Source organism: Sphaerodactylus townsendi, linkage group LG06, assembly GCF_021028975.2.
Source record: "Sphaerodactylus townsendi isolate TG3544 linkage group LG06, MPM_Stown_v2.3, whole genome shotgun sequence".
Taxonomy (NCBI): Eukaryota; Metazoa; Chordata; class Lepidosauria; order Squamata; family Sphaerodactylidae; genus Sphaerodactylus; species Sphaerodactylus townsendi.
In genome coordinates, this window is record NC_059430.1 from 75,548,874 (window position 1) to 75,620,962 (window position 72,089).

At 42.2% G+C, this 72,089-nt stretch overlaps 1 protein-coding gene across 3 annotated transcripts; it reads right to left on the minus strand.

Moving 5' to 3' along the window:
• Positions 1–16,140: 16,140 nt before the first annotated feature.
• Positions 16,141–58,383, minus strand: WASL (WASP like actin nucleation promoting factor). 3 transcript variants are annotated; one of them, XM_048500238.1, is made up of 12 exons: positions 57,729–58,383; positions 38,694–38,828; positions 37,908–37,994; positions 37,001–37,097; positions 32,793–32,816; positions 29,682–29,850; positions 26,424–26,466; positions 25,189–25,342; positions 21,603–22,117; positions 20,799–20,907; positions 19,022–19,124; positions 16,141–17,798 (listed from the first exon to the last, which is right to left on the minus strand). In XM_048500238.1, the coding sequence occupies exons 1-11, from the start codon at positions 57,843–57,845 to the stop codon at positions 19,063–19,065; spliced, it is 1,512 nt and encodes a 503-aa protein (XP_048356195.1). In that variant the 5' UTR covers positions 57,846–58,383; the 3' UTR covers positions 16,141–17,798; positions 19,022–19,062. The 3 variants fall into 3 exon arrangements, with proteins under 3 accessions (XP_048356195.1, XP_048356194.1, XP_048356196.1); XM_048500237.1 differs by having other exon boundaries at positions 16,141–19,124; positions 57,729–58,382; XM_048500239.1 differs by lacking the exons at positions 32,793–32,816; positions 37,001–37,097; positions 37,908–37,994; positions 38,694–38,828; positions 57,729–58,383 and adding an exon at positions 31,698–32,032 and having other exon boundaries at positions 16,141–19,124.
• Between the last annotated feature and the right edge of the window lie 13,706 nt (positions 58,384–72,089).

Below are 72,089 nucleotides of genomic sequence, written 5' to 3' on the forward strand. Positions count from 1 at the left end.
AGGCTTTCTTGTCCTTATGGGTGACACTGAGGCCCTTTCCGCACGGGCCATTTACAGTGGCCCAGGGACGGCAAAAACGCCGTCCCTGGGTAGCTGTTCGCACAGGAGGCGCTGCTGGATTGCTGCAGCGCCATCCTGGCCACCCAGGAGTGGCATGAAGCTGCTCCTAATAACCTCGCTCGGCTAAAATGCCGTCTTCCCATCAGCACGGTGCGAACCGCACCGCTGGGAAGACGGCGCTTTCCCCATCCTCTCCACTCACCTCATCCTCCAGCATGCTCTGGAGGCTGTCAGGGACCCGCCCACGTTGCTCTCCGACCTGCTGGGGTCAGAGGGCAGCGTGGGGGTCCCTGACGGCTTCCAGAGCGACGCTGGAGGACGAGGTGAGTGAGGGGGGACCCAGAAGAGGCGGCTCTGTGCGAAGCCACCTCTTTTGTGCCGGCTTCTGCAGGGCCGCTCGTACACTCCTGTGCGAATGGCCCCCACCCCTCCACCGGCATAATTTCTGCTGGTGGAGAGGCGCCCTTTTCGCTGTGCGGAAAGGGCCTGAACCAATGCAGCAAATAGGACCCCGTCTTGGCACTGCACTGCTAGGCTACCCCAAAGGTTGGCAGGGAAGGTAGAGAAACTGTTGTCTTAAAAACAGGGCTCCCCTACCCATCTTGGTTCGGTTTGGTAATGGGGGAAGGGGGTCAAGATCTTGGGAAAATGCCTCAGTCACTGAGCTGCTATGTAACCCTGACAGCCTGTTGAGATTCCTTCTGTACTTGCAGCTGGTATTTTCCAGGACACTCCTCTGATGACTCCCCTGGTCTTGGGAGTCTGGTCTGCATCCTTTTAGTTGGGGGAATTAACTGGAAACATCTGCAATTTGAGAGGCATGTAGGAGATCTTGCACCAATTTACACAGAAGTTCGTGCCCAAAAGAAATCCACTCAAAAATCAGAATTGAAGGAGAAAAATTACAATTTTATTAAGAGGTCAAAATAATAAAAACACACATACAAGTTGCATATACAGGCACAAAGTTTTGAGAAGCCTAGAGTATAGAAAGAGATGATCTATAACAGGAATAGGAGATGGCATTAAGGGAAGGGCAATATTTATCAATCCAGAAGAAGTCCAAGGGAATGAGAGACAGTGACCAACACTGCTTACAGGAAATGATGTAGGGCACAAGGAGAGAGGTCCAAGAGTGATTTGTCCTGGAGCTTGGGGGTCCAGTTATAGGGGAAAAATGACCTTCTGGGTATGATAAGACAGGCAATCTTCCTGGAACAAAGCAGAGCTCTGTTCCCAAGCATGGACAATGCTGTGGAAAAATGCTTCATTGAATTAAGACCTGGAAGGGCTGATCATTGCTCCAGTTGCAGCACCACTAGGCAAGAGGGCTGGCCAATAGAATGGTGATGCTGAGGAGTACTCACTGCCCATCAACTGGGTAGGGCCCTGGCTTCCAGCTCCCTGAGGTCCCCACTCCAACCTCAGACACACTGAACTTCAGCATGGCCATGTCTGGGGCAAAATGGCTGTTGTCCCTGTGGGTGAAGGCATCCAGGGATATGGTGGCTTCCACCTACCCTTGTTGCCCCCAGTGGCTCAATGTGTAACAGCTGTCACTCTCTCATGGTCCATCAGTGGTCCCCAGTGAGGTCTGGTCTGTCCCATAGGCAGATGGCATGGTGGCTCTTGGGAGGGGGCTGCTTGAGCCAGGAGGGGGTGGAACTCTTTGGATGGTGTCCCTATGTCCTGAGGAGAATGTGGCCTGACTGGAGAACTCCTGATTCTGCAATTGCTCACCAGATGACGAGCAGCTGTTCCGGTTATGGCAGCTGCCCCAGATATAGGTTCCTTGACAGCATTGCCCTAATTGAGGTTGCCCTCCACCATGCTCTCCTGAGACATCACCTCCATAATCCTTGGCTGTCCCCATCCTGCAACCTAAGGGGGAGGGAAGGTCTTCAACTCCAGGTGAGTACCCTTGCTGTCTCAGACTCCTCAGCTGAGGGGACTGAACTGACAGCCAGCAGTAGCTTGTGTTGGCTGTGAGCTGTCAGGGTCCTGCCTACGACCACACCACCCACTTGCCCACCCTTCCACCCTCACAGAGATGCATGTTAACAGTTCTCATAGGAAAGAAAGCTTTATGGGGGGGTGGGTATGGGAGCATCCACTCTGCACTCATCACCGGATCTCCTGAGATCTCACACTGCCCTCACACCTGAAGAATGTCTCCAAGTGGCCAGGTCTCCAACAGGTGGGCTGTATGATGTGCCAGATCCATTCTGACTGGGGACTGATTTGACTGTTGAGCTTGCTGATGGAGAGAATGGTTGTCAGTCTTGTCTAATGCCTCACTTCTTGGATGGTTCCCCACTGCAGCCTGTTGGCAAAATTACAGCATGCATGGTCACAAAATGGTGTCTGGTGCTCCTTGGTGAGTGCAAGAAGGTTTCTCCAGGTTCTTGAACCGGTCTAGTGGGGTGCCTTTAAGGAGGTGATCTTTGGCAATGGCACTACAGCCACTGCCCCTTCTGCCTCTTCATTTGCACACCAGCAAATCCAGATCATGTCTGATACTGGTGTCTACAACAGCATTCATTGTTGAGTCCTTCTGGCCATCCTCTGAAACATAGAGGAAGGATTGTTTTGGAGGAACCACCTGTTTATTGGGGAGCTGTTGTTTCCTCCCACCATACCTTCACTCCATCTCTTGGGAAATATCCATTACTAATGGCAATGGGAAACAGCTGCACTTCCATTTCACACACACCCTTTCTGCCCATGCACTATAGGATCATGCCCCCTTGTTGGATGGACGGAGGCACCAGCTGGATGTTGGCTTCTCAGCTGTTGCCACCCAGGGGGCTGCTAAGCACCAGAGTCACCTGGCTCACAAAGTTTCCCAACCCCGGTAAAGAGACAGGGAGGGTGCAAAGTGATGCACATAGGGGCAAAAAAAGGGCAAAAAATCCAAACTTCACATACACGCTACAAGGGTCAGTGGTATCAGTCACAGACCAGGAAAGGGATTTGGGCGTCTTAGTTGATAGTTCCATGGGAATGTCAACTCAATGCATGGCAGCTGTGAAAAAGGCAAACTCTATGCTGGGGATAATTAGGAAAGGAGTTGATAATAAAACTGCAAGGATTGTCATGCCATATAAAGCCGTGGTGCGACTGCACTTGGAATACTGTGTTCAGTTCCGGTCGCCACATCTCAAAAAAGATATCGAAGAGATAGAAAAAGTGCAGAGAAGGACAATGAGGATGATTGAAGGATTGGAGCACCTTCCTTATGAGGAGAGGCTGCAGCGTTTGGGGCTCTTTAGTTTGAGAGGAGGGGATATGATTGAAGACTATAAAATTATGCATGGGGTAGAAAATGTTGACAGAGAGAAATTTTTCTCTCTTTCTTGCAATACTAGAACCAGGGGACATTCATTGAAAATGCTGGGGGGAAGAATTAGGACTAATAAAAGGAAACACTTCTTCACGCAACGTGTGATTGATGTTTGGAATATGCTGCCACAGGAGGTGGTGATGGCCACTAACCTGGAGGGCTTGGACAGATTTAAAAAGGGCTTGGACAGATTTATGGAGAAGTCGATCTATGGCTACCAATCTTGATCCTCCTTGATCTCAGATTAGCAGACCAGGTGCTCAGGAGCAGCAGCAGCAGCAGCAGCAGTAGCAGCAGCAGCAGCAGGCCATTGCTTTCACATCCTGCATGTGAGCTCCCAAAGGCACCTGGTGGGCCACTGCGAGCAGCAGAGTGCTGGACTAGATGGACTCTGGTCTGATCCAGCAGGCTAGTTCTTATGTTATGTGGGAAGGTAGATTTGGGAGTGCATTGTCTGATTTACCTGTACTGGTGTGTCTGCTCCGTTGGGTTCTGGCTGTGCAGCTCTTGTACCTGAAATGGAACTTTAGTGGAACAGCTCAGCCCAGAGTAGGTAGACTTTGCTCTCCTGAATTACTTCTTGTGCAAACTGTCTGCCACCATGACTACCACACCACTTGCTCTAAGACCCCATGGCATGGGGCTGATAGGCAGCATGTCAAACCTCACACCCTATCTTATGACATTTATTTATTTATTTATTTATTTATTTATTTATTTATATATATTATTAAATTTCTATACCGCCCTTCCCCGAAGGGCTCATCATTTAAAGGGCTCCATCATTTAAATAACAGTTAAAAACCATTTCACCCCAATCCCAGTTAAAACCATATACAAATTATAAAGTTCAAAGTCCCGATGGCGATTAAAATTATTTCCCCTTCCCCCTTCCAGCCCCCCCCCCCCCACAGGAGGCCAGATTTTTCCATTTGATGGCTTCTGGCTGAAGTTTTTAAAGGACAGTGGTTTCAGCCATTGGTTCCTGGGGAGGAGGCTTGATTAGCACTAGGAAGTTTTCAATTGGCTAGTTTTCCATTGGCTGGTTGGAGCTAGTTGACATCCTATGTACTTCAACACATTATGGGCAGGGCTGTGCTGATGGAGGGGAGGAGGTGTGGATTGGAAAATACTTACTATGGAGCGCTATGGACTCCACCATGTTTTTTTGCTGGTGTAACTAACATTATGATGCCTATGATGAGGGCAGTGCCCTTGTTCAAAAATCTTGATTTTAAAAAAGCATTTCTGTAACCAAATCAACTGACACAGGAACTAGGAAAAAAGAGGGGGGAAGGGGGGAAGAACCCCCATGCTCAGCACGATTCCAGCACTAGCAGACCAACTGTTAAGCAAAGCAGAAATATGTCACACATGTGTAAAGCTGTCAGATTTACTTCTTTTTAGATCCTTATAAACATAGACAAATACAAACACACATAAGGTGGCCAAATGGATGTAACAACAAATACAATCACATTGATACTTCAGTCAGTGGAACAAAATGGTAAAACAATTGGAAGCACTAGCATTAGAATTATTAACAATACACATTCTCAAATGCCTCCCATGATGTCATAACTAGAGAGAGGAAAGAGGAAAAGATGAGCTTCTTGGTCATGAGTTATATGCTCAAGATGATGTGTCCCCATTTGGACCCTATTTTCTGAAACAAATATAATTGCCAAGCATATTTTAAAGGCAGTTCCATATACAGCATACCATAGTGGTCTAATCTGGATGGTGCTACAGCATAGATTAACTGTGGCCAGGTCTACCCACTCCTTGAGCAACTGCCAAACCATTCTAAATAGGATGAAAGCTCTCCAAGCCTCCTCTGCAACCTGAGTCACCCAAAGCAGAATTGGATCAAGGAGTACACAGTACTTAAGATCCCCAATAGGACCCGATTCATCAAAAAGTTCACTCTGGCTCTAGTTTAAAGCAAACAAAATAAAGCAACTATTGAATTTTTCTCTAGCATGATATGGACATGGAATATACCTCATGGAAGACGTGTTTCCAGACTTCTCCATCCCCGGTTATTGTTTTGTGTAGTGCCACAGTGATTTACAGAATACAAGATGACAGATGTCTGATCCAAGGAATGTACAATCAACAGAACCTCTGAAGGAAGATGGTACACCTTCTTTCTTTTTAGATAAGATTTCCATACTTTCCCCTAGCAGCATTCCTTGTTTTATCAGCTGCATTTCATACATCCCCACATGAATATTTCTGCATGTCAGCATTTCTTGTATGTCATACATTGGGGCAGGGGTAGGGAACCTGCGGCTCTCCAGATGTTCAGGAACTACAATTCCCATCAGCCTCTGTCAGCATCGCCAATTGGCCATGCTGATAGGGGCTGATGGGAATTGTAGTTCCTGAACATCTGGAGAGCCGCAGGTTCCCTACCCCTGGCTTAGGGTATAATAACCTTTCAAAAAGTAAACAGCCACAACTCTAAGGTCGATTCCCCACTCACAATTAGATGTGTGCTCGTCACTCCAAGTATCCAGGTTTCCAGCAGAACTTCCCAGCAGAACTCCCCACACACATTCATCCCGTTTCTGGTGCCCCGCCTCCCCCCCCCCCAGCATGTGTTATTTTAGAACCTGGAACAAAGTAGACCTTTTCAAAAAATATGTGGGCAATCTGGAGAGGTGGGGAAGTTGGGGGGGGGGTGAATCCAAATTCGAACTTGCGAGTGACGTGGAGCCTCCCGTCCAATCAGGACACAGTGGGCTGTGTGCGATGCGCGTGCAGCCCTTTAAAAAAAAAAATTTCACGGACCAGAGATCCATGTGGATCTGAGGCAATGTGGGGGCAGTTTTCTGACTAAAGACATACGTAGCAACAAAAGGAAGCAGTAAACCTTGCATCCACTTAAAGACGAATACACGAGGGCACGTTTCCCTGTTTCTACTTGTGTAGGGAGACTTAAGTTGCATTCCCCCCAGCCTTAAGCCAGCAGTGTCTCTATGGCACTGTTGATTGAGCATTGGGCTGCTGGGCAAGAGGTTGCTAGTTCAAGCCCAGCCACGGACAAGTTGTTTTCATTTTATTTGAGCCCCTTAAAATGCTGGAGCAAGTCCAGTCCCTTCTGCGCCATATTCATGATTTCAGGCATAAATACCCACCTCTGGACTCTGTAACCTTTTTGTAGTTGTGGGGAGGGGGTGGGGGAGTGTGTTTGTGTCTACTTTGCATTCGCTTAAAAACTAATACACAAAGGCACATGGAAAAGGGGCTTTATTTTAATCGCCCGTTCCCCCGTTCCCACGTAGGGTCATTCTGCGCATGCTCGCAGGGACGTGGATCCGTCAGTTTGAAAGTTAAAAAAATTCCCGCACCAGCACAACGCAGCAGCCAATCAGGAGAGCCCCTGAGCGGATTGTGCATTTGATCAGCCGCCAGTGGGGACTCCTGTGTGGCTGCTGCATTTCTGGGGGCAGAAGCTGCAGTGGGGACCATGAAACCGTGCTCAAAATGTTCCGAATCTTACCAAATCGGTTTGTATCTAGTTTCATTTTTGAAGTGGGGAATCGACCTAAGATTGGAGGCTTTAGAACATCAAAAAGCACTTTTTGTGAACACCTTTTCATGATTTTTCAAAAGCCTTCATATTTTCAGGTTTCAACCACTCTTTTACTTCATATCTCAGATTGTAATAGAAAGCATCTGGAAGAGTCCTTAGCCAATATTGTTGATGAATCTGATGCCTTCTTACAGATATCACAACTCTGTCTTTGGTCTGCTTTGTATTGATTGATTGATTGATTGATTGATTGATTGATTGATTGATTGATTGTTTCGATTTCTATACCGCCCGATCCCCAAAGGGCTCCGGGCGGTGAACAACAATGTCAAACAAGGAGCAAATCATACATAAGAGAACAAATACATAGGCTCCATCCATTAAAAGCAATAAAATATCTTAAAACTTCCTAAAACAGCGGTTAATAATTAATGAATAGATAAATAAGCAAATAAGCAAGAGGCATCTAAAGAACCCCAATTTAAAACCTACCCCGAAAAGGGAGCGGCCCCTCAATATGAGGGGGGCGGGCCTTGATGGAACAACATAAGGGCAAAGAGCAGAGAGCAGAGAACAAGGAGGGGAAATATTGTGTTTATCCTGGTATATAACAGTCTTACGGATTTGCTTGACTGTGTGCCTCAGACTGCATGAATGTTATATCTTTCTGGTTTGTGGGCAATCATTAAATTAATTCTCTGCCACAGCAAGGATCTGGGAAATCCTCTCTTGGCCATGGAAGATTACTGGTGACCTCCGGGCAGTCACTCTTTCTCTCGGTCTAGCTTACCTCATAGGATTGCTGTTGTGAGGATAAATGGGAGGGTTAATGTTCAAGCACATCCTCATCAAGAAAATTATAACAGTACACCAATCTGATTTCATTTGTACTCAACGCTTTCAGTCATGCTGAACCGCAGAAGGGTAAATGAAAATGTTTGAGCCCCTTGAGTTTTTTTAAACACACACACTGCTATCCATTGGTGGAAATATTCTTGTTAGAACAGAAAAGCTGTATTCTCCTTTAAGAGCACAATGAACATCAGAGCAAAAGCTTGTTTTCCTATTCCCCTTCCAATGATGTGAAATAGATACTACAGAATTAGAAGTCCAACCACTGTAGAAAGAATAAAGGCAGAAGGTCATGTTTGAAGAGCTATTTGCCCTTGTGTTTCTTGGAAGAACTCCTAGTCTCTAAAATGACAGCACAGCTGTTCACAAAAAATTATGTAGAAAGATTACCAAATTCTCTAACGAGTACTTAGAACTACCTTCAAGCATGCTTGCTAGCAGTTTCGCCTTCAACAAATAGTTGTTCTAAGACAGTTTGGCTACATATGAACAATGCAAATATAATTTCAAGTTTGTTTGGAAATATTATAGAAATTATGAGGGTAGTTCTGGAAGAACAAAGGTACCACTTATCAAATTAAGTTGACTTCATCTTATCCAAAGTGCTGACTATGAGAGTACTTTTTGTATATGACCATTCTTCACAGAAGTGACTTCTTTTGGAATTTTTTTGCCAATGTGTAAATTATGGTGGGCTCAGTCAAGAGGAAAATGCTGCAGGCAACATGTCCTGAGATATCAGGTGCTGGGGTGTCTCATACAATCGTAGAGTTGGAAGAGACTACAAGGGCCATCAAGTCCAACCCCCTGCCATGCAGGAACACACAATCAAAGTGCTCCTGACATATGATCATCCAACCTCTATTAAAAAACCTCCAAAGAAGGAGACACCACCATTCTCCAAGCAGTGAATTCCACTGCCAAACAGCCCTGACAGTCAGAAAGTTCTTCCTAATGTTTAGGTGGAATCTCTTTTCCTGAACCTTGAATCCATTACTCCATGTCCTAATCTCTGAGGCTGCAGAAAACACGCTTGCTCTCTCTTTGATATGACATCCCTTCAAATATTTAAACATAGCTATCATGTTTTCCCAGAGGCGTTCCTCCCACTGGGCAAAGTGGGCAGCTGCCCAGGGCGCCACCTTGTGGTGGGCGACAAAATTGCAGGTGGGGGATTTTGTAATTTCAGTGTTTTTTCTGTTTTTGGCCTGCAGGGGGTGCAGATTTTAGGCTAGCAGCACCAACATTTCAGGGATGTTTTTGGGAGACTCTCCTGATAATATCACCCAGGTTTGTTGAGGTTTGGTTTACGGAGTCCAAAGTTATGGACTCCCAAAGGGAGTGCCCCCATCCCCCATTGTTTCCAATGGGAGCTAATAGGAGATGGGGGCTACAACTTTGAGGGTCCATAACTTTGGAACCCCTGAACCAAACTTCACCAAACCTGGGTGGTATCTTCAGTAGGGTCTCACGAAGATACTCTGAAATTTTGGTGCTGCTATCTTAATAATTGCACCCCTGACAACAGGCACCCCCTAAATTTCCCCAGATTCTCTATTTAAATCCACTCCCTTCCTGCCAATGCCTGTTTTCTTTCTTTCTTTTATTATCTCAATGCCTAATAAAGGTTATTATTATTATTAAATCCACCCCCTTCGGCATGGATTTAAAGGGAAAATCTGAGGTCCCCAGTTTTAACCTTGAAAGGGATGCTGTTTCAGGGTGGGAAAGAGTCCACCCCCAAATAGCATCACTTTCAATGTTGTTTAAACTGGGGACCCCAGATTCTCCCTTTAAGGTGGATTTAAAAGGAGAATCTGGGCTCCCTAGTTTAAAAACCACTGAAAATGATGCTGTTTTGGAGTGGATTCCAGCATCACTTGTTTAAACTAGGGAGCCCAGATTCTCCTTTTAAATCCACCTTACAGGGAGAATCTGGGGTCCCCAGTTGAAATAACATTGAAAGTGATGCTGTTTCCCCCAATTGGGGGGACTGGATACAACACTATAAAATGTTTTCATAGCAGTAATAAAACATTTTGAAAGCATTTTGAAAATGTTTTCCAAAAATTATTTCTGCTGTGTGGCATGACCCATTGCTGTGTTCAGATTTGTGAGTTGGGGTATGTTCTATAATGTGATGGTGACTTTGAAACTACCTGGTGGGAAAAATCATTGTTTGGTCACAGTGGGAAAGGGTGGCCGCCCATGTGGGGGGCATCAAACTCAGGGTTTGCCCAGGGCTCCAGTTTGCCTAGGTACACCTCTGTGTGTCCCCCCTTAACCTTTGCTTCTCCAGACTAAACATCCCCAGTTCCCTAAGCTTCTCTTCGAAGGGCATGGATTGCAGACCTTGTACCATTTTGACTGTCCTCCTCTGGACACATTCCAGCTTGTCAATATCCTTCTTAAATTGCAGTGCCCAGAACTGAACACAGTATTATAGGTGAGGTCTGACCAATGCACAGTAGAGTGGTACAATTAGTTCCCTTGATCGAGACACTATACTCTTATTGATGCATCCCAGCATTGCATTGGCTTTCTTGGCTGCCATATCATACTGCTGACTCATGTTCAGTTTGTGGTCTACTAAGATGCCTAGATTCCTTTCACATGTACTGTTGTCAAGACAGGTGCCACCCATCCTATATCTGTGCATTTCATTTTTTTCTGCATAAGTGTAGAATCTTACATTTATCTCTGTTGAAATCCATTTTGTTAGTTTTGGCCCAGCTCTCTAATCTGTCCAGATCATTTTGAATCCTGCCCATGTCCTCCAGGGTATTAGCTACCCCTCCTAATTTGGCATCATCTGCAAATTTGATTAACATGCCGTCTATTTCATTATCCAAGTCACTGATAAAAATATTGAATAGCACACTGGGCCTAGGACAGAACACTGTGGCACTCCACTACTCACTTCTCTCCAGGATGAAAACGAGGCATTGAGGAGCACTCTTTGTGTTCAGCCAGTCAACCAATTACAAACCCATCTAACAGTTCCATCGTCTAGTCCACATCTTTCCAATTTACTTGCAAAAATATCATGAAGTACCTTGTCAAAGGCCTTACTAAAATCAAGGTATGCTACGTCCACAGCATTCCCTTCATCTACCAAGTTTGTCACTCTATCAAAAAAAGAGATAAGATTAGTCTGGCATGACTAATGAGAATGTAGTTCATCAGGCCCTGGAGATTTGAATTCATTTAAAGTATGCAGGTTTTCCTGCACTAGATCTTTATTTATTCTGTGCGGAATTTTCCCTATTGTATCTTCTGCTCCATTTCCCCCCAGCACTGTTTTTCTTTTGGGAAAAAACTGAGGCAAAGAAGGTGTTAAGTAGTTCTACCTTTTCTCTGTCCCATTAGAATTTTGCCATCTTCTCCATGCAGTGACCCTATCATATCCTTTTTCTACCTTTTGCTATGGACATAACCAAAAAAGCCCTTTTTATTGTTTCTAACATCTTTCGCAAGTCTGAGCTCATTGTGAGCTGTAGCTTTTCTGATTTTTTCACTACATGTCTTGGCTATTTGAATTCCTTTTTAGTACCCCCCCCCCTTTCCATTTCTTGTACATGTCCCTTTTATATCTTAGCTCACTTGAGAGTTCTTTAGACATCCATCCTGGTTTCTTTAGACATCTCCCATTTTTGTCCTAATTTGAGATGAATATTCTCCTGAATCTTCCAAGTGTGATTCCTTGTGTAAGGGTTTAAAGGGCTTAGATAGTTACATGTAATGGATGATAAGAGGTCAGAAATTCTAGATTCTCATGGCAAACAGGAAAACAAAGTGTAATGAAGTAGGATAAGCATAACTAATCCAAAAGGGTCAGTTGGGACAAAAAAAAGAAAACTTGTAAGTCTGAGGCCTTAGTTGTTGCTACAAAAATACACCAAAGCAAAACACATGTCTTGAATTATGCTCTTGTGTTGAAGTTAAGCAACCTCAAGGTGCTATCCCTTCTAACAAATAGTCCCTGGGCCCACAATCCTCTGTAATAACTGCTTCAGCATAACAAAGAGACCAAACCCACTTCTCTGTTTTGAATGGTCCTCCCTTGACTTTTTTTCATTATATTCTTGACCTAACTGGAGCTGCTTTCACCCAGGCGGATTCTGGATGTGCCTTGTATCAATACTGTGAATGCAGAGGCGCATGCACTGGGAACAGATTTGTTGCATGGAAAGAGAAAGGATGATCATGTCATGTAGATGCTTTAAAAAGTGCTCCAGCTGAGGAACTACAGTGGAGAAAAACCTCTTTGTGGAAGCATTCTGAATCTCTGTGGATTGCATGCAGCTCTAGGCCCAGCTGGGTATTTCTGGGAGAGGACTATGGCCCCTTCTGCACATGCAGAATAATGTACTTTCAATCCATTTTCAGTGCACTTTGCAGCTGGATTTTACTGTGCCGAATAGCAAAATCCACTTGCAAACAATAGTGAAAGTGGATTGGAAGTGGATTATTCTGCATGTGTGGAAGGGGCCTATGTCAGGTTCTTAACTTAATTTACTTCAGAACACAGCAGCAAAGTTGAAACGGATCTCCTTGTTTAAATCAAAAAGATGATAAGCCTCAGGGACAGCAAGGAGAAATCAACAGGGGCCAGGTTACACATTGGTGTGCTAAACCAACCCATAAACAAAATGCTTTCTGAACTCATGCTTTTAAAATCACCCTCCACCGCACACACACACTCAACTATTATGAAACAACAAGGTGTATTTTTGGCCTGATAGAAAGTCCAGGGTGTTAAAAAGCTTTGAACTGGTTCCGAAAGGGAGAAACCTCATGTTGATCTTTTGGCAACAAGGATCCATAAACAAGCAGAGCAACATAACTCTGGCTGGCACTGTGTTATGTACACATTAAGTTAGCTGGAAGGTGGATGAGAGAGAAAAAATTAGGAGACTGGAAAAGCCCAGCCTGACAGCCTGACTGAATGAGGACATGCTGTTCCAAACAAGTTTAAACTTTCAACAGAAGTCATTAAAGCAAAAGGATTTGAGGTATGATGTGCTACAGAAACCAGAGGGGGACCCTGCTCTTATCAAGAGCAAATAATTCAGAAGCCAGTGTTGGACTTTAAAGAATATCTTTGCCCCAAACATATGGAATAAATTTCAACCAAGAACTTCACTAAAACTTTTAAATTATTAATCACAAGTGAGAACTTACAAGAAACTTATGGGGAGGGGGCATTACCCCCATCTTTATTTCCTCTCCTCCTACTTCTCTGTCTCTCACTCTCCATTCTACCAGCCGTTCTCTTACTTTTCTCCTTCCCTACACTTTCTCTCAGCCCACTTATCCCAGCTTTCTTTCTCTTTCTTTCGGCCCCCCGGCCCAGCTCTCTTCCTCTTCCTGTCCCCCTACTCCATCTCTCTCTTTCTCTCCCCCCACAATCCTGCTCTCAGTGACTCAACCAGAGCTGCTCTGGGTGGGTGAGGCCTCCCATCTCCATAGCTCCACTCTCACTGACCCATCCACAGCCATTCTAGGCCAATGCAGCAAAGCCTCCTTTCTCCCAAGCCTTGCTTTCCCTTTAGGCCTGCTGTGTTGCCACTGCCAGATCCACGGCACCTCCAGGATTCACCAAGTAAGGGAATTTAATTGGGTGGGAATTAAACCAATGACTTTTTTCACTTTTCAGATTTTTCTCCAGACTTAGGAGGTCCCCCGAGTCTGCAGCAAGATCTGTTTAGGTATCTGCAAAGGGAGGCTACATTTCAGAACAACAAATATATAGATGTTGAGTTCTTAGGAAGGTTCCAGAACAAAAACAGAAAGTAAAACCTATTCCACACTCTTGAAAGAACAAGATGGTATCACTTTCAGAGGTTTATCTAGGGAAAATAGAGACCGGGCAAAACCTGAGTCCCCCCCAACGGTGAAGGGAAGCACGGGCCGGGGGGGTGGGGGCAGAAAGCTCAGGTTTTGTCCTGGGGTCCATTTTCCCACATGCAGGCACGGAGCAGGGGCGCGGAACTCTGCTGGCCAGCCTGGGCTCTCTCTGGGAGGGCCTTTGCCACTGCTTCCTGGAGCTGCAGGGTTCGAGGCAGGCTCATTTGACAGGCCTGTCCAGCGGCGAATCCTCTGCACCCTGCCAGTTGGGGCAGGAGCCATACCATTGAGTGGCCACTCGCCCCTGGCCTCCTCACAGGGCAGTATTCACAGAAGTGCTTATGTGGATGGGGGGGCTTGCCCCCGCCACTGCCCTTAAGCATCCCACTTCATCTGAGCTTGGAGCCAGAGCCTGGACCAGACAGCAGCGGCAGGGGGGTTTCGGCAGGGCACGCAGCATCTGGCGGCGGCAGTGCTGGACTTGGGGCTGTGTGTGGTGCTGCTGCTGCTGAACGTTACCTCTCTGCATCACTACCAGCTCAACCCGGCTGCTGCCAGCACTGCGCAACATCTCAGGCAGCTGCCTGCTCAGCACCTCGTACCCATTACCTGTTCTACCACTACCTGACGGGCAGCTCCTGCCTGCTGTACTACCGCTTCCCATCAGCCAGGGTGGGGGGAAGGAGGAAGGGTGTGGGGGTGATTTTCCACCCCCCCCCATGATTAAATTGCCTGCACCAGGGGACATTTGTACCAATATGCCCCTCTGGCAGGTATGTCTGATCACTTTAGTTACATTTGAGTGTATTCTAGTTCCAAAGCACATTCAAATCATCCGATAAATATAAATAACTTTACCTTCCCGAACTGGAGATAGTTTGGGATGAACCATGTTTTGGCTCATGTCTTCATTTTCACTAAGACTCAAATTCTGAGAAGCATATTTTTAGATTCAGAAAAGTGACAAAGCAGCAACAAAATTGTTGTTTAAGATTTTTTGTCCCCAAGACAACATACTGCTGTGGTACCAAAGGATTAAGGAGCATAGCAATAATATGACCTTACACTGCAGACCTGTTGAACCTCTGCCTTGCTGTTTTCCCACCCTCCCCAACCAGCAGAGATTTTCAAATGTTATTAAACAGCACCCTACTATATGTATAAGGTTAGTAATTTCCAAACTAGTTTTGGAATTTTCAAACTAGATTATTTTAAATCTTACCCTTCTTTAGCTTCCACTCCCAGTTCATCATTCTGTTCAGCAAAGGAGATGAATTTAACTTTGGTTGTGTGACTGCTACATTCTTGAGGAATTAACTTTTGCTTTAATTGGACCACATATATAACACTGTAGTGCACTGCGATACGCTTCTATGAGCTTAGGTGATGACTACATTATTCCAGGCTAGCCTTGGATGAAGGAGAAAGAAAACTATAAACAGCAGAAAAAAGGAAGTAGGTTTCTTTTCAGGTAAATAGTTGTTACTCTATGGAAGATGACTACGGCAGTGTTCCCAGCATGCCTTCCAAGTGCAAGGTAAATTCATCTTCCTCCGTTTCACAACTGAAGTAGAAAACATGCTCTGCTGAAATCTAGCTCAACAAATAATGGCTTTAGGCCTGACACATTCAGTATTATATAGCAGGAGGACTATTATAAATGTGTTAACATTAACCCTTATTTATTGAAAAACTTTTGTGACACCTTTCAATTCAATCAGGCTCTGTAAGACAGCATTAACATTAACTTGCTGATATTTTCCTTACAAGCCACCACTTCCAATTGAGCACAAGAGGTCAGACAAATCTTCCAAACTTGTATTTCGTGTTTAATATGACACAGACTACACATGTAGACTTGCAAGAACTGCCAGTAATTCCTAGAAAGAGGTATCTAGACGGGTCAATAGAAGAAACACTTCATCCTCTCAAGAAATAATCCCTCAAGAGAAACAACTTAAGAAATGTGGTTTTATCTTCATTCAAATATATTGGGCTAACTACTACTGGGTTTGGTATCAAGGAAAATAGTTCCTTGAGACATTTGTGTCATTGATGAAATGGCTGTGCATTATGTTCAGTTTTGAACTGAAGCAGTGTTGTGAAGTTCACGGCAAACACTCAAGTCCAAATTGTAACATGCTTTTATGCTGGGGTTGGGGGAGAACACAAACTACTGCTAAAACATCCACACATTTGGTCTGCATTTAGAATGCTCAGTCCTTCTGAGATGGTTCAACCTTGAAATGTTAATGTATTGTGCACTTTGCTTGGTTGTAATGACAACTGTTTCCAGGGGAGGTGCTGGTAGTGGGCCAGGGCATTCTCTCGTTCCTCTTTATTTCAAGTCACAGTTCAATGCGAGCTAGTGAAAACACTGATGTTATTACCAAGGGAGGTGGTGGTGCTTTGTTGGTGCTGGGCCTTAGAAGCTGAAATTATTTTGAAAATGACCATCATCACTGAACAAAGCAAGAGCCATGCCACATGTTAATACTGAGTCAAATTAATTTTATTATGCTCCATGATGAATTGCCACCAGTGCAACATCCTAGTCACTGTACATTAAAAAAAAGCCAAAAAAAGAAGAAAAAAATCACATACCAATAATTTCAATTTGATGACATGGAAAAAAACTGAATGATTGAAACATTTTCAGAGTATAAGCGGCTAGCAGATATTGTCTATGCATAGTGCCAAGATACAAGCCTTGTGCTCATTTGTGGATTTGCCAAGACTACTTGGACGGTCAATTCAACCGGCTTTGTTACAACAGTTAGCAATGGGGATTTAATGTTTTGAAAGTGCCCTGCATACACCAGAAAGCAGGAATGCAGAAACATGCAATGGTGACAAAAATTTAGCCTAACTGTAACTGCAGTCATGCCTTGACTTAAAAACCATACAATACACTATCAAAAGCAAAAACATTTGAACTTTTGTGCAACAGCATGGATAAACCTTGTATAAGGGAAAAAAAGAGTCAGAAGCCTGTTTGGCAAGTGATCCATGGATTACACAAGCATCCCAGGTATCCAGACATACAACATCAAACCTTTCCCAAGATCGCTTGTTCTCTGTTCTGGAAGCATGTGCTTAATTCATGCTAATAAGTAACATCTTTGGAGGCCACCTGAGCAGTGCCTACTTAAAAATGCCCTTTATGGTATCAGAAGTACAAAGACATGATACAAAACAGAAAGGGAGAGAAGCTTTTACTGAAGGCCATTTAACATCCCTTTCCACGTGCACACATTCTTAACCGTACATGACAGCATATATCAAGGCCTCAGCCACACCGCTCACAGTCCTCAAGCTGCACTAGCAGCACTACTAGTTAAAGTCTTTCCCAGCAGCAGGCAGTGCTGTGAATGCAATTGCAAGGGCAGCCGGGGGGGGGGGGGGGACACACCTGGGAAAAAGAAATCTCTCCTCCCAAGTAATGTGCTTAAAAGTTGCTCTGAATAATTTAGTTTCTGCTTCACTGCACCTCCTTTCTATCCATGACCTTTTCCATCCCCTTTCTCTGTATGTAGCTTTTTTAAGCCCCTTCTAGACACATATTATAAACTGCACTAGAAATCCAAGCCATGTCATGCAGGTCCAGCCTGCCAAAATCAGGCCAACATTGGGTTTCAGTAAATACAATTGTGTCCAATATACCATGACAAGAGTGGGGATGGGGGACTAGGAAGAAAGTATTTGTTAGTTATATTTTCAACTCTGCTGAAGCATTTTCCATCTGTGAGAAAAGTGATATTTGTTATGTTTCCTATCTACGCTTCCTCTCCTGCATGTAGAATTAGCATTGCCAATGCCTATCTTTAAAACACACTACTGTGTGTAAAAAGGGATACCTTAGAAATATTAAATCAGTTAGTAAGGATGAAAATTAAGATAACTTATTTTCTCCAGAATGAACCAGAATGCTAGTTCCAAGCATAGGGATCTCCATACTTGAAGACTGCAAACCGCTGATATTAAATTCTAAAGAACACAAAAGACAATCAATGCTGCAAAAAGCAATTCAGTACATAGAAAAGAAAGTAACTTCATCACAGTAAGCTTCCACAATTTATTTTAGAGAGATCTCCAAGCTTCCTTAAAAGCCAAGCAGCTCAGCTGGCTCTCTACCCACTCTCTTCTGGAGGTCTAAAAGAGAAGAGAGGAAACAGGACAATGTTGACCTACCACGACTGGATAATTCATAGGAAAGATTACGAGGAATATGGAGCTAGGTTGCAACAACATCAGCACTAGTGGGCTGATGAATGGAGAGCCCACCTGAACTCAACTATCTGGCCCAAACACACAGAGACAAGATGCTGAAGGAGGTGAAGGGGCTTGGTGCAAAAACATCAGTTTCCATCATATCCGGGTCTCTTGTCTTAGCCAGGAGAAGCAGATATTTTATTAAGGCATCGATCCTCATTTCATTGCTTTCCATTTTTACATGTAGGAACCGGTGCCTTTAAGTGTGTCCCTGGTTTGTACCATAAGCCATCAAGACTGCAAAGTTACAGCGCTTTAAGTTCTTTTATTAGTACACCAATGTCCTACACGTTTTTTAAAATGGATTTAAACCCCTACGGTAATCCCAAGCAAATATTGAACCACAGCCCTTCGGTAAAAATATTATATAAAAATAAATAAATTACTGCAGCAGTTGCCATAAAGGTAGACTCCTCTTCATTGTAAAAGAAGCAAAAAAAAAAATCATTCACAAAGGTAGTTTACATCAAAGATGTTGTGCTCTGTGACTTCAACTGGGGCTTGGCATTCAAGATTCCAAAAGCTTTCCCAATGGCACTGCTACAGAATCAGGGGAAAAAATTTCACAACTGTTCGCGGTCCCCACCCCCCCTCGTGATTGTTTGATGGATAGCTTAATGCTAAAGTATAGTGTTATGAAGTTCACGGTCTTCATTGGCCTCTTTCACATAGCATAGCTTTCAAGATGAAAGGGCTAATAAACTAGGAGCTGCATTGCTTAAATAATGTAGCGCTAGACTAGGTTTTAATAAGAAAATTTAGGTACAGAAAAAGTAGGGTATGAAAATAGTGTTTTTTTTTTCCTTCTGGCATTATAACTAAATACATTTAAAATGTTTGTCAGTCTCACGCATTATGTTAAAACTCCCTTATTGATGGAATGGAAAGTATTCACATGTACACTGAGCAACCTGATGTAAACTTGCACACATTAAGTCGGGAGTAGCTTTTGTAGAGGATTATGACAAACCTTTACAGATTAAATGAGGTATTGCACAGATTAATAAAAAAGCAAAAGGCAACAAAAATATACAGCAAATTGGTAGAACATTTACATGATAATTTTACAGAATCCATAGACAGAAAGTAGTTTAGTAATTCACCTTAAAAATATATATATTTATACGATATATACTATATTGGATCAGTCATCCCATTCATCATCATCCTCAAAATCTTCTTCGTCTTCTTCATCCTCATCTTCATCTGGTGGTAAAAAACATGTGTTAATTTTAAGAAACACTCAGAAAACCGCAGTCTTCCCATTATTCTTTAATATGTTGGCCATCTAAAAATTGGTACTTGCATGGTAAAGATGGAAAGCACATATGGTAAATGGAAGGAATAAATCAGGATCTGGGCTTGCTAGGCAGCACTTTCAGAAATTATTTCACTTGAGTCACCAACTGAGCCTGGACTGAGTTAACCTATGGCTACCCAGAGCACGATGTGCTTGTAAGGGGCAGAGGAGGAAGAATCAGGAATGGTTCAAACAACCTTGTATTCTCCTGGAGAATTCACTCTCTCTTTGGCCCATGACTCTTTAGCAACTGCATAACTGGGGTGGGATGGTGTTGGGGTGCACGGCTGGTCAAGGACAATATCTGCTTCTAACCACCACCATCCTGCCCCCAGCTTCCAACTTTGTTATATCTAGATAATTCCTTTCTTGCTGAAAAATCAAGCATATTTTTCAAATAATCTCCAGGGTTTTTTTGGTGGTCATAATGAGCAAGCCCTAACACCATATGAGGGTGTTCAAGGTATCCTGTGATGCTCATGCTTGTCATGGAGAACAGTTACAGCTTGTTACAGTACATATACTAAGTTGAGGGGGAGGGGTATAGAAGGATGCAAGCAAAGCAACATGAACCCCAAAGGGTGAGAAAGTTATAGTTTCAGGAAGCATTAAGTGGTTTGTTTTCTCTCATCTCTTTGCACCTTCCCTGACCCAAACCCTGCCAATACAAAGCCACAGTGCTAAGAACTGGCATGTCTTGTCCAAAGGCACATGCCCTGAGGCACAAACATACTCCTTATCTGCCCTAGAGACTGTAGTCTCAGAGCTCCCCACCCCCAAAAGAATTCAAAGAGCAGAGACTGCATAAAAAATAATCTCTAGAGAATTCAGGGGGCCAAACACATGAAGAAGTCACAGCTGCTCCTTCATGATACTTGCTTTCTCTGGTTAATAAATTCATTTCAAAACACTTCATCTGTACCACTGCTGGGGGGAACTAGAAGTTTTCAGGGTGTGAGACCTCGTGCAAAGTTTCTGTGTAGGGACACCCTCTGTTAGCAGGTGAGATTTGGAGCGCTGGAGGCCATAAGACATACAACAGTATTTGCTGCAAGCAACTTGCATGAGGTGGGGCACAGATGGGACACTTAGGAGGCTTCTTTGGTTGACTGCATGTGGTGGTGCACAGGGGGTGCACTGCAGTCAGAAGGGAAAAAATTCCAAGCACAACATCCCTATTCACATGTCGCTGGTGTCCAACAGTAAGGAATTTAAGGATGGGGTGAGGCTTTGCCCCCCAAAAGCAGGTAGAGATCCAAGCCAGGCCCCTGGCAGAAAGTCGACAAGGAAAGATTGATGGCACTGAAACCAAGAATTGATGAGACTAGCCAGGTTTCAATGATCACCAATGGGCCCGTTCTTGGTTACACAAATATGTTTTTGCATTGTACCTGAGCAAAAATCTGTATTTCTACTAAAGAACCTGTATGTTTTCAGAGTAAGAATGAGAATCAATTGCACAACAAACTGCAATTGTATTTCCTTTTTGCAACACTGTACTGCACTGCCTTTGTTAATAAAAACTAAGCCTGCACTTTGTAATGACTGACTGAAACAAAGAGACTATTTTAACAATGTACCTGAAGAATGAATGGCTTTGCTCCTTTTCTGCATAACTTCCATTAGTGCTCCCACAATACCCGAGGTGGGTGCAGGCGTAGGAGGTGCAGTCTCTTGGCCGTCAGATACCTTGGAGAAACACAAAGCATAACTATAAAAAACTACACATTTAACCTTCATCTTTTGAGACACATCAGCAAAAGACTGCTGAAGGTAAACTTCATGTAAATTAAAACAGATATGGGCTGGGTATGATATGCTCAACATTGTAAGATGCAGCAAAGTTTAACATCTGAAGTGCTAGATTAGGTGTAGGAGACTTCAAAGCAAAGACTCAAACTGGGTGATCTAGGACCAATTATCCTCTAACTCATATTCCCAAATAGGATTCATCTCAAAATGTCTTTGTAATTATAATTTCTAAACATAAAAGACATTGTTCCAACAACATGGCCTTATTTCAACCATAGCTGATATCATTACTTTGTTCAAGACCCCACATTTTGAAGACTCATACTGGTAACAAGTGACTGAAGCCTATGTGAGTATATCTAAGACTATGTGTCTAATGCCAGATACAACAAAAAATGAAAAACAGCTGAAATACCATTCCAAACTTAAACAAAACCTAGGAAAACCTTATTCCCATATTAAGCAATGGAACAAATATACATTGTAATTTCATTCACCCTTTTCTCTTTCTCATTAATTCAGATTATGCTAAGGAGCTACATGCCTTTGGCATGCAAATCTTATTTCAATCCGTTTTGCTAGAGGTTTCAAAGTTTGCTAGTGGAAGACATAAAATCAACAACAATACTTACGGACTTCAGCTGTATACCCTGTCGTATCTGATCAAGCAGTGCATCTCTTCCTGAGCAGGAGACTGGCCGACTGTTCTGTTCCACTTTCTTTAACTGCGCACCTTCTCGGATTTGATCTAAGAGAGCTGCTTTATTTCCTGAAGGAACTGGAAGCTGATGGTCAGCCTCTGTTGGAAGACCAGGTGGTGGAGGTGGTCCAGGAGGGGGTGGGGGTGGAGGTGGGGGTGGAGGCGCACCTGAACCACCTGATGGGGGTGGAGGGGGTGGAGGTGGGCCTGGGGGTGCAGAGGAAGAATGAACTGGTGGGGGAGGAGGATACATCCTATTTGGTGGAGGAGGGGGTATTGCAGTACCAGGTCTAGAAGGTGGGGGAGGTGGGGGAGCAGCGGTTGGAGCTCTTGATGGAGGGGGCGGGGGAGCTCCTCTTCCCCTAGCAGGAGGAGGTGGTGGCCCTGAGCTATGTGGGGGTGGAGGAGGAGGAGGACCTCCCCTAGATGGCGGAGGTGGTGGTGGAGCTGGAGTAAACAAAAAGAAAAAACCCACCCCAAACCCACAGTTGGTCAGGCACTTGTAAGTTCAAGTATTCATAATTAAAAGCATCAACACAATTCACTTTGCATTTTTCCTACAGAAATTTTTAGCTCAGTTTATACTAGGTATGAATGACAAGGACATTTATCTAGCACCAGACAGACTATAATAGTATTTTATCATCTGATTCAGACAGTGTTTTGTATTTTCATATTATATTTCCACCTGAATACATATTCTATCATGCTGATATCACAAAACAGTCTTTGGAATGAAATACATATTTAGCCTGGACTCTAGAGCATTCATCAAATTCCTGTAAAGGCCAGCACTGATATTTAACAGTGAAATTCTGTCTTTATATTCATAGATATACCACCATTACACTCCTAGGTTTAAATCCAAGGACTTCCTTTATTGATGAAAGACTCTCTGTACACAATCGAAAACATCATTAGGTTCAATCCACATCCCTCAAGGGGGTTTTGGCCTTTGGATTAACTGAACCTTGAAATCCATACTTTCTTGGAAAGAACTCTATGCTCCTGGATGGCTGAGTTGTTTAAATGTCACTCAAACTGGGGTAAGTCTTCACAATTGAAGTTTTTCATATGTAGTGACCTTATTAATTTGTCATCGTGAAGCAAATTAATTAGGATTAAACATTAAAACAGGGACCACTGTATCAACAGTAGATTACCCATGTCAACAAACACTACTGAAATGCAGACTCAAATTTTAAAAATCTATTTGAAAGGTGTACATTTTGCACTCCCAGCTTAACACTGCTGAGGCAGTTATCACGCACCATAGATCAACAAGGAGGCTATAGAATGATTCTGAAATTCAATACAGAGAAGACCAAATTGCTTGTAATAGGAAGGCCCAGGTCTGGTAAAGTAGTGGAAACACCAGTCTTGACTAGCATCACTTTCACAGGAGATTAGGGTTACAATTTGGGAGTGCTCTTGGACATAGGGGCTTTAGTATGGAAGAAAGGTATGGCAAAATAATACTTTGATTTGAGCAGATTCACTAACTATGCTGTTCTGCAGTAAATTCCCTAGTAACTTCTAATTTGGACTACTGTAAAACATTTACATGAGGCTGCTCTTGTAGTCATCCTGGAAACTACTTGCTCAGGCTGTGGCAACCAGATAAAGTTCTGGAACTGGCTGAGGAGAACACATACTATCTGTTCTCTATGATCTTTGCTAATTGCGAACTTGTCTCAGAAACATTTGGGGAATGTTACCATTACATATGGCACTGATGACAGAGAAAGTGCTCTGTCATCTATTGTTCCTTGATCATTGAGCAGTTGGAGATAACATGCTTTTTCCATTTTATTACAGACTGGTGGCAGTCTCAAAAGAGAAATGCTCTGTCATGATTATGGAAGCCTATGCTATGGAAAATGAGAGATTTAGGTCTTTGCTATGTTCAAGGCAGCACTGACGACTATCTGTATCCTCTGGCATCTGGTATTTAGATACACAGTCCTGATTGTGCACGTTATTCCTTAGGTAATTAGGTATTTCAACTGATTTTAAAATTATGTTATTACAGCTCAGTTTAAGAAGTCGTATTAAAATACAAGTCACAAATTCTCAAATAAAATGTATACATGGAAAAACATGCATTTAGGAAGATCTGTAATTGTCCAACCAATGTGAGGTCACTGATTCAACTTGCCTGTTTGCAAATGCCTGAAGCATTTTTCAAGTTTTCCAAGCAAAATTTGTTATTGAAAATTTATGCCACAGCTGTTTCAGAATCTCATTATATTTTTTTTGGGGGGGGGGGGAATAGAGGGAAGATATAATAAACACTGCAATGCAATAAAGAGTTTAAGGTTTAGTCTGCCTCAGGAGAGTGAGGCTAAAACATGTTATACCATATGAAACTCCCCCATCCCCTCCAGACACAACCCACCCCACCTCTATGGTCATCATTAACTCATCCAATCCCTCACAGAAAAGACCATAATGCCAGCCATTTACTGATAAATGCACCCCATTTAGCCAGCCATGGAGCAAACACCACCACTTGTAAGTGAGACTTGCAATTAGAACACGCATATGAACAAAAAAACCAGAGGGGGAAAAAGATTGTTTCCAAGCAACAGAATCAAGATCTTAAACACATGCACACTTCAAACGATCATACATTATTATACAGCATATAGGTAAAAAAAACATGGAAGTGAATAAGTTAGTGTGACAAACTGACTGCAGCACGTTTCATTTGTCAAAAATTCCAACAAACAGAAAATGTGTCATCCAAACAAAGTGGTTGTAAGTCCAATGCTCATTTGTTGAGGCTCCACGTCTATTTTACTATTTGCCCAAGTGTTTATGCACCATGTGCTACACACCACCACAACATGAAGAACTTCATAGACTAGAGTTCATACATACCACTCCAACGTGGTGAACCTAGATCATAAACGTTAAAATATATTATTATTCTCTGAAGGCCTCCTCCACCTATACAACTTGCTTCCTCAACTTCATCCTCCAACCTCTGCTGCCTGCTCAACATGGATTAAGTCCTCTCAGCAGGTAACCAGCCAGCTATACTTTCTGTGATGGTGCAATCTAAACGTTGAACTAAAACAGCATGTTTACTTGGCCTCCCACTTGTAACTCTACTTGGCTATTAAACATACTCCCCCAAAACATCATCCTCTTAAAAAGGACCCCTGCACCCACAGCTAGAGTTCTGTCCATTGCTTTTGCTCATGAGTTCCTACAGCTGATGTGAGGCAAGCCACTTTCTAAATGAAGCAGAGGCTTACCATATTGCATACATAAATATGCTGCTCTCATAAATCAAAACTGAGGCATACTTAACTTAAATTCAGCACGGTTTGTATCCAAGTGTGTCTAGAAATTTAGAACTTGGTGGGGAAAAAAAGTTGTGCTCTAACATGCTTGCTAATAGGAGGCCATTTGTAATTGGAAAAGTCTGCCAACATTGCTTCAGCTTGCTGAAAACGATCAATATTTTGAAACAAAAAAATAAGAAAGCTCAATGAAGAAACAAGGCTCACCTTGTCTGCGTAACTCGTTCTTGACAGCTTCTACTCCTCCGGTTTTTTCAATAAAATCATATATAACCTTGGATGTTTCTTTGTCTTTCAGCTGAGCCTCTGAAATTCCACACATATCAAATAGCTTTTTCAACTCTGGATCCAAGTTGTTAACCTAAGGGGATAGGGTTATTTGCAGTTAAGGATAAGATTATGCCACAGACTAGTATTTTTCCAACAATGATTTTGCCAAATAAGTACAAAGTATGTCAAGGGAGGAGGGCAGAGGACAATTTTTGGTTGTCCCCCCACTACTATGACCTCCTTGATGTCCTTTGGTCTCTTAGGGTACTGTTGTGGGATCACAAATCACTGCAGCACAACAGGGGAGACAAAAAGATCAACATTTATTCACTGTGATTCTGTAGAGAGAGCCAGTGTGGTATAGTGGTTAGGAGCAGTGGACTCTAATCTGGAGAACTGGGTTTGGTTCCCCACTCCTCCACATGAGTGGCACTCTTATCTGGTGAACCAGATTTGTTTCCCCTTATTTACATTCCTGCTGGGTGACTTTGGGCTAGTCACAGTTCATTTAGAAGTCTCCCAGTCCCACCTACCTCACAAGGTGTCTGTTGTGGGAAGTGGAAGGGAAAGAAATTTGTAACCTGTCTTTGAGTCTTCTTACAGAAGAGAAAGGCGGGGTACAAATCCAAACACTCCTCTTCTTCTAGTGCTGCATAAGATCCAAGCTCATTTAATCCACAGTAATGTAACAAATAGCCAGACAATTTCATTTCCAGTGAGAATTCCATTTTTATATAGGAAATATAAGCAGGGTTGTAGTGCAGCTTTAAGGCCGTGTGAACCAAAATGGCAGAGGAGGAAGTGAGGAAGAACCTCCTAGCTGACTAGCATCAGCTGCTTAACATATAACTTTGTTCTCCTCCTGTTTCACTGGTATTTAAGGCATGGGGATGCCCACAGGTTCTATACCTTGGGAGCTGGCAAGAAGATTATTCAAAAGAGAGAAAAACTAGCTTTGCACTCAGAAGCCTCCTCTGCAATTTTCTTTCTTTCCCTCCCTTATTTCTACTGTAAACCTCTTTAGATCCCACTGGGGAGATAAGCAGGATACAAATAAATGGGATGTATGAATTACAAATGCCCATACCACTTGTTCTACAGAAGCAATGACCACACATGAAGCCTCACATGCTAAAATACCAAGTTCTGAGAGGATCACCTGTCACACTTACATCAAAACCTGTATTTGGGTCCCAGCCCACATGCCCAATATGCCTAGAAGAAAACAAAACAAAAATCAAAAGATCTAGTACAGATAATTATGAGGTTAAAGCAACTACATTAAAACATATAGTTTTCAGAACAATTAAATGGCAAGTTGGAACTATTCACCTGATAGAAAGAGAACTGGTTAGGATGAGAAAAAGTAGTGCTTAAGTAGTTCCATAGGATTTTGTAGATGCCATTTGGACAACAGCAATAGATTATAGCTAGTACTGCATCTTAGAAACATCGATAACTAAGGGAATTTAAGAATTGTGAAAACAGACTTCTCGAAGGGTCTAAAAGGCCATTCTGTACTGGGAAAACCCATATTTCATTCTCAAAGGTCTGATAACCATGGAAACAGTCTCTGTGAATAAGGAGCTCAGCTTCTGAACAAGCTGTAATTTTGCTATATGCCAGACACAGCATGAACCGTTTATTTGATTTCTTTCTGCTAGGTGATACACTTCTTATGAAGTCTTTTATCATAAATTAATTCTGAGCTCCATTAGAAATTATAGGTGTTGCCGAATGCATTTAACATTTTAGTGGCACTGTGACAGTGGTTTTCAAGTTTCCCATACACTGGGTAATCTTTCTACACTGATCTGCCTGCCCAAGGGCTCCCATACATCCACAATCAAAGCTTGGTATGGTGCTAGGGATTCTGTGATAAATTCCACCATGAACACTCAGGACAGCAGCCAAACCTTATTGTGATCCTGCGTGAGTGAAGTATGCATTCAGTGCTCCCCTGCAGCCTACAACAATGGTAGAAAAGTAGCTTTTCAAGGAACCTTCTGCCATTATTGACTACTCTTCAAGGAATCACTGATAAGATTCGAAGCAATGCTGGAGTCCTTAAGAATAAGTGAAAAGTCCATATTCTTAAGTTAGCTAGTATGAATAAGACAGACTGCATATAAATAAAAACAATGTAAGGCTTACTCCGTGGAAACAATGAAGCTAAAACAAAACTACTAGCCCAACTTATCAAATGAAAGGAATTTTGATTCTCAAATGCTTATACCCCAAAAATCTTGTTGATTTTCTAAGACGCTACTGGATTTGAATCTAGCTGTTTTACTGTAGACTTTTACAGCTACCCACTGAAACTAGTCTCACTTAGATTTTTATCTATACACACAACCACTTAGGGACTATAAGGTCTACAAGACAATATTAAAAAATTGTTAACTATTATGTATAACTTTCAGTGAAAAATCTGTTTGTGGGTCTTTACAAAAAGTCTGTAACTATCATCTCTGATAGTTACAGTACCTCTCATTTACAGGTAAACAACAGCTATGTAGTTGCCATTGTGGTCACTATTTTCAAAAAAGTCAGCCATGCCTAATGTTTTCATTTCTCACAGACATTGGAAAATTATTCAGTTACCATATATACTCGTGTATAAGTCAACCCGCTTATAAGTCAAGGCACCTAATTTTACCACAAAAAACTGGGAAAACTTATTGACTTGCATATAAGTTGAGAGTGGGAAATGCAGCAGCTACTGATAAATTTCAAAAATAAAAATAAATACCAATTAAATTACATTAATTGAGGCATCAGTAGTTAAATGTTTTTGAATATTTATTTCAAAGAAAAACAGTAAACTAGCTCTGTAAGTGGAAGAGGGTCAACAAGAACAATATGGTATCAACAATAACTTTAAAAGTACAAAAACTTTAGCTTTTTGTAAGGAAGGGTTTTAAACAATGGATCTTACAATAAAAACTGGAATGAATATGCCTGTACACTGACTCAAAACTACCCTGCTTTAAAAAAAATAGTTATATTTTTAAAACTGCACATGGCAGGTGTCATTTTAGAAGGAAAATTCACACAACCTGTCAGGGGAGGAATGTTTATGTTAGCAGTACCAACATTTCAGAGTATCTTTAGGAGACCCTCCTGATGATAGCACCCAGGTTTGGTGGAGTTTGGTTCAGGGGGTCCAAAGTTATGGCCCCTCAAAAGGGTAGCCCCATCTACTATTAGCTCCCATTGGAAACAATGGGGGCACCTCCTTTGGGGGTCCATAACTTTGGACCCCTGAACCAAACTTTACAAAACTTGGCAGGTATCATCAGGAGTGTCATCTGATGATACCCTGAAATTTTGGTGCTGCTAGCCCAAACACTGCGCCCCCTGGCGGCCGACAAAGTAAAAACCCTTAAATATTTTTTAAAATACACCTGACTTGTGTATAAGTCAAGGGGGGCTTTTTCAGCACAAAAAATGTGCTGAAAAACTCAACTTATACATGAGTAGATATGGTATCTACCTTATAACACAGAAAAAAATAGGCCAAAGCAGGTGTTAATTTAATTGTATTGATCTTCCAGTACAAATACATTGTGCTTAAGTAATGACATTCTGCTGCTTCAGTAAATCTGGCACTTTTGTTTCCACAAATTCATTTTCTCACCTTGAAAGTGACCTGGTTTTGCCATTGCAGTCAAGTTAAACCTCTGAGTAGCTGAGAAAGGCACACAATGCAGTATAATACAAAGTTCTACCTTCGCAAAGCAAACTAGAAAAGTTGCTTTGGTTAAAACTTGAATATGCTTGCCTCACCAAAGTTTAACTACTAAAGTAAACATATATTTAACATCATCAAAAACAACTACTTCCTAGCAAACACGGAAAAGGGTACTGGGTTCCTCTATACTAAATATTCACTGAACTACTGTGGCATGAATAATCCTTGAACAGTTGAACAGGTTTTAGCAATTTCTACACCGTCTATTTTTGTACTGCTGAGCACACTAATCTCGTCCCTGGGCCACCAAAATAATCATTCTACATCATTATGTAATAAGATGACACTGCTGAAATCCTACAGTAGATATTGAGCTGTTTCATTTTATAACATCAGCCTAACTGCATTTTGAAAGTCTGTGCAGTTAGCTTTATGGCCACAGCAAGCAAGGAGGCTCCTTTCTGGATTAAGAACCTGCTTTTTTCCCATGGCATCCAGCCAATTAAAAGTCTGAGAACCGATAAAACGAATATGTAGACAGAAGTCCCAAGTTTTCATTTTCACCTGCTTAGTGCACAGTAGTGCACTGGTGATAAAAGCAAAACTAGAAACCTGTACGTAGGGAAACATTATTGTACATTATTCGGTATGATTAAGCCAAGCCTTTAGAACCCACTTATTGCTGAACAGCATGTTCCTACAATGTACATTTTGCACAGAGAGTAAGCATACTTACTGAAAGTTGCTAGGAGTTCCAATATCTGCCTTTGTCAGTCTCTTCTTTTTTGCTTTTCCTTTTTTCTTCTCTTTGGTATAGGGAATATTATTGACTTGGGAGCCATAAAATCTATTGGTGGTGATTTCTGGGTTTTTGATGTCAACAGTTGCCATTGGTAGACTTGGACCTGCAACAATACAAATGCAGATGGTGTGTTGGAGCTGCATTCATTTGGCCTGCCCTGTTATGCTCCTTGGATTCAATTGTTCTCATCTACAGATATTCATTTTTGACAACTCAGAGGTGAGTTTCAAATGGCAAGTAAAAGTTTTAGCTGTATGCTGTGAGCACAGGACTACCATGAGGCATGAAGTAATATATTTTCCTGTTTTTCACACAGGCACACACACATACATGCACATATACACAGAATCCCAAGCCAAAACATGTACAAATTTTAAAGATAACACAGCACTGGATGTTTTTCTGGTTCTGAAGTAACTGGACTCTAACAGTGAAAATCAACTGGGCAGGTTTTAAGTGCTTTTGAGAATAACTCTAAATCTTAATGCTAGGAAGTGAGCTGACTACTCACGTTCTTTATTGAGGCCTACTTCATTTATTCTGCTTTCCTCAGGATTTCTTCACATGAATATATACACGAACCCAATTCTGGGAACCCTCAGAATATCTAACGCTCCTACCATACATGCACACGTTCGTTAATCAATACCAGCAGCTTGTGTTTCCCAAAATATGTACACACTTAAAAAGTTATGACAGTATACATGAACTGGGACTTCAAGTGATAGTTTCAGCTAAGGCAAATGTATTAATTCTACCAGCACCACTTTTACAATTCCATATGTATCAGAAGCTGTAACAGAGTATTGGATTATATGCTTATAGTGTGCTGCTAAGCAAGCCAGCAGCTGCAGTTTGCTCTATGACTGAAAATATACAGAGCAATGTCTGAATAGCATACACACGTGGATTACTACAAGACAGTTGTGTTAGCTAGCATGGGAAGAGTTGTTCTGGAAAACTCCATTAGTTAAAATAACTCAACTTTAGACAGGGGCACAGTAATGATGTTTTGATTAAATTGAAAGGTTCGCTAAACACAAAAATAGTACAATAGGTTTTTCCATAAAACAATAGGCTAAGCATATAATCAGAAGTCCTGTGATCCAACAAAGCTGGTAAAACCAAGCAGGTCTGGTCAATGACTACATAGGAGACCTTACACCTGGAGACTCATTAGGAGAGAAAGGTGGGAAGAAGTACAGAGAAAGAGAGTTTGTAAAACATTACACTGCAACACAAGAAACAGGTCATCTAAATTCCATATCATTTCTAGCTTACAATATTTTGGAGCTTTAGACTTTGCCTATATGAGTACTAAAACTACGTTATTCCTTTCATGCAAGGCCAGTTTAGTAATTATTTTTGTCATTTTGTCAACTGGTCTTTCACATCCATCAAAGTGTTTTGAAGTATTTTCTAATGTACCTCTGCCTTTAATAGTTTAATCTTGTTCCAAGGAAAAACACCCTGTTGTGCTCCCTTTCTCTTTGCACACTTCCAAGGTGGGAGGGAATAACTGGCCTGCAGAAACTTGTTTCAGCAAGCAGAGCACCGGTCACTGAATAGGATATTAAAGCTTGCCTTATTAAGAAATATTTTCCTATAACGTATGTAGATTGGTGAGGTTAGGTTTTTGAACGTTAATTGAAGTTTGCAGCGACGAACATAGTCTACTTTTCTTCAGTGTGTTTGATTGATGTATGGTGATAAAATGGCAAAATACACTAATGGTAACTCCCTAGTGCTTTATATTTAAGAAAATACTCTTTAATATGCAACACACATATGCTTAACATGTCAAAATTGATGCTTGTCTCATAGAAATGTTAATACTTCAGATCTGGTGATCTTTTTGCCCAAGACTACTCCTGCAACCCTTATTCCTAATGCATTTTACTACCCCTAGAGCAGCTGTGCTCATCATAGCTTATGAAAACCCATACTTACCACTAATCTGTAGACAAGCATCATCTGAAAAACTTCCATTTTCTTCCAACACTGCCATGTTTATATCCAGCAAAATTTTCCCCATCATAACACAGGCACCTTCCCCATCAGCTGCTGACAGCTCAATGAGTGAAGATGAAAATGGCCTGTAAAGGTCTTCATTAGGAAGAGCTTGACAATACAGTGGTCCTAAGCATCCACTGATATTGATATCTGGTATCTCTTCGGAAGACTTTCCAGAAAATGCAGTACAAAACATTGTAGCCTTTTTGCAACTTCCGTATATCCTCCAAGTGCTGCCTTTCTACAGGGAGCCTGCTGATGATTAAACCAGACTCTAGCTTCTGAATTAAAGTGCAAATGGTCCACATCATTGTGGGTAAGATTTAAAAAAAACCTAATTCTGATAAATCCCCATTTTCATCCCAACTGTTATGATGAAAGGTCAGCAAAACCACGGCTAACTGATTCACTCTAAAGAGACTTTTCCATTACCAACAAGAATAAAAGACACAAATCCCAGGGAATTACAGGCTAATGCATTTTATATAACCCTTAATGCCAGTTTGTTTAATTCTCCCATTTATTTTACAATGCAACATTAAAACAGTCTTATAGCAAAAAGGTTTTGTTTAATTCAAAGACATCTACCACCCATTTGAAGTATTAAAATACAAGGATAAATAAAAATCTTCCAATAAAGTAGCTGAAAGATGTGTGCTGATTCTGTAGACAGCCTGATGTCGGTAAGTCAAGTGAAGTGATAATCAGCTTTGAAAACCATTCTAAGATCAGCATATGCTAACAGGAAGAAGTTTGTCTAGGATCCTGACATTTGTTCAGCCATGTTGACTTATGTTCATTTTTAGCCCTGCCCTAATGGCCCAGTCTGTGCTTTTCTTATAATAGTTTTACTGCATAGTTTTATTGAGTGGGGCCCTACAGCTAGTAATCATAAACACTCACACAGTGAAATACAAATAAGGTCATAAACAGTGAGGCTCTTTAGAAATGAGCTGTTAACGCTAGGAATTAAGTGAAAATATTTAAAGAGAAAAGCAGTAGATGGTTTATAGTTTACAAGGAAAATCTTACCATTTGGTAGATCTCTCCTTTTCTCTGTTAAAAAGAAAAAAATATTTCATTTAAGCATTAAGTTGAACATTAAAAACATTTCTCAGGGTGTCTCCCCCCCCCCGCCCCGAAATTTGTTATTATTAAGCAAATGTAGGTCACATTTCAAACTGCTGCAATAAAGTTGAGTTAGCCCCCCCCCCCCCATTTTCATTTTAACAACAAATGGTCAGTGGATGACCTAAAATCTTCCAAGTAATCTCCCAGCAGGACTATGATTGTTCAAGTAATACACAAGCTTACAGAGCCAGGCTCTCAAAGCAAAGTGCAATTCAGTGTGCTACACCAAGAGCGAATTTATTATTAAGGATGATTTCTTGAAAGCCATCCTTGGTTTCAAAAAGGTCAAGAGATCCAGAACACTTTCCTAATCAGTTTCTCCCTCTGTCTTACACATGCTCTTTGTCTTTCAAGAAGCTCTCTTGCACACAGAGGGATGACTCCTACAATTATGTGAACATCTTCTGCTCACGTTTTTTGCCTCCAGCAGCATTTTGTGTGCCCTGAAAAGCCTCTGATGAGCATTAAGACCCTCTTCAGTGGTGTGTGGGGGACGAAAGAGAAGAAGAGATGCCAAGAAAGTATAATAAGGCAAAATAATCTTTTTCCACTCAAGAAAGCAGCAGAGCAACCCTATTCCCAATTCTTCCTACTGTACCACCCACACTCGGGAAAATGCTTCCATAAATGCCTTCCATTCTCAGATGGTAAGATCCAACCCACCATGCTTATGCCATTCCAGACCAAAAAGAGAAAGAAAAATAGCAGAGAGCAGAAATAAATTCTGCTAGGGTTTTAGAGTTATGTTTCTAGAGTCACCATCATCCATAATTGGGGGTTTTGATAGTTAACAGAGACATTTTCTCAAAAGCAAAGAATGGAAGGTAAAAATGAATACATTTTTGAATGGAAAATAAAAGTACACTATGTTCCCTAACTTTTAAATATTTAACCAAGTTCAAATTTTAAATTTAAAACTAATAGTACTAACTCAACAAAGTAATAATAGCAGAAAGAAATGCTGAATATGCATGTACAACTACACAAATATTGTTGTGTGGATTGTGCATAAAAACAACACACCTTGCTCCACATATATGCTTTATAGGAAATATATAGGTCATATGTATTTCCTCCAGCCAAAATTATGTATATAGGAATATTATACAGATATGTATCTTTTCAATATAAAATAATTTATTTAAAACAAATGTCCAATTCTATTTGGACAAAACAAACTTTAGGATATCTATGACATTTAATGGGATTTTAAAAACCTAAAACTAATCTGTACATTTTCTACTTCTCTGCCAAACCACTAGCAAAAGTATCTTTCAAGCTATAGAAAATGAAACAATCATGTTTATATATTAAACTAGTAGAAAGTTTGACTCCACACAACTTTCATTTCAATCTGGCAACTATATATTTTAATATTAATTTTACTAGCCAAAGACCTCTGTGTCAGAAGGATATCAGATGTTTCCTATTTTGACGTTTGAAATGAAATCCTATTTTGACGTTTGAACCATTAAATTTATAAACATATTAGTTAACCATAAATTCTATAGCAAGAATTGCTTCCAATGCTATTACTACAGAATTAGAGTGCCATCTGGTGGTTGAGAAAGTTTCTGTTCAACAATGTACAGGTACAATGCACATTGAAACCAAAATCAAGCCACTAACGTGTGAGCTAGGATCCTCAAAAAACTATCTGCATTTGCAGAACAAGCACTACTGGGTCACCAGCACATTTACATTTCAGTATGGTAGATATAAATCACTGGAAAGGAAACCAGCAGGTAGTCTAATTTACTGATACCGAAGTACAGAGGGCCCTCTCCTCTAAAGGGTACTCCAAAGTCACATGCAAGAACAGCTTCCAAAATAAGGACTCCCACACTTAAAATAAATGTTATAGTTTGATCAATAGGAATAAGCAGGAGACAGGACAACAATACTAAAAGCTGGAGCAACAAAAATAAGCTTCATCCACTTTATTTCAACTGAAAACTGATTAAATCATTCTAACCACCTACTATTCTTCCGTCCCATAAAATTACTGTCAAACTTTTAGCTGTAACTTGGGTTGATTCCCCACTTCAAAAATGAAACTAGATACAAACCAATTTGGTAAGATTCAGGATATTTTGAGCACGGTTTCATGGTCCCCACTGCAGCTTCTGCCCCCAGAAATGCAGCAGCCACGCAGGAGTCCCCACTGTCGGCAGATGAAACGCGCGATCCGCTCAGGGGCTCTCCTGATTGGCTGCTGCGTTGTGCTGGGGCGGGAATTTTTTTAACTTTCAAACTGACGGATCCACGTCTCTGCGAGCATGTGCAGTATGACCCTACGGGGGAACGGGGGAACAGGCGACTAAAACAAAGCCCCTTTTCCATGTGCCTTTGAGTATTAGTTTTGAAGCGAATGCAAGGTAGACACAAACACACTCCCCCACCCCCTCCCCACAACTACAAAAAGGTTACAGAGTCCAGAGGTTGGTATTTATGCCTGAAATCATGAATATGGCGCAGAAGGGACTGGACTTGCTCCAGCATTTTAAGGGGCTCAAATAAAATGAAAACAACTTGTCCGTGGCTGGGCTTGAACTAGCAACCTCTTGCCCAGCAGCCCAATGCTCAATCCAACAGTGCCATAGAGACACTGCTGGGCTTAAGGCTGGGGGGGGGGAATGCAAATCTTAAGTCTCCCTACACAAAGTAGAAAAAAAACGAGGGAAGCGTGCCCCTCGTGTATTAGATCTTTAAGTGGATGCAAGCTTTACTGCTTCCTTTTGTTGCTACGTATGTCTTTAGTCAGAAAACTGCCCCCCACATTGCCTCAGATCCACATGGATCTCTGGTCCGTGAAATTTTTTTTTTTAAAGGGGCTTGCATCGCGCAAGACGCTACACAGCCCACTGTGTCCCTGATTGGACGGGGAGGCTCCATCGTCACTTCGCATAGGGTGCGGGGTAGTTCGAATTTGGATTCACCCCCCCCCCCAACTTCCCCACCTCTCCAGATTGCCCACATATTTTTTGAAAAGGTCTACTTTGTTCCAGGTTCTAAAATAACACGTGGCTGGGGGGGGCGGGGGGGAGGCAGGGCACCAGAAACGGGATGAATGTGTGTGGGGAGTTCTGCTGGGAAGTTCTGCTGGAAACCTGGATATTTTGAGTGACGAGCACACATCTAATCGTGAGTGGGGAATCGACCTTGGTAAGGAGAAACTTTTGATTGCTGCTCATGTTGAAAAACACATTTATAAATATCCCAAACAAAAACAATAGTGTGTAATTAATGAATTTAACATATTTTATTTTGCACATATAAATACAAGCCCAGTCACTTATTAGAATTTGGGCATGCAGGCACCAAAAGAACACAGCTCTTTTCCAATGAAACACAACTGAATGTCACGTTGCTTGATACTTATTGAGCATTCTCACCAACAGTATACATTGAACCCTATTTGTATGAAATTCTCTTGACTTTAACTGTAATTGCTAAGTATAAACTGGTTGTGGTGGATTTTCCGGGCTGTGTGGCCATGGTCTGGTGGATCTTGTTCCTAACGTTTTGCCTGCATCTGTGGCTGGCATCTTCAGAGGTGTTTCACAGAGGGAAGTGTGTAACAGACTTCCCTCTGTGAACAGTGTGCAACAGACTTCCCTCTGTGAAACACTTCTGAAGATGCCAGCCACAGGTGAAGGTGAAACGTTAGGAGCAAGATCCACCAGACCACGGCCACACAGCCTGGAAAACCCACCACAGCCAGTTGAATCCGGCCGTGAAAGCCTTTGACAATACGCTAAGTATAAAGTTTGTGAATAAGGGATTCCCTACAGTGTCCATCTCGGACTTATTTCCTGGATACATCATGTTGTGAATACACTGAAAAGTTCCATGGCAAGCCATCTGTACTAGATTAATAACCCAGTTATTGTACAGAAGCTAAGAGGTAAAAATGTCTAACTTATCATTCTTTTGGACACACATCATATTTTTAATGTTTAGAAATTATTCTTTTCTGCCTCCAAGTTTTAGCTTCAAATAACTACATTTAAAATTAAATATGAGTGATCAATTAAGTCCTGGATGTTTATTTCTGGGCACTGTTTCACATTATACACAAAGAAATATTACAAAAACTGTACTTTTACCAGATTTTCGTTGGCGTCGTCCAAGTAAGTCTGTTATTGTCTTCTGGAATTTTTTAGCTTCTTCTTCATTAGCAAAATTAAGACCCACCTGACAGGTCTGAAAAACAACCATTTCTCAGTGATTATTAATTTTCTAGTCAGTTGCAAACAAGCACTCACATTCTGTGTAATCTCAGCCAAGTGTGAGCCCCTGTGCACACTACATTTTGCCTCAGCCTGAGTCAGGGTTTTCCTTCGCTGATTCATTTTCCACACAACCATGTGAAAGCTCTGGGAAACTTAGTTGTCCAAGAGCTCCAGGGGAAAACTTGGACCAGGACTGAAGTGAAACTCATACCATATTCACTTCTGAAATGGTCTTTGTGAGTGTTTGCATGGGATTTATTTTTTGCCTTGTTGTAGGGTTTACTGTGCACTGAATACCACATGCACAGCTCCACAATGGAGAAAAAAAAAGGCCAACTTCCCCTTCTTACACCTCCAGGTGCAGTTTTGGCTTAGGAAAATGGCATGGGGGGTGGTGGTGTTACATTTCTCTTCTGCCAGTGCTGTTGTCCCTGGTCCAGGTCAGCCCGGCAGATGCAACTTCCCTGCAGTTGCAACCTGATCCCACATGTATTATGTAGCATGGCCTTCAAGTAAACTTCATAGCTGTGAGTTTTCATTAAATTTTCAAATATAAATAATCAAGAAAAACATCTGAAACTGTTCGAGGTCTTATGTTATTTCATCTGTGCAACAAAAATGGGAGGTTTTTGCACACACCAGCACAGTGGACAAACTCTGGAAGCATCAATGTAAATGTATCAAATGAAATAGGTGACTTGATAATCTATGGTCAACTTCATGGGAAAGCCCAAGTTTTTAAAAAGAAGATTTATGTATGGAAGAAATATAGAGCACTTACATCTCCAGCAAAGGTATGAAAATATGCTCTAGGACTATTATATACAAAATTATTATACAATTCTTGCTCCCATAATTGTTTTCCATCCTGAAAGAAAAAGAAATACAGACACTGAAACTGTGAAGTAGTGACCACAAATCAGCAAAAATGTTACCCGTGCACCTCAGAGATTCCTGGACTAGTCAACAGTCTCTGTTTGGAAATCAAAAGAGCACCATTATCTTGAGGACAAAGACCTGCATTTCTCCCTGATAACTTACACTATGCAGCTGTTATATAATTGGTTTGAAAGTGATCCACACTGGATAACCACACAAGTTCTACACAGATTCCTCCTATCCAAACATTAATTGTTCCTAACTATTTCATTTTGAAAAAGAGAATGGCCATGATCCAACAATGGTGCATCTGTAGTGGGAGACATACACATAATTGTTCTCATAACTGAAGTTTTACTTCCTGTCTTTACTGTGGCAGTTCTTACTGCCTAAGAGATAAGACATTTTTTAAGCTACACAGCAGCTTGTTTTCCAGCAGCAATAACTTCAACCACAAAAGTCAGGAAGTAGAGGTCAGCATGTTATTCTCTCTTTTTGCATCCAGAAGCTTTTTTTTTCAAGTATGACAATATGTACCAGGCAAAAAAGAAACACATTGTCCCTACAGAGTTTAACAACTTCTTAAATGCAGAGAGCAGTTTTAACATTTTTGCTTCCTACCCTTCCTCCATCTCTATCCGTCTACAGTAGAAATCTTATTGTGTGCTTCTATAGCAGAGATTCTTACCTTGATATCATATATTCTGATAAAATAAGACCTCTGTGGATTGTCTTTCACAAGGCAGGCTACACCACAGCACTTCTTTGACCACACTGCATTGCGATCTGCTGCATAAATCTGAGTAACTGCGGAACACATTGTCTGGAAAAAGAGAAAAGGGGTTTTAGGGTTTAGAATGGACCATTGTACCACCATCTTTTGTATGACAGACTACAAATCAAAAAATGAATTTCATCCATTAGTTACTGATTAACACTTGAGGGTTTTTTTTGTTAGCAGCAACAGAATTCTTAACCTTATGGGAGGCCCCTGAAGAAGACAGGCCAAATAATGCCATATATTAGAGTCTCTAAAGACTCTAAATATATATACAGTACTTGTCCAGCAAGTATCTGCGAACTTAAAAATTACACAAAATAATAAAATACACATGAACAAGAGATTCAGTAAACCTTGATTTGATGATGAGTGTCTGCAGACCAAAAAAGAATTAATTTCTCTATATATAACTTCCCTAAATTGTGACTTGGATATGAGAGCAGAGATGCAAATGGCATTAAAAGGACAAAAAAACTTTATAAACAGATCATAACTAGGAAGAAGAAACAATATACTGAGATTCGATGGCAAGAACTTATTCAAGCTGCCCAATTTTGGAGGCTTTTATCAGAACAGAGACAAAGATTCTCTTCTTTGTCAGGCTCCTGTATACCTGCGAATAAATGGACAGAATTCTTTCAGAACCACTATGATGACTATATTTCTCCCTCAATGGGTCCTATAGAAAATCTACAAAAGTGGCACTCTGTTACACCCAAGGAAATAAAATCACACATAAAACATTTTATAACTGGTAAAGTTCCAGGTTAGATGGAATTCCCTTGGAGCTTTTGAAAAGAGAATATAAATTGGTGGGCGGAAGACCTGGCCAATCTATTTACATATGTAGATACAACTAGATGTATTCCAAAAGATTGGGGTGTGGCTATTATTGTTCCTATCTATTAAAAAGGCAGTAAAAGAGATCCGGCTAGCTGTGGGTCAATTAGCTTGCTGAACATAATAAGTAAAATTTACTCAATACATCTATTGGAGAATCTTGAAATCTGGATAAAACAAGAACATTGTATTGCATTGAAGCAAGCATGATTTAGAGAAGGAAGATCTACAACATAAAACTGTTTGGATTTACAACATTTAATATAGAAATATTACTATAAAGGCCCAGTGTCGCTGTATGCGGCCTTTATTGATCTGAAACCAGCTTTTAATTCAATATCCAGGCAAAAACTTTGGGAGAAATTAGACAGTTCTAACATAGATAAAAGGTTTATCATCTTATTCTATAAATGGAGTGGTAGAACATATGAGGAATCATGATTGCCATTCCCCAAAGCATACAACTAGACATTTACCAGTATTACTTTATGCTGATGACACTCTCCTTTTATCTAGAACACCTATTGGTCTAAAGAGAGCTTTAACCATTTATGCAGCATACTGTAAAAGGGAACATCTTATAATTAATTTTATTAGAACTAAAATATTGGCTTTTGGTAGTCACCCCAAAATGAGAAAGTGTAGGGCAAATGGTAATGAAATCAAACAGGTTACCAAATTCCAATATTTACGGGTAGTGTTCCAGGCTTCTGGAGCAAATGCAGCACATTGTACAAAAAGGACATAACAGGTGATATCCAGAATTTTCTACACTAAAGGAGGTCAATATATACCTACTGCATTAAAATCATATAACCCTAAAATATTGGCGCAACTATTATACGGTACTTATTCTGGTATATTTCGTCTTTATCCTTCCTGGAAAGATTTCTGCCTAAATTTTTCAGAGCAATCCTTCAGATGCCACCTAGAATTTCCAGTGCAATTCTACGCCTACGGGCATAGTGATACATCTCTTCCTGAAAAGGCAAAGCTGGAGTGGAGGGGAGAGAAGGAGGTTAGTAGAGTTGAAGGGGAATATAAGAATAGAACTAGAAATAGTAATAGAATTTGTAGAGAAACAGTGGTCACTAAGACCACTGCAACTGCACTCCCTGGAGACAGGAAGCAAATTAGCAAGCAGAGGGTGGGTCCACAGCACAGAGGGGAAACTCCAAAAAAACTTCAGAGCTTCCTGCCTCCCTGATTGGTGGACCAGCAAAACCCAGATGTCCTCTTGCTCAATGGAGAAATTCTTCTACCATCAGCCTACCAATGGCTAAAAATCTATCCAAACGCTAATGGCCTGTTAGCATTAATTGCACAAGATTCTTTTCAGTCTAGATGGATGAGTATAGTACATCTTGGACTAACAAAAATGGAACTGTCAACTAATAATCTTAGGTCAATAAAAGCAAAAAGCCTCATCAAACAGCGACTTAAAGATGTTGAACTTCAACAAGATTTAATGAAAATCCCGGATTTCCGGAGTCCTGAGACAAGGAGATTCATTATGTCTCTAGCATCTTATTTAGTAAATTTAGATGCTCAGCCATTCAGAAGGGCTTTTACTTTGGCCAGGTGTGTGGCATTACCATCAACAGTGATGGATGGTCGATATGGGACAATACCTCTAGCTGAAAGATTATGTGCATGCTCTTTGGGAGAGGTAGAAACCATGAGCCATATTTTTTCCTGATGTCCTTTTTATAATGAAATAAGAACAAAAATTATTCAACCTTTTATTCATAAATTTTCTTTTTGTTCCCAGGAAACTTATTTAGAAAAATTGTTAGAGGACACTGATAGTTACATATCCAAGCAAGTAGCATTATTTTGTGCTTATATTATTAAACATCATAAATAATTAAAATGAATTAATTTAAATCTCATATGTGGTTATTTGTTAATAGTTTTAATTAATTAGTAATTTATATAGAGGATTTAATTATTGTTTTAAAGATTATATAGTTTTTTATTAACAATGTTAAGTCTTATTTAATTAATTGTTGGTATCTGGTCTATGACTATAAATAAATAAATATACATAATAATACTTCTTAACCAAGTGTTCCCTAGAACAAATTCAAGGAAGGCAGTCACCTCAGTTATCTAGATAAGATTGTGTCATTTTAAGGTAGATACAGTACTGTCAATATGAGTCTAGTACCTTTGTTCAACAGCATTTACATCTGCAGATAAGTCACAGTTGTGAAAAGGTGAAAAATGATGGTTATGACTATATTAGGTGACAGTATGGATGATAACAAGATCAATAATCAAGGAATAACTTCAACACTTCAGAAAACCATTCCCCCATCAACCCTTTCATAAAGACTGTGAAAAATTGCATACTGCACTCGTCCCACTGTAAGCTGCATGAGATATCACTTAACCTAGCATAAAATACAATTCTACAAGGTTCTCTGAAAAACAGCAGAGTGCTTTTCTTTTCAGCTTGCCAGTGATATCTATTAAATGTTAGCCTTCACTATGCAGAGTAATTGCTCATTCAACTTCAAAAGAGACCACCTGTACTGAGTTAAAGTTTTTGTATTGTCAGTAACAGCATAACATACACATATGCAAAGCCAACCAAGCAAGATCCATCATTCAATTCATTTTGCACAGTGGAATTTTTCAAATTACAGGCCTGCAAGTCAACAATTAAACACAGCTCTATTTTTGTACTGCTCTCCTTATTATCAAGGGTACAAGAACATTTGCAAAGCAATCAACCCGCAACGTATGTGTTTATATCTTTCTTCTCTCCTGCCTCGCCTGAATTAAGTAAAGCTTAAAGAAAAGATGCAAGAACTGAAACCTGCCTACAAGTCATAGCCTCTGACTTGAGCACCCTTCTTTTACTGGGTAGCTGTGAGGTGTAATCAGACGTTACGAAAGAAGTGACACTGGCCAGATCTCACACATACCACGGGCTTCCACATACCATTAAAGGTGCTCAGAGTTATTCGGTACCTGTGTTTTTGAACTCCTGTTTGAACTCTCTGCTTTGCTTTTGTTTGTTCTGCAAAGTATTTACTGCTATAGACTGCAACGTATAGATTTTGCTGAAACTCCAGTTCCGCAAGACTGGATTGCATATGTTATTTGTACTCCTTCATTTCAAGGTTCAGGGAAGCCTGAATATTACCGGCAGAACTTCTAATTTATTCTGGTTTACCCTCTAAGACCAAAGCAGCCAGGACACCTCTAAGACATCAGTCAGGACACACTAAGCTCAGATATATTGCACATTATGGCTACTGAAATAGGAGGCCTATTACTGTTAGTGTCAATAGACTTGTACTAGCCACTTTATATTTGTTCTGAGACTTCTAACTAGTAGATTTTTGTTCAGCACTCCAAAAAGGTTTACCTAGAATTCCTTTTCAAGGTTCACTGTCTCCCATGTCAGAAAAAAGATGCAAGACACAGAATGTGTAAATGGAATTAGTTTTACTTATGGCTCATCTGCATCCCAAAATCACCTTCAATGTCAAGGTGCAAGCTACTTCTAACAGAAAGCCTGTCCCCCAACAGCATTTGGGCAACTCCACCCTGATTTCAAAATCATTCAGCAAAGCCACCCATTTTGTTTATATTAGGTCTGTGATGAGAAGTGCTTAACACATATACACAGCAAAAGTTGCCATTTAAGAAACTAACAATAGGCTGGTGTTGTATGGCTATAAGGAACTCACTCTCCCCTATCAAATTGGGCCTCTGAAGAGCTGCTTTGGAAAAGCTCCCATCATCATTACATGCTTTGGGGTGTTTACCAACCTAAACTGCCTCTAGTTCTATCCCCAGTTAGAGACTAATGAAACTGGACCAAGTCCAAATATAATAACCCCAACTATCAGCATGCAGGACGGCAAAGCAATGCCCATCCTGTATCAAGTCAAAAGATGCCCAAAATTGCTATTTGGCTTCAAAAGGAAATTGGCTATTCCCACATTATTCAGTAGGATAAGTGAGTAAGCCAGCTGCTACTTAAAGGTCCACAAGTTGGAAACAAGGCTATGTAAACTTATTCATCTGTCCTTAGATACCACAGGCTGGCCTGCATTAGGCACTAACCCTAGCCAAGACTTTTGTCCCCTCCACATTATAGAAACAAAGTCAGCCCACCCCCCTAAATGAGTGAATGTATTAACATTTTATTTACTTATTAAAATATTTTTACCCCACCCCTCCTCTTTGGCTCAAGGAGGCTTACAAAACCAATTTAAAACATACAAGGGACAATAAAAAGCACAATGCCTGAAGCCTTTAAAAGCTGCCCCCCCCCCCCCCCCCAAAGCTTTGTAGTGCTTCTGAAAAATGTCTAAAGATGAGGGACTCCCTAGGGACTCCTCAAACTGGCATACTCTATAGACAGAGGCTACAACATGGGTTCTGGAGGATAGTAAGAAAGTGACTAAAGTGGAAGGCTTTCACAGCTGGATTCTACTGGCTGTTGTGGGTTTTCCAGGCTGTGTGGCCGTGGTCTGGTAGATTTTGTTTCTAATGTTTTGCCTGCATCTGTGGTTGGCATCTTCAAAGTTTTATCACAGAGAGAAGTCTGTTACACACTGTTTCCAGTGAGAAAGGAATGTTTAGTGGGGTATATATTGTCCATGTCCCAGGGTGGGAAACCAATCAGTAAAAAACAACAACACAATGCAGTCAACTACACCTCTGCATAGCAAGTTCCACCCAAACACTTACTGACTGGTTCTTAAGGGGGGTAATAGTCAATAGGTGGCAGTTGGGGAAACACCTATGCTGACACATGGAGAGAGAAGGGCCATTAAAATGAGCTAGCATTCACTTGTCTATAGGTCACAACCAGAACCTTTCTAACTTTAAAAAAACCCTCATGTATTGTTATGCTATAAATCAGTGCAGTTAGAGCATTAGCAGAACTGGGAGACCCTCACTCAAATATTTATTTTGTGAGAAAAAAATGCAAAAGAGGAGAATAATTGAAGCAACTATGGGTTTGCACTGGGGAGCAATGGGGTGTATAAGTAAATAAAACACCCATACTTTTTTAGCAACCAAAAATGTGGGTATTAGAACTTTTTACTATAAGCAATAATATAAAAATATAGCACATACATATATTATATAAAATATAACAGCAGTGAATGCAGATCTAATTCTCATGGAGACACTACATGATTCTGTCTGGGCTGTACCACTTTTGGTTTCAGGAGGGGATCACCTCATGCTTTTCCACACAAACCGTTACATCCACACAATCTAACAGGTCAGTGAAGAGGAATCAGGTTCTATCTTAGCCTCGATGACTTGCTGTGTGTGGAGGAAGTTCAGTGTGTAGAGAAGCATTTAATCACGAAACTCTGCACCTGCCATGAAAAAGTGGTACAGATTAAATACATGTTTGTCTCCCTGAGAATTTTTCTTATTGTAATCAAAGCCCATATTTCTTAAGGTCTACTTTAAAGGATACAATGAAGGACTCAAGCTGTGTCAGAAACACAAGCATGGCATGTGGGAACAAGTGCCCCCACATAGTAAAGCTTTCTTTGCTTGCAGATAAAACCAACATATCCTTGTTGCAATAACGCATAACATTCTCACAAACTTGAAACAAACTGAATGCTGTTGTCATCCATAATCTACAACCTTTCCTCCTCATCCTGGGAAAAAAATCTACTTGCTTGCAAGGAAGCAGCAACAAAAATTTTAACACTTTATTTTAACCAAACACTGAACTACTCAAGGTTAGCAACAGGTTTATAAAACCTGTTAACCAATGAAAGCTGTGTATAAAGATCAAATAAAGGTTATATGAACAATGTCAATGTCATCAACATGTCCTCCCTTCTGCCTTTACTAAGTAAACTAAAATAAAGTTCTATTCTGCATGTTTTAGGCACTTGAAGAGCACACATGTAACATTATTTTAACATTAACATTTTTTTAAAAAATCAAATGTATATTTATTGCTGCAGCATATACAGCCATGTAGCTTTAATGTAACCAAATCAGTAGTGGGTTTCTAAATTTGAAAAGTGAGGAACATCAAGATAACAGTTCATTAACTAGAGAAGTAATTTACATACCAGAATAAAGGATTTTATTATGAAGTGGAAACATTGTCTTCTGCTTTATTATTTAAGGGCGTCAGTGAACTCTTGAACGTCTGCTCTTCACCCATGCCAGCCATTATTAGTTCAGGAGAAAATCTAATTCTTTGGTTCATTTTGGCACATGAAGAGGTACTAGATCTGTGGTAATGCAAACATGACATTACCAAAGCTATATTCACGAACCAGGTTGAGGAGCATGTCCACAATGATTCTGGATTCACATGACACACCATCCTGGGCCTTGAGGCCTTCATATTAGATATCTGAGAAGAGTTCTGTGCCTCCTGGATTCATGTAGGACCATTTCTGATCATGACCATACCACATTCAGCAGAACTAGCTTCAGCCTTCACTCCCCGCCTCCCATCTTCACAAGCCAACCAGAATACAAAAACAGCAAGGGGGGGGGGGGTTTCAAGCCAGTTGTAGCTGCTTCTGCTTGTATGCTATGTTTGTGATCAGAATTGGGCCTGCATCAACTGAGAGGTACAGAATTCTCATCATTTATATGATACATGTCCTGACAGCAACCTTTAGGACTTTATATTAAGTGAATAAGCCTCAAGATGGTTCATATGAGGAAGTGAATAGAGGATTTAAGATATTGACTGTCATCATATCAGCCATATAGAACTGAACACTATTCTTCGGGTACACCCTTTACCCCAGTTCTTCTACATTTAATAGGTGTTCGATGAGAAAAGAAGGAATGGATATGCTTCACTATGCCAACTGAATAGAGGCAAAAGAATAGCAAAAACCCCTTCCAATTTCTTCATGTTCACTTCATGCATTCAGCAATACCAGAGGAAGAAAGGGAAAGAAGGCTGTAGCAAAGCAAGCAATGATGAGATTCAAAACAATGATCAGTACTCTAGGCTACAAGCTATACTCTGTTCCACAGAAAGATGACAGTGAGGTCAGTTGATGTGCAGCAGTTGAGAAAATTGCATGCTTCTGCATTAGAATATAATTGTGGACAAATATGAGAATGACCATTCATTTGTAATTGCTGCCTTTGTCAAAATCATTATTCTGTGTTATTGTTATTGAATGGTACTTTGATATAAGAGCATTTATAGTTCATTGAACAACCATCACCAATACTTAGCAAAAGGCTGACACCAAACACCAATGAAATCGTGGAGGCAGGCAGGCAGGCAGGCAGACAGGCCCCCTTCTCAATGCTATGAGGTCATGGGTCCGTCCGGCAATCACTCACAGCTGGCAAAGGGATCTGGGTAAGGCCGGCTTGCAGTCCGCTGCTGTTGGTCAGTCGGCCCAGGCAAGGAGACGGCACCATCGGTGTGGCATGTGAGGAAGGTCAGCTGGGAGTAAAGGTGTGTGAAAGCGCCCCCTCTATTGGCCACCCCTTCAATGTAGGCCACCTTGGCCTCATAGGAGCTCGGTTACCCTTTTGAATCAAACAAGAGAAAACTCTGGCTCCTGTTCATAAGCTGTTTACTTTTGTCAGGCAGCTAACTGCAGTCCTGCAAGCTCCATCCCTTGCACCACACCAACCAACCTCTCCCTTTTACCGCTCTCAGGAGGTTCCCTCCCTCCTGGGAACTCCCTGCTCCAGTCTCCTAGTGGCTGGTGAGCTGTTTGTCATGCCCTGCTTGCCTGGGACTGGCTCTTCAGCCTTCCTGGCCTTCCTCCTTAAATGCAGCTTGGTTGAGGTTGTGCTGGCCCTGCCCCATTCTCTAAGGCTGCAGTGGGCTGCTGACTGCAACTTGGCAAAAGCTGTGCTATCTTCACCCTTTTCCCTGGAATTGCTGAGGGTTGCTCTTGCTGCAAAGGCCCACCTGTCATTTCTCTGTAGTTTCTCCCAGCTCCTGGCTTCCTGGTGGTAAGTCTAAGGTAAGTCTAAGGACGGGGCTGTTCCTGCTGGTAAGTCTAAGGACGGGGCTGCCAGTTGTAAGGTGCTCCAGAGTCCCTGGGTGGGCATCTGTGACAAGGAGAGGGGTGGAACAGGCTGACTGGAGCTGGAAGGCAGCACTGTCTCTGGACAATGTGTAACTGAGTTGGGTGCCAATGTTGTATAGTTAAACTGAATGGCAAAATGTATGTTTAATTTTCAAAAGGGGACGAGGTGGGGGACAGGCACTAGGCACTAGGACCCAGACAAAGCACAGATAGGCACTAGGACCCAGACAAAGCATTCTACAACAAACAAGGTCCAGCATATGGTGGATGAACATACAATCCTACTATCATCTTTCTGTGGAACAGAGTATAGCTACATTACACATTTAGGATCTTCCCTGCTGTACCCCTGAAAATCCTCTCAGGATCAGGGTACCCTTGTTAACAAAATGCACTATGGGATAAGGGGCTTCAGTGAAGGACCTGGAAATTGGCAAAATTACCTCTTCTTGGTTTTTGGCTGATGAAAGATATTTCCCAGAGTCCTTCATTTTAAGGAGTAATTGGAAATACAGCTTGCCTTTTATATAGTAGGATATGTGGACTACCCACTTGTGTCCCACTTAAACCAATGTAAAAGGGTATTTGATTGGTTTGTTGGATGATAAAGTTAACAACTGAGGAAATAAATCAAAGGCCCCTTGTATACTAAACATAAGTTCTTGGTGGAACTTATTAAACTTGGTAAGCTGTATCTAGCTGTTATTTTCTGCAGACAAAAGGGCACAGCTGCCAGTAAGTGTGTTGATGGGATCTGAAGTTTGCTGAAACCAAGTTGGGGGAGGAAGATCCTTTCTAGGGCCATTCTGGCATTTGAGGAGGGATTCATCAGGGCCTGGACTGGGTGACATGATGCCACCTGATTTTCATTAATCAGCTAAGCCTCACTGCTTGCTGATGTTCAATAGCAAGCACCCTATGACAGCCAGCATGGTGTAGAAGTTAGGGCTTCAAAGTAGGATCTGGGAGACCCAGTGCACAGTGGGGGCAAAAGCAGTTTATATTACTCTCCTCTTCTTTTTATCTTCACAATAATCCTGTTTTGCCTCAAATTGCCTCAAACCACCCAAGTGTGAATCCCTATTTTGCTGTAGAAGCTCCCTGAGTGATCTGGAGCCAGTGAGGACAAAAAGGAGAAAGGCGGGGTATGAATGAAGTAAATAAATCACATGACTGATGGGAGGTAGCTGGAGTGTAGGTTGGCAAATGGCTGAGAAGGAGGCAGGGAAAGGGAGACGATATATGGGTTGCAAAGTGGAAGGAAAGAGAAAATAGTGTAGGGAAGGGGATACAGGGGAAGGTGTGATGTCCTCCACAAGTTTTTGAGGGCTCCCTTCCATGCAAGTGGGGCATAGTTTTTCCAGGTAAGGACTGCAGGTGAGAAGGAGCTGAAACAGCAGCAGATAAATGTAGATTGGTTGTTGGGTGAGAAAGAGAAGGAAATAAGAAAAGGAAAGAGGCTATAAAGGATTCAGGAAAAGGAAACAGGAAATAGTGGGGGAAGAGGAAATGAGACACCTCCCACAAGTCCTTACAGGTTCCCATTTGTACTGTTTTAACAATTGTACTGTTTTAACAATTAGCAGTATTATCAAAATGCCCTCTGAAAAGTATAACAAACCATTCTGAAAAGGCATAGAAAGAAGGCATGGGCTAGGGATCAGGAATAAAAATATAGCACTGCTTGATGAATGTCAGTCTTTAGAACATCACAACAATTCCACTCTTTTTTTGCCAACAAGCCAACACTGACTAATGGTGATCCCCATTGGGTTTTCAAGGCAAGAGGTCTTCAGAAGGTTTGTCATTGCCTGTTTCCATGTCTTGTCCCTAGTATTCTTTGGGGATTTCCCAGTCAAATACTAGCAAGGGCAGAGCTGAGAGAATGTGACTGGGTCAAGGTCACCCAGCAAGGTTCCATGGTGTGAGTGAGCAATTGAATCTGGGTTTCCCAGGTGCTAGTCCAACACCTTAAACACTATGCCACGCAACCAAAAACCTTTTCAACAATGAGAAACAAAATGCATTATGCAAGTCAATGAGCTCCGTGAAGCTATCACAGGTGGCACCCTTCTTTTTAGTCCTGTTTGTCATCTGCTTAATGAGTTGTAATATTTATGCCATATCAAAATGTAGAAATTTAAGAACTTTTATCTTAATAAAGATGGTAATTTGTGTAAATTAGACAGTGCCACTATTTGGGCAGGATTATAAATTATAGTACAAACTACTGATAAGACTTCAGTAAAGCTAATAAGACTTCAATATACTAAAAATAAACTATTAAACAATTGTATATTGGACAGCAAGTTGTCCAGGAGAGTCAATCAAAAATCAGTGGGCTAGTTTTTAATAGTCTAATAATATAATACAGAGAACTTTCCCTTCCTCTCCCAAAATACTGGAATTGGAAGGCTCCCTTTGAAGTTGATGGGCTGGCTAGCAATCAACAGTCTAATACTTTAAACTTCTAAGGTAACTGATGCAGATCCATATGTGGTTTTAGAGAACAGAGAGCTGAATGAATTACCAATTCAATACAGTTATCACAACAATGACAGATTTCCCTTCCCTCCCTTTGTGCTTTTACCTGAAATTCTTAACTACATGTACTGAGAAGTGAGCCCAGAACCGTTAGGGGAACATACATGCTATCAGGGACAGCAAAATAAAGGCTAAAAGGAGATAATGAATTACTTCATCAGTGAGGCAACCCTCTCACTCAAAAGTGTCTTCTCTAGTTTTTTCTTCTGAGCATCCAAAAAGAGCTCAGTGGGAGATCTTCAGTCATACCTTAGCTAAAGGTTCCAGCAGGATTCACGTTAATGCCCTAGTGGGACACTTGCTGCAGTCAAAGCATTTTTCGTCTTATAAACTACCTTCTGACAGGCCTTTGTAGGCACATACTACTGTTTAAAATGCTTTTAAGGTACTGAAGTCATACAGTAACTACAAGCTATTGCTAAGCTACAAAAAGGAAGTTAATTTGTGGTATCTCATTCAAACCCACAGCACTACAGGATATTATTCTCTTTCACAATGTTAACCACAGAAATCAAGCGTTGAAGATCACTGCAGTTTCTCTGGAGTCAGAAGACAAGAGATTTCCAATAAGTTTGCTACACATGAGAACCAAAGGTCAGAATTAAAAATGTTTTCAGAAGACAGGTCCAAATTAATGTTATGTTTAAAATGATCTGCTTCCAATTCTGGACATTTGAAAAAAAATTGATGTTCCTTACAAACTAGCAAAAGTGCATCGACTTCTAATATCTATCAAAATAGGCAGCATTTTGGCCTAAGAACTACCATTTATCCTAAGAACTACCATTTATCCTCCAAATATCTCCAAATATGCTACATAGAGAAGTCTCACAGATTTCAGGCTCTTACTTCAAAACCACGGAATAGGTTTAATGCGTAGGTCAATCATGTAAAGTTTCATGGATGTTTAAAAAATTAGTGATACTGCAAGTTAAGGAAACACTTGTTTTCTTTTTGAAAGTATTTCTGTTCTTTTTGTGTTACTGTGACATGGAACGAAAATGTTAAAAAATGGTCTTATACTGAATTTGATATGCTACTTTACATTTAATGAATTTATTACCAATTTGTTATTTACAGAATTAAAAAGTATGTCATTAGAATTTCCAGAGAAATATCTTCACTCATCATTTTTATCAAGGTACACTGGGATGCTACAAATGTAGTTTGACTACACAGAAAAATAAGATTTCTTCAATGGACTTTGTTAATACGTGAGACAATAAACTTGGTACTTAATCAAACGTTGGCTAAAGAGCTCTTCGGGGGAGGGGTGGTATATAAAATTAATAATAAATAAATGTTGTCAAATAGTTTAAGCCATTGGTTTATTACAACTGTGCCAGGGGGAGAAAAGATTCACTATAGGTTTCTTGAAAATGCACTACTCCATTTGACATTTTAATAGTAGTAAATCTTTTTATTCTTGGCACCAGTTCACAGCATGAAAAAACAGGATGCAAAGCCAAGAGCTGAAAGCAATACAAACCAACTCACCAACCAATATTGGAAGTGGAAGAGTCACAAATCAACTGGTGTTAAGTTGCCAGCAGTATAAGTTAGATTCTGAACATCTTTTCTATTGCCAACAGGAGGGCAGGGGATTTTTTAGATTCTCCCTTCTCACTATAGACCACCCCAAGTGTAGGGTCTAGCTACCCTCAGAACAGAACTGGGAGCCACAGTAAGATTCAGCAGGAAAGGAGAAGGCAAGAGCTTGTTTCTGCAAGTATTGCTTTGTTCACATTAGACAAGGTCCACCTCTACGAATGAAAACATAATGTCTCAATAGACAGACATTAAAAATAAGACTGGCTTCTTTAAAAGACTAAAATCATACGTCACTCATACTTGTCTTTCCTGAAAATATTGACCTTAATCTGTTTTATCTAGTTTGTACCATTTACTCAAAGAACAAAATTCTGAATGTATCAACTGAATTAATCCTATGACTTCAGTATAGGAATTGCATACAACCTTGAATACTAGGAAAGGCAGTTCATTCTTCTGTGGAGACCAACCTCTCAGTCATGTGAGATTAACTGTGTGGCACCCCGGCAACGAGGACTGGTTGGCCACAAAAGGAGGCTGAGGTTATGGGGCACACACACCATATACGCTCTTGCTGCTCTATTGCCATTATTGGCCACTAGTGGAAAAGGTTGTTGTGTGGAGATTAACTTGCCTTCCTTCATTTCATGCACTGTTTCAAAAATATTCCATGGCTGAAAATACGCTGACTTCAGAGAGCAATAACTGCTTAGCTGAACCTGAGTAGGGAAGGAACCAGTGAGGTTATATATATCTCACCTCCCTGGGTCAAAATGGTACAGTAGTTAAGACGGGAAGATTCTAATCTGGAGAATTGGGTTCGTTCCCCATTCTTCCACATAAAGCCATCTGGGTGATCTTGGACCAGTTATAATTATTTCAGAACTCTCTCAGCCCTACCTACCTTTCAAGGTGCCTATTGTGAGGAGAGAAAGGGAATATGATTGTAACCCACTTTGAGATTCCCCAAGGTAGAGAAAATCAGTGTATAAACACCTATTCTTCTTTCTTCTCCTGCTTTCAGAAAATGAAGTACCGGTATTTGGCTAGCTCTGAATTTGAAGGGTTTGGTCTTAAATGCTAGCTTCCAGTGACATTTCATCAGGTCCAGGCAGCAGATGTCACTAACAGTTGGTTCCCGTCATAGAGACCTTTTAGATGATATGCAATTTGTACAGAATAGATAGCAGAATGCCAGAATAAGATGGAACAGAAGGCACAAAGCGGACACATAAGTGGTTATGAGCTTGAAGGATACAGATACAAGGAATTACAGATACAAGGTATTATAGGCCATGTATCCCATTACTAGTGGAACCCACAGCTGATTGAAGCTTCATCAAAAGGGCTGGTCAGATGTGATAATGCTTGTCATATTTTTATTCCATCTGTCCTCTGTGGAGTACAAGTGACCACATAATGTAGAATGATCTATTTCTTTGAAGAGCACTTTGGCACTTTAGCATATCACATGCATCCTCTGCAGACATTTTCTGCTCTGACCTGCAGGATGAAGTAATCAATATATTTTTCTTTTAGATTCAAAAGCTGGCCCATTCCCTTCACTAAAATAGTCTTGCCATACTAAACCCTTCCCCCCACCCCCAAACAACCAAGCATTAATTGCTTAAGTTACGAAACTTAAAATGGCATATATCGTAGGAATGCACTAGTTTATTACTGTTGGTCTATCAATGGATGGAAGAATACAAACCAGTAAGGAATCTTTATTTTATTAAGTCCAAGAGAAGTATACAGATGTGTACAAAGCCTTTATGCAGAAAACTGCCTGAAAAACTGGGAATCTACACAGTAATGGAACAACGCTGGCTGCACATACCCAATAAAAGCTAAAAGGGGGAATTAATTTATTTTTATTTTGTTCATTTACATCCTGCCTTTCTCGCCACTGGTGTCATTCTTCTTGCCTCCATTTTACCCTCAGAACCTAGGAGGCAAGTTAGACTGAGAGCATGTGACTGGCCTAAGATCACTTAGCAAAGCTTTCATGGCAGAGTGGGGACTCGAACCTGGATTACCAGGATCCCAGCCCAATGCTATCGCCACTATCCTACATGGGCCCAGAGGGAACAGTATAGTGTTGCATTCCACTGCTGGCCTTAAGTATGACCCTGCCTTTCTGAAGCAGATGATTAACACTTGTATTTTGCCCAAACAGTCATCTGGTAAAGCCATAACAAGTTCTAAGGTGTGTCACTGTGTGTTAGATTCTTTATTACAATTGTATGAGTCTGTATAGCACTGTTTGGTCTACTTGTTAGATTTCCAGAACAGGTAGATTTAGTGTTCTGCTACACAATAGTAGCTAGACAATACTGCACCAAACAACAATGGATATTTATAAAAATAAGGTATGCTATTAACTTACAAGGACTTAAAATTTAGCAGTACTACTGGAGGGGGGAAACCGAAAGAATTTACCTCCTCTTTCCTCCAAGAGTGTCTTCAACACTTATTTGAAATTAAAGTTACATGTTAATTTTGTCAGCAATAAACCTTATGCACCTCTAGTTAGCACTCATATATGCAATGCAGAACTGGGTTAGTACAAAGATGTCCAGGTATGAAGGAACTTAGAAATACATTTTAGATTTTTGCTGGCACCTGGAATATGAAATATTTTGAGTCTGACAAATATTTGTCAATAATATTATCAAAGAGTACTAGCAGTTTGCTCTCTTTGTTCCAATGTTGCTGCCTGAATATTAATTTAAATATCAATATTACCTATTCTGCAGTTCACTGCACAATCTGTTCTGATCTGACATCACCGTATGGGTCAGTAATGACCCAGTGCTTGCACACCATTACCTTTACGATCCAACTAAAAACTGAGTCCTTAATATTATGATAAATCTACATATATTTACATATGAATATTTCTGATGACAGCTCACTTGTTTTTAGACATGTGCTTGTGTCACAAGAAGACACTGTCCTGGGGCATTTAGAGGTAGGTAATGATAGAGAAGAGGGAATGATTATTCAAGATTGGTATCTGTTACTAAGCTTGTGTAAGTTCTTGCATTTGATTACATTCAAAAATCCAATCATTAAATTTTAAAACAGTTCTCAGTCAGTCAATCAGAACATTTTAACAGATTTACCATTTAAACCTCCAGCCCTAATTTTTGTCATAGTTACCCATTTCTTTTACCAGAACTTAATGCATCAGCAAATAAATGTTTCTAATTTGTTTCATAGCCTTGACTTACCAACTAAAGTAATATTCATGCAGTTCAGATATCTGTGCTCACTCTGCATTACAAAAAGCCAGGGCTGCCCCCCAGTGGAATGGTACTAAACACATAAAGGGTGGGGCCCCAATCTCCTGCATTGCAGCAACTGACAAGAGAGAAGTTGGCACTCTGCCTCTTGGCCCAGTGAAGATATATACTTCAAGGGACCTGAGGAATTCATGTCTTCCTCAGCACTTTGGAAGAGTTTTGGTTACTATTATTCTGTACCATTAATTTCCCAATGCTTCCAAAAACCATCACAAAATACCTAATAGTTCCAGAAACCAGCATAAAAAGGTTGAGAGGGAAATAAAAACAAATAAACTGTTTTATTAAAATTAAAAGATTTATTATTGGTTATTTTGGCATTGCTTTTTGAATATACATGGAGACCTATTATGTTAGCATATGCAAGTATGAGGTGAAGTAGGTTATTAAGATTGTGACTGCAAGTTCAAATTCCTGTTCAACCCAAAATTTAGAAGGAGGAGACAACTGAGAGAAACAGTCCGTAAGAGTCATACCAGAATGGCTACACTGACTAAATACTTACACATATTACCTTTTAAATGGATTCTTAACAGACTGGAAGTACAAAGCAGGCTTTGAATGCTCTGTACTGGGAAGGAAATAAGGGAGAAGTACCTTAAGCCTTCAGAGATTCCCATCTGTAGGGAGCCTAGCAAAAACAAAAGCAAGTCTCCCATGCTGTATTCTTGCCATGTCCCTGGAACTTGCATCTATCGCTAATAGTGCCAATTACTAGCGTCTTACAACCCAGTTCTCCAACTTTTAAAAGTGGGTCCTATTTCTAAACTCATTCCACTTTTTAGGACCAATCTGCAAAGCAACACCTTGTTAGTTTCCTCTTCTCCAATGTAAAATGCAAGAACTCCACATCAGTTAACTTTAAACATGTTTATTTTAACATATACATGCACACACACGTAATCAATAAAGTTTTATGTCATGGTACACTATATGTACAGCAAGACACAAATTTGTTACTGAGCTTTGTATTTTGGTTCATGTCCTCAGTAGCATCACAATTCACCTGCAAGAGAATCACACCCCACAGCACCACTACTGTCATCACTGGTGAACAATAACTTCACATGATCATCACCATTCTGACAGCATAGTTTGCTTATGATTGTAACAGATTGTTACTATTTGGGCTAAATCAAAGGACCTTAAAGATAAAAGATCTACAGGGATCAATCCAGAAGTTAACATAATTCATTTATTTCTGCCAAGAAATCAGAAGAAAATTCACATTTGAAAGAAAAAAGCTATTTTGCAAATCAAATCCCTACAGTAATACCAAACACAAAAGCTGGAGTTGCTTCCCAGTCTTGCTCATAGCTGCATAAGGTTTTTGGATTCCAATAATGGGGATTCTTGAAATGATATCTATCATGACACAGACATGACCCCATCCAGGTTATTTATATAGTTTTGCAGTTCCCTTCAGAAGTATCTCTACATGGGGAAATTTGTATCTGCCATGTGAGCCTATTGTTCAGGGAAACAAAATACAATACACTGCTGTTTTGCCTGTGCTGATCATGCCACCTCATTTCCTGAAAGTACTACAGGTGCAAGCAGGACAGAATTATTCTAGCCTGTTATAACTAGCTAAACTTTTACACACACATACAAAGCGTTGCAACAGCTTCATTGTTGACAAGCTTCTACTACAAACAGCCAAGCATTACTGTACAGTCTCTTCTGAAATATACCTGAGAGAGAAGGAGAATCAATCCAACCATCCTATCAGCGCCCTCCAAATGTCTACAAAACCAAGTGTTATAACTGTACACTTGGAAAGAGGCCGCTGGAGACTCACTGCCACATTAGGCCTATTTCCTGCAGTGAGCTTGGAGCAGTTTCAAATTGCCAATGGGAAGAAGAGGGCATGGAGGGGAAATGCTGGCACAAAAAGCAAAGAACGGTTTCACCCCATTTGAAGCCATCAGGTGCTTGTCTTGCTTCACTCCCAAGCAATACACTTCGGGGCTACTCACCTGTGCCCAAGCCTTCCAACCCCCATTCTAAAGATAAGAGGTCGTTTAAGCATCTCAGGTCGATGCTCTCCAGAGGACAAACACCAGGAACCGATCAACACCCACCTCCCTGCCGCCCCCAAATCACTTTAGCTGAAAGTGGCTTTTCCCCCTCTGGCTTTCCATAATGGGAAACCCCGGGAGTAGAGAGAAGTATTGAGAAAGGAAGGAAGCAAGCAGCTGTTACTTTCAAAAAGCCTGGCAAAGGCAATTCTGCCCTCTTCGGATGAAAAAGGGCAGGAAAGGGCTCCCCACAAGGGAGAAATGGGGGCAGAGGGGAGCGGGCGAGACCACATCTCCAAATGCTTCGACCTCTCCCCCACAACCCATGTCACAGTCACAGGGCCATCCTGAGCAGAGCCCATCTCCACCAGGAAGTCGCACTGCAGTCCACGGAACTGGCTTTCAGTCTACCCCCTGGAGATATACGCAGACACGCATTTTAATTTCCAACCTGGTGTTCACACGTACGGTAGGGCAGACAGGTCGGCAGCAAAGGGGCGAGCCCACAGGAGCTTCGGAGGAGCGCAGGCACACACCTTCCTCCCTGGGCCGCACTCTCTGCTGCCCCATCTTCCTGCCGACCCGCCCCAACCCCTCCCGGCTCCCGCTCAGCCCGCCAGGCCCGGCTCCCGCTCGCCCCCCACTCACCACGCATTTCTTGCCCAGGCAGCCGAAGAGGCTCTCGTTCTCCTGCGGGGTGAGCAGCAGGGAACCCACGTTGGTGACCCGTCGCGGCGGCGGGGGCTGCTGCTGGTTGCTGCTCATCGCGGCCGGCCGGGGGGCCTGGTCGCCTTCCCCGCTTCAGCCGCTCTGCTGCTCCCGAGGGCTGGCTCGGGCCCGGCGTCGCCCTGCGAGTGCGGCGGAGCAGCCTGGCTCACTGCGGTGGCGGCAGCATGGGGGCGGAAAGGGGCTGACTAGGCCGCTCCCGGGAGTCCCGGCAAAGGGCGCTCTCCCTCCTCGCCTCGTCTTTTGCGGCTGCTTCTTTCAAGCTCTAAACTTTCCTCTTCTCCCCGGCTCCGGCGGCACCATCCAACATGGCAGGGAGAAAGGAAGAGAGAGGGGAGCGGGCGAGACCAAAAGCCGAGGCGGAGGAGGGGAGGACGGCGCTTGCGGCTCTACAGCCGGCCCGGGGAACTCGGCCGAGCGCTCAGCCCAGAGGCCCGTCCGCGCCGCCGCCTTCGCCCTCCTTTTCCTGTTCCACCTCCTCTGCTGGAGGAAGCGGGAAGAAATTCAGTCTGGCGGCCGCAGAGCCGAGGCTGGCAGGAGGGAGCTGGCGTGTGGCGGCGGCCTTCCCTCTTAAATACCGGCCCGGCCGGTTCAGCCTGATGCTCTCGGCTGTCATCGGAGCAGGCGGCGTCGGCGGCGGCATTCAAGGAAGTCCGTGATTGTTTGCCGGAGAATGTTTACCGAGGAATGGAGACGGAGGTGCTGCTGCCGCTTTCAAGAGGGAGCAAAATGTTGAAGTATGTGGCTCTTCCGCCCGAGTGTGGCATGGAGGCTCTCCAAAGCCACTGTAGAATCACAGCCGTGGCGAAGGCCGCAAAAGAATAAACATAAATAAAGCATCTTTTCTGGACTTCGTTCTAGATCAGGTTCTCACTACCGCCACACATCAAAATTACCATCCGCAGAGGTGCGGGTGGTGATGGTGCAGCTGTGCACCTGAGATGTGAATCCTCATCATTTTGACAGGGACATTTTAAATCCCCCATGAAATCTCAATTCGTAAGAGGAGCACTGCTGTATCAGACCATTGGCCCATCCAGGGCAACATACTATTTCACGCACTGGTCAACCTGGAGAAGCAACAAATGAGACAGTGGTCAAGGCTACCCTGCACATGTTGCCTTCTGGCACTGATTTTCTGGACTTTGCATGCCACCTTGGCTTGTTGCCACTGATGGATCTGTCTAATCCCCAGATGAAGATTGATAGGCTAGTGGTTACCACTGCTTTCTATTGCACTAAATATCACAACTTATTTACTTGTTGAGTGAAGTATTTTTTGTATGTTACACTATGCCTGCCACAACAGTACTGTAAACACATACACACACACACACACACACACACAGAGTGCAGGCTCTGTGCTACAAGTCAATATTGTAGGAGCAACTCAGCTCAGAATTAACTAGCATCACCGGGGATGAATGTCTGCTCAGTCATTGCCTCCTTCCATACTGCTGTCAACTGGTAGTTGTTGCCACTGAAGGATCTAAATTCTAACTCTATGGCTCATTCCACACATGCAGAATAATGCACTTTCAAACTGCTTTCAGTGCTCTTTGAAGCTGTGCAGAATAGCAAAATCTACTTGCAAACAGTTCTGAAAGTGGTTTGAAAACGCATTATTTTGCGTGTGTGGAAGGGGCCTATGCCAAGAACCCCTGTAGCCACAATAGCAAACCAACTGTGGCTTGGCACTGCTGGTTCCTGATTGCCAGTCACACTCTGGGACAGTGACTCTCTAGAAAATGTCAAGTCCTAGATCTAGCATTTTGTAGTGCCCCACACAAGAAAAAGCCATTGCCTCATGTCAGAAGCAATAGTACTACTGGCAGGGAGGGGAAAATGTCAGGCACAGTGGTAGGGAATGGAGTGCGAAGATGAGCAGGCAGGCAGGGTAGAGTGGCCCTCCCTAACAAGTGGGTAGAAGAAGGAAGGAGGGGATGCCACTGCCCCGCCATGTGTGAGCCTGGTGGGCAGGAGACAAGCTGCCACTGCCTCCATCTCTATTAGCCAACTGATGTTCCCCCGGTGTGTGAGCTGAGTGTGTGGAAGGAAGAGCCACTGTTGCTCCCACTGCTTGAGGTGAGAGGAAAGCCACCATCCACCACCCACTTGAGACTGGGGAGTGGGAGGCTGCTAAGACAGGCAAGCAGTGGTAGTACTTCTGGACTGATGAATGACTGGTCTGCTTCTGGCCAGATGGAAAGCAGATTGGGGATGGGATCTGTGCCCCTAGGATCCTCTCTCCCCCATTAATCCTCGCTCATCAATATAGCTAATCCTTGACACAGTTCCTGATCCACAGTTGGGGTCATGTAGAGTAAAAGTGACTCCCTCCCCCCTACAAACTTGAGTTACCCTCCCAGGTTTGCAGGTGTGGGTTGTCTGTGCAAGCACAGATAAATGTGTCCCAGCATCATAGCAGGTGGATGGACAGGGAAGAAGGAAGGTGGGGGAGAAGCAAGTACTATTGTGCACCACCCCCCATTGAAGTAGTAATGCAACATTGCTTGTGAATGAAAAAAGGAGTAGAAGCTGCTCCCCCCCCCCAACACACCGAGGTATGAACACACATTTATTTATTTATTTATTTATTCTTTGGATTTTTATACCGCCCTATCCCCAAGGGGCTACTTTATGAAGCTACTTTATCAGATCACCAGTTCATCAAGGTCTGTATTGTCTGCTCAGTGACTCTCCAGGGTCTCAGGCAGAGGTCTTTCACATTATCTACTTCCTGGTTCTCTTAAGTGGAGATGTCAGGCATCGAACCTGGTAGATTCTGTATGTATAGCAAAGGCTCTCCAACAGAGTCACACACCCTACTTTCAGGTGATGATGTTGCAGGTGGGCAAGGGAGAAGGAGGGGAGAAACTACCATTACTGCTGAGTGAGTAGGCACAGCAGCAGCCATGGCAGGGGGTATGGAAGTGGCTGGGCAGAGTGACAGGGAGGAGGGGGAGACAGTGGGGTAGGAAGAGCAGCAAAGAAGAGGGAGGAGGGGAAAAGATGAGTGAGCAAGTAAGTGGGGCACCACTACCACCAGGATTTCCTTTCCCCTGTGAGTTTCTTGTAGGCTCCTACTTGTTTTTCCTTATCTTACAATATTTAAATACCCATGCATAGCTAAGACCTTGAAAAGTAGTTTACAGGCATTAAAAACAATGCTAAAGCACCCATAAGACACCACATGATTACAAAAACAGAAACCAGAACTGCAACATCAAAGAATAGCAGCATTAAAGGGAGTCTGAGTCAATTTCCTCCCAGGACTTCCATTATGCCAAAGACCTTATAGCTGAGCTCATGGCATGCCTTGCAGGCTGTTCATTGTATCACTGCTTCTATAATGCACCTGGCCGGGGAGTTCCTTCTCCTTCTGCCAGCTTGCATCCTATTGTATTGCAAATGTCCTTCAAATTAGGTTTGCCAAGCTCCAAGTATGGCATAGCTGGTAAACACCCAAGATTGAGGAAGATAGAGAAATATACTTGAAAACGGAGGCTTAGTGTCATGGGAATGCTCTCACGACCAGGCAGTGTCTGTATGAAATTAAGCCCGAAGCTCAATAAAAATGGGTATGTATAATTAGTATTATCCCAAAGGACCTTGAGCTGGCTTGCCATCAGCCACTCAAGAAGCCTGGACCACCATTACTCCAATCATTTCTTCATTAGGGGCCCAACCATTGCCTCTTTTATGATTAATTAAACATGGCCTTCCCTCTGTGTTGTACTTACCACCCAACTAATTAATAGCACAGTTCTCTACAGAGGTACTCCACACTTAACTCAAACCCAACCAAAATGAGAAAGGGTTCAGTGGATAAGTGGTGTTTCACACTTGTCCTTGAATTTTACTGGTATTAACAGTAAACTTATTTCAGAGAACTCAGGTAACCGCAGGCTTCTTTTCATAGGACAATGGCTGAAATCAATACATGTCTCGAAAATGTGCATTGTGCCCCTTGCATGTTATTGTTACAGTACACATTTTTTTAAAAAAATTAAATTAGCCTATTTTATAATAAAGAGGGCTGATGCACACATTTAATTCTGTTGTGATTCTATGAACAAATTATTCCCATCATACTTACCTATTTTTTTACATTAAATTAATTTAATTACATTAAACTGAACTCTCTCATAAAATATGCATACATCCAATTACACATGAGAGTAGCTCATAATGATACTGCATTAGGAAATGATAAGGGTGGAGTTCAATGAAGATTTGTAGGCTTAATCAACAAAAAACAACATTCCAGTCAATTGAAATGAGCCTAAACATATCATGCAAAAAGAAGAAGGTGTGTGTTGTTGGATAGAGTTGCCAGTTCCTAGGTGAATCAACCATTATATTATGAGGGTAAGTGCACTAAAGGTAAAACCAATGCCATTCTGCACCAAATGTGTAAAAGTCTATCAAACCTGTTAATACTTTTATGCTATAATAGAGGACAAAAGAATGGTTTAAACTAGTATAGCACAAAAGTATTAACAGGTTTGGTAGATCTTTATGCATTTGGTGCAGAGTGGCAAATTGAGTTTCAGGTGACGCCTGGAGATCTCTTGGAATTACAACTGTTCTCCAGACTACAAGGATCAGTTTCTTTGGAGAAAATGAAGGCTTAGTAGAATTGACTGTATGCCCTTATAGTCCATTGATGCCCCTCCCCAAACCCTGCCCTCCCCAGGCATTTTGGCCAAATCTCCAGGGATATCTCAACTGTGAATTGGCAACCCTAATGTGGGGAAGGGGGTCTGCCTTTAACAACAGCAGAGTTTGTTGTAAGAAGATCTATACCCTGAACCTTCTGGCACCTTACCATAGTTCACTGCTGCCAGAAGTGAATCAAATACTTCAAATACCAGAATGCACGAGACAGAATTTAGCTCCCTTCACCCATGTGTTCTGCTCTTATTTAAAAATAGCAAAACAAGTAGATCTGCTGCCATGAATGAATGGGTTCAGAGTCTAGGATTGCCATCTTCCAGGTGGGGGCTAAAGATCTCCTGGAATTACAACTTATTTCCAGACCACATTAATCACTTTGTTTGTTTGTTTAAAACAGTTATTCCACTTCTCCTGGAGAAAATGGCTGCTTTGGAAGGTAGGCTGCATGGCCTGTTACCCTACCAAAGTCCCTCCCCTCCCTAACCCCCAATCTCCAAGGCTCCACCCTAAAATTCTCAGGTATGTCTGATATTGGAGCTGGCAGTCCTAGTTCAGACACAGAACACTTTCGGTATATATGGTACTATTTGTATCCATAAGCACCTGCTTCCTTGTTGCCAAACATCCCTTTCTATCCATTCTGGCAAGTGAGACATTTGCTGGGGCATCCTGAACAGACTTCTCTACATTCATGGATTTAGAAAAGTGTAAACTCTGTTTGAATATTGCATAAATAGGCTGCAATCCTAAGTACACTTTGGTGGATTCTGCACGGCACAAATATAACATCTTCAGGACATTACGTAAGTGGTGGGATTCAGCAGATTTGTGCCACTTCGGCAGAACCAGTTGTTAAAATGATGCTTTTAAACAATCAGTTGTTAAATTATTTGAATCCCACCCCTGCATTTCGTATAGCATTTTGCGACCATCCAGCACCCATCTTTTTAATAACTTCCCAGGTGCTTTGGATGGGGGCTTTTCCCGGCTGGCTGTGGAGCTGCCCTTCCCATACTCATCAGTTGCCCACCATGAAGGGCAGAGGGCAGGAGGTGGTCCACAAGGGCCCAGCAGGTCACCCTGGCATGGCGCCTGCCCACAGCCACCCAGCCCACCCAATCCTCTGCCTCCTCCAGCCACAGCGCCAGGCCTGGCTGGCAGATATGCCTGGTGGTCCTTGCCCGGCACCCTCTTCACCTGGCCGACAGCAGTCCCATGCTACCAGCCACTGCCCAGCACTCCAGGCATGGGCCAGGCCAGGCTGGACGCAGCGCGGGGCTCTCCAGGAGGCCGCAGGGGTGGTGGGCAGCGGGGCCAGGTGGCTCGGGATCTTGATGGCTGTGCAGTCTGCCAAACAGAGCAGAGCACAGGGCCCAGCAGGGGCAGGGTGAGTCAAGCCTTAACTCCTTCCTCACTCACCGCCTACCACCCTGCCCTGCCCTGCCCTGCCCTGCCCTGCCCTGCCCTGCCCTGCCCTGCCCTGCCCTGCCCTGCCCTGCCCTGCCCTGCCCTGCCCTGCCCTGCCCTGCACTGCACTGCATTGCACTGTGCTTTCAGCAGCAAGGATGAGTCGGCCGGAGCTCCAAGGCTGTGGAAGGCTGCCGGGGCGGAGGGAAGAAGGAGGGGTGTGGTGGTGATTTTCCACCCCCCACGGGACTAAATGGCCACTGCCAGGGGACATTTGACCCCATATGTCCCCCTGGGTGATACACCCCTGCCCTCAAGCATGTTTCCTTCCTATGGCAGAGAGTATAACTGCCATTTCACTCATAGACCTACAGCAACACATTCATTATTGCCTGGCCATTGCAGGAAAGTCCCTTTCTCTCTCTCTCTTTTTTAAAAAAATGTGTGTTGAACATGCGAAGCAAACATGCAAAGCTACGCAGATGCAGTTACTCAGATTGTGGGACAATCGGCATGGCTGTGGGGTTCATTTCTGCATGTCTTCGCAGCTAGGCAAGAGTTGCAAACAATTTTTTTAAAAAGGAAGCATTTTGTTCAAAGGAGGAAAAACAACCAAAATTGGTTTATGGGCTCAAATTGTTTTCTGAATGCATAAAAGGCACACATGCGAACAGAAAAAAGGAAAACACATTCATTTATAATGACTGCAACTCATTATAAATACGTTGTGTGGAATCCACCTTTCCCAGGGAAGAAGATCCATTGAATAAAATTGGACATTCTTTTGACTAGACCTGTTTAGGATTGCTCCCTTAATTGGTTGTGGTGGGTTTTCTGGGCTGTGTGGCCGTGGTCTGGTAGATCTTGTTTCTAACATTTTGCCTGCATCTGTGGCTGGCATCTTCAGAGGTGTATCGCAGAGAGAAGTCTGTTACACACTGTGTGTAGTGTGTCTAACAGACTTCTCTCTGTGATACACCTCTGAAGATGCCAGCCACAGATGCAGGCGAAACGTTAGGAACAAGATCTACCAGACCATGGCCACAGAGCCCAGAAAACCCACCATAACCAATTGAATCTGGTCGTGAAAGCCTTCGACAGCTCCCTTGATTGTTTCTCAGAAAGCGGGAAGGCACTCTCTTCTCTACGCAACATTTCCCACGAATATTTGCGTTGGTTAAGGAAAACAATGCCTAGTATAGCCAGGAATCTGCGCTAGGGTTACCAACTCTGGCTTTAGAAATTACTGAATATTTGGGGAGTGGGACGGAGCCTGGAGAGGGCAGAATTTGGGGAGGGCAGAGATGTGATGCCATAGAATCCACCCCTAAAAATATTTTTTCCTAGAGAAGAACTGATCTCTGTAGTCTAGTTATAATTCTAGGCTCTACCTAGAGGTTGTCAAACATAAATCTGACATATCTGATAACATGACATTTGACTCATGAAAGCTTATACCTAATTTTTTTTTGCTGGTCTGTATAGTGCTGTGTGTTGTGTTTTGCCATCAAGTCACAATTGATTTATGACAATCCCATAGGTTTTTCAAGGCAAGACATGTTCAGAGGTCTTTTGCCATCGCCTGCCACTGCATGAGCTGAGAGAGGTCTGAGCAAACTGTGATGGGCCTAAGGCCACCCAGTAGGCTTCATATGAAGGAGTGGAGAATAGAATGGATTCTTCAGATTAGAGTTCACCACTTTTAACCACTACACTATAAGTTTCACTATGGCAGGCTAACATGGCCACCCATCCAAATAACCAAAAATCTGTTTTTCATTAAAAGCACTTGAAACAAAGAATAAAATGAGAAAATAGACATTTATGATAATTATGGTAAAAAAGAATTAACAGTTTTTAAAATGAAAGGAGCGTAGGACAAAATTCAGCCACATTTGTATATACATCTGTGTTTGCTAGCTGGAGTTTCCTATGCTCCATAAAGCAAGATGGATTTATAAGCCTTACAAATATGAAGGAAAGTTACCATTACTTATCCAAGGACAACTGGGCAGACTGTCAATCCTCCTGTGACACTATTAATCTTCAATACAAGGTGATGGATTAAAATGTAAAGCCTTTAGAGTACAACAAGGGAAGTGCTATGCTTTAGGGCCTTATCTGAGCCACTTGTTTACAGTATGCCAAGGGAACAGTCATATAAATGGCACTACCTGACTGCAAACATTAAACATCCTACCTGGGGAGATACTTGTGTTGGAATTGAAGAATGCATCTGAGCTGCCCACAGGAATGAACCTCAGTGAGTCAGTGGAACCTTAATGTGCATATGAGCATGATTCAGATCTAGTACCTGACTTCCCAAGACTTGCTCTGCCAGTTCTAGAATAGAGCATACCATTAACTGTGTGTCCACAAATTATGATGTTAACATTGCAAGAGTTTTAGAAGAAGAGGAAGAAGAGTTGGTTTTTGTACCCTGCTTTTCTCTACTATAAGAAATTGCCTTCCCTTTCCCCCTCACAGCAGGCACTTTGTGAGGTAGGTGAGACTGAAATTGTTTTGAAAGAACTGTGACTAACCAAAGGTCACTCAGCAGGCTTCTTGTGGAAATGCAGGGAAAACAAACACAGTTCTTCAGATCAGAGTCTGACACTCCTAAGCATACTACATCATACTGGCTCTCAGCAGGTTGGTATCACAAGTTAATCTACATTAGAGGAATGTTTTAGGAAAGCAGTGTTGCCTTTCAAAGGCATATCTACATCATACATGACAATTTCCTATGCTTCTTAGCTCTTAGCTGGAAAGTAGGTAACAATAATGGAAAAAATCCCTGCATGGGTCATCTTAACCACTGAGAAACTGCAGGAATAGCCTCGGGCCCCAGGCTGGGCAGAGCCCTGACCACCCATAGCCTAGAAGAGGAAAGAATAGGGTAGCGATGACAAGCAGCTAGCTTATGTCTGATGATGGCAACAGTGCATACCCAACCATCTGGCAGCTAGATCAGGGTGGCAGCATGTACCCACAACCTGACAGCCAGCTTGTGGGTGGTCTGGCTGTGTGAACCTGACATAGGGCTGCCACCCTTCAGGTGGGGACTACAGCTCTCCCAGAACTACAACTGATCTCCCAACTGCAAAGATCAGTTCTCTTAGAAGAAATGGTAGCTTCAGAATGTGGATTCTGCATCATTATAGCCTTCCAAAGTCCCTCCTTAAACCAATCTTCACTTTCTACAGGCTGTGCCCCCAAATCTCCAGGAATTTCTTAACCCAGAGTTGGCATCCATAGCTCAACCCTGTTGGCAGACTCCCCCTCCCTTCACACAGTTGTGTTGAGTGTTGCCCTTTGGGGCCAAGTGGATCCGGGGGGGAGGGGTGCAGTACTTCTGAGGTGTCCTCCTGGATTTTTACCACCAACTTTTGAGTGGCAGCGAGGAGTACTTCTCCCTCAACAGGATTCTGGCAACTGTACCTCTCCAGTGATCTCATTCCACAAGGTGGAACTACAATTTCAAGTAGATTTTTGCACCTGACTATGGAATTTCCTGCCTCATACTTGGCACATGTCAGCTGGAAATTAAATGAACAATCAACTATTAGGTCTTAGCACATCAGAACCATTTATGTTATATGACTGAAAAAGAGCATTTCTGGTCTATAAAGAACTCTGAGTACTGTCTGTTTTCATAGATTAAACATATATTTATGTCAAAACAGCCAAATATTTTCTTAAAAACTTGTAAAAAGTGCAAGATACATTTAAAGCAAAGTTTAAATACTGTTTTGAGTCATTAACAGTCCAATCCCAGTTGCGGGTGTGGGTGTGTGTGTAAAAATCCGCAATGGAATCTGTGCAGGATTGCACCAACATAGGTGACCACCTTGCTGGCATAAAGGGCAAATATTTCAGCAGAGTGGGTGAATACATTGGGGGCGAGATGCAGTATGGCTCCACAGCGCCTGAACCCAGAAGTCTGGGCTGCAATAGCGTCCATGGAGTGCAAAATCTCACACTGGCAGTGGTGGTGGTGGTCCAGGGGTGTTCCTGGAGACAGAAATGATTTTGGTAAGTTTTCTAAAGGTTTTCAACCTGGGAAAACATTCTAAATCAGTGGCAGAGTTATGTCATGAAAAAATGTGTCATGACACTGGTCCTTTCTGCACAAGCCCCTGAAAAGTTTTGCAATTGTTTTCAAAACATTTCAAAACCTCCCATTTCTCTGCACTCATTCTCTTGAAAACTCTTCCTGGCCACCATTTTGTGGCCATTCCATTGCGGGTAGAGGTGTGGTCCTTCCTGCTCGGTGACCTGATACACAGAATAATACGCCAGACAATATATAAGTAGTGTGGGTAAGAAAACTGGCCATAGCTAAAGAATTTATTAACAGAAAACACAGGAAAGCAAATTGGTGCAGCATGGGAGGTGATCCAAGCATCTGGGCAGCCCAAGTGCTGTTCCCCAGAGAGGATGACTAGTTCCTCCAGCCCGCCTGCTGGAGGAATGTAACCAATAGAAGATTGGAGTGAGACTTTCCAGACCGGCAAAATGCCCATGACTGGAGCCCCTTCTCCATGCTTCGCTAGGGGCGCAAGCTCCTTAGCCCCCCGCGGGGCATTCCAACCGTGGGCTTGCTCCACCCCTACTTCTTAAGGAGGTGTAATAAACAGGGGAGCTCTCCCAGCTCCCCTTGCCAGCGGATCACTCCCCATGCGCAACCCGCAAACGGCTATGATAATAATAATAACACTTAAACATTTCCAAAATACAGGGATCGGGTGGGTGGGAAAATCCCTCAACGTTCTGAAGCGGAGTGGGCCGTGGACCACGAGGCAGGGCCTTTTATAGGCCCCACCTCCAGCCCACTCTGATGACGTGCTCCCGTGCATCGCGAGAGCATCCCTCCAATTGGCTCGGGCCCCCCGCACTTGCGCAGAACGGGCCCAAGCCACGTGGCCCTCTGCGCATGCGCAGAACAGGCCTAAAGCCCTCGCCGGGCCCCTCTTCCCTCCTGCAACGGTGGCCGCATTTCAGGCGCGACCGTGCTTTCTTTAAAAACCTCTTCTTAGATGTGATGCTATGAGGCTTCAAAGCTATGTAGCTACATAGACATGACCAGTGGTGGGATCCAAAAATTTTAGTAACAGGTTCCCTCGCCAGCCCCCCCTCAGCAAAGGGGGAAGAGGCGTACCTAGGCAAACCTGAGCCCTGGGCAAAACCTGAGTTGGATGCCCCCCCCATGGGCAGCCACCCCACCACGACCCCAAAACATTTTGTTGCACCAGGTCATTTCTAAATCATCATCACATTATAGAAAATGCCCCAACTCACAAATCTGAACACAGCAATGGTGAAACACACAGGTTCTTTGATAGAGACTGGTGAGATAAAAGGTCCGAAAGGCTGAGAATCAATGAATTGCAGTACCTGAAAGGGATTAACCCAGTTCAGGGAGTTACATTATTAGTCGCAATTGCGATATGGAACCTTCACGTTCAAAGGCAGTATGCCTCTCGGGGAGGCGAGGGCGTTGAGATGGAAAAGCGGACCCGATTAGTAACCCCCTCTCGGCACACACAAATAATTAGTAACCCACTCTCGGGAACTGGTGAGAACCTGCTGGATCCCACCTCTGGACATGACCCCCCCAATTAAAAAAATATTAAGGAAATACAGTACAAGACAGCCAGCGCATGCTCAGAAAATAGTGCCAGTGAGGAAGACCGGGGACTGCAGAGCAGTGTGGGAGCAGTTCAAAGTGATCTGCACAGCAAGTGAAAACACTTCCACAAAAGAATTGCTTCTAGAAAACTGTTTTTAAAAAGAATTGTTTGGGAACAGCATGCAAATAAAATGTTTTCAGGCAGGAAATAAAATGTTTTGAGCTAAAAACCATTTTATTTCCTGACTCAAATTATTTTATTTGGTTTGTGCTGGTTTGTGCCCATGTCTCTTCAATGGGGTTTCCAGGTGGCAGGACTTTTTCTTTGTTTTTGCCCTCTTTGTGCTGCTCAGAACCCCTCTGGAGGTGGCGAGGTTGTGCTGTGGTGGTGCCATCCTTAGCTGCTGAGCACTTTCTCCTTTCTGGATTAGGCTTTAAATCTAGATCCTTAAATATTTCATTTCCTTAATACAGATGAAATGTAACAGTTCCTCCTCATTTCTTCCCTTGTATTTAAAATGGAGCAATGCATTCAGAGAGGAAAATGGAACCCTCATCTTGTTGTCAACATAAATTTTTGTAGTTTGGCTGTTAGATACCGCATGAACAGCTGCCTGTGAAGAACCACGCTGAGATAACTTGCTCATTTCATATGGGCATCAGATATATAGACCAGTTGTTGCTGCTAGCTTTTGAAGTTATAATTGAATCATATAGCATGCCTTTTCTTCTACAGCAAAAACAGGTAAGAATGGTCTGTGTTGTCTGCAATCTGACACTAAAATGCAGAGACTGTCTTCCAGTGCTGGCTTCCCGAGCACATTGCTCAGTTTTTTTACAGAATACTTACGGTGCAGTTCTAAACAGTTAAACCCTTCAAAGTCCATTGAAGTCAGTGGGCTCAGAAGGGAGTAACTCTGTTTAACATTGTACTATTAATGACTTAGAAAGATAGGCTTGGATTATAAGGAAATGCAAGATAGTATGCACTACATATTTCATTTAAAGTGAATTAAGTAGTATTCTTAACAATACCTCACATAAAGTATAACATCTGCAGAGTTGGACATTGGATAATTAACAGCGCAATCCTAGGCAGTTACACCCTTCTAAATCAATTGAAGTCAATGGGCATAGAAGGGTATAACTTTGTTTAGGATGGTACACAAAATCCCAGTAAAGTAGAACAGTAGACCACTTCATAACAGGCACACTTCAATATCTCTAATTTTGAACCTTCCCTCCATACAGATTAATACAAGCAAAGAAGGGGGGAGGATTCAGATTGGAGGTATTCTTCTACAAACTTAGGAGACTCCTGGTTTTCTAGAAAATGAAAACACCCCAAAAATGTAGGATAAATATCCCCAAAACAGAGGGATATTATCTGTGCATGTGCAGACAATGCTCCTCCGTTGCAGTTAATGGCACAGATGGCAATATTATAGCTTGATAGTGGGTAGACTGTGATTGGCTGTTGGGCAGAGTGGCAGGGAAGGGAATGGGAGGATAAATTGCTGCTCCCCAAACCCCAACACATCAGCCAGGTATGAAGGAAAGGAACCACTGATTCCTGCCCTCCCCCCTACCATAAGCAAGGCAGGAAGGAGAAGAGCCCCTGGGTTCCTCAAAGTATAAGCCAGAAGGAAGGGAGAAGAGCTGTCTCTGCCAGACCCATAGCTAGTGGTGGGCAGGGAAGAGGGAGCTTTTCTCCCAGGCTCTTCAGCTGGACAAGCTGGTCTGCTAAACAAGGTGGGACTGGGGAGGGGAAGGCAAAGCAACTGGTGGCTGTGCATGCTTCCCAGCAAGTGAGTGGTTTGGTTGACAAGTGGGGGGTGGGGATGGCCTTCCCCCTTCCATGAGACTTATGTATTTTAAAGCTTCCCTGTGTTTGCCTGATGGTATCACACCATTTCATAGAAAGCAACGTGTGCAAAGACCATGCCAGATCTGAAAAAAAATCTACCTGAATCTTATGTTTCTTGTATCAGAATTGTCAGTCAACAATTTATAGGACTATGTCCAGACTAAATATTCCACTATGGAAAGAGAGGTATAATTTCCAACAATTCCTTCTTCATGCTGCAGACACCACTGATTTATTCCTCATGTCATTTCCAGCGGTCTTCTGGGCTGCATCAGAAGCAGGGGAGGCAGGAAAGTTCTGTTCCACTGATGGAAGTGTCTTTCATTAGTTGAAAATTTAATATGGATGCAACCCATGACATACCTTCTTAAGGATGTTGTGGGTTTTCTGGGTTGTGTGGCCGTTTTCCAATAGTATTTTCTCCTGACATTTTGCCTGCATCTGTGGCTGGCATCTTCAGAGATGCAGGCGAAATGTCAGGAGAAAATACTACTGGAACATGACCACACAACCCGGAAAAACCACAACATCCTAGTGATTCTGGCCATGAAAGCCTTTGGCAAAACAGACCTTCTTAAGCTTGTGTCTGCTACACAGCACAAAAAGCTCAAGGAGCAAGTGGGTTCTTCCCAGGGTTGACCCTGCTTATCATAAAAATATTTTTGAATGGATAGCCAATGCAACATTATGTTGACCC

Coding starts and splice junctions, on each gene's coding strand:
- WASL (XM_048500238.1), bottom strand. CDS start 57,845: ATGAGCAGCAACCAGCAGCAGCCCCCGCCGCCGCGACGGGTCACCAAC. Junction 32,817..37,000: donor ACGACGCCAACGAAAATCTG/GTAAAAGTACAG, acceptor TCTTTTTAACAG/AGAAAAGGAGAGATCTACCA. Junction 19,125..20,798: donor CAAAGCCATTCATTCTTCAG/GTACATTGTTAA, acceptor TTTTACCACCAG/ATGAAGATGAGGATGAAGAA.